At 48.0% G+C, this 71,783-nt stretch overlaps 1 protein-coding gene and 1 long non-coding RNA gene across 3 annotated transcripts; one reads left to right on the top strand and one right to left on the bottom strand.

The window, feature by feature from the left end:
- Positions 1-9,680: 9,680 nt before the first annotated feature.
- On the bottom strand, positions 9,681-11,549 carry LOC144179576 (uncharacterized). Of its 2 annotated transcripts, XM_077707984.1 has the most exons (5): positions 11,205-11,549; positions 11,076-11,126; positions 10,922-10,981; positions 10,567-10,638; positions 9,683-10,502 (listed from the first exon to the last, which is right to left on the bottom strand). In XM_077707984.1, exons 1-5 carry the CDS (start codon positions 11,275-11,277, stop codon positions 9,811-9,813), a joined length of 948 nt encoding a protein of 315 aa, XP_077564110.1. In that variant the 5' UTR covers positions 11,278-11,549; the 3' UTR covers positions 9,683-9,810. The 2 variants fall into 2 exon arrangements, with proteins under 2 accessions (XP_077564109.1, XP_077564110.1); XM_077707983.1 differs by having other exon boundaries at positions 9,681-10,502; positions 11,076-11,549.
- Positions 11,550-14,039: 2,490 nt separating this feature from the next.
- Positions 14,040-17,415, top strand: LOC144180713 (uncharacterized). The gene is made up of 4 exons (XR_013324523.1): positions 14,040-14,159; positions 14,355-14,501; positions 14,588-14,710; positions 15,753-17,415. It is a non-coding gene; the product is annotated as an uncharacterized LOC144180713 (long non-coding RNA).
- The last annotated feature ends 54,368 nt before the right edge of the window (positions 17,416-71,783 follow it).

Consider the following 71,783-nt stretch of genomic DNA (forward strand, 5'->3'; position numbering starts at 1 on the left):
GTGTTATATCGCACTTATGATTTGTCGAAAGATGAACCACAACCCCCGTTTTCTTTAGCTGAGCGGCAGATTAATGTTCACAAAGTTACAGAATACGGCTGGTATTGGTTTTCTGCTGGCTTCATCCCTCATACACTCTCCCTCAGAAACAGTCCCGTCTAGTCGCGCATGCGTAGTGCGTAGACAACCTTCTTGCTTATTTCCACCACCGCGCTAAACCTGGCGGCCTGTCGACTTCAAGATGACTTTGCTCAAAAAACGGATGTAAAGTGTTCATCTACATAGATAAAGCGTTTCCAGTGGTTGTAACTGCTTGCTCATAAGCAAAAATGTAGAGCGCCATCGCGGGTATGGCGGACACCTCATCGCTCCTTGGCCTGACCAAAGTGCACGCAGCATTTAACTTTGGAACAAAGGAGAGAAAAACAGGCTCTTCGTGGCACTTATACAGCATATGGTGACTACCGTATTCGGGCTCTTGTAAGGAGCATTGCTTGTGCGCATCAGTGGGGCTCCAACGCAGCCTAGGTCCCGATTTGTATGGCTGCAGTGATGCGCAAAAGTGGCGCTGAAAACTCGCTAACCGCCACGCAGCTTGCTACCCGAGAAATATACCGCAAAATAGTCTGAATATCTGCCACCGTTTTAACCGGTTGCGTTGACTTGTCTTATGTCCCCAACTTATTCCAGACTTATGTCCCTGTACGGCGAAAACCCGATGTTTGCTGCGGTTGTTGTCCGGCGCAGAAAATAACGGCAACTGGTATGAACTTTTAGTTCTGGTGGGATTTCAACATGGGTGTCCAGTGTGGGAGCCGAGTGAGTTACCGCCGTGACATTTCCGCGTGTCGCCAGCGGGAAAACAAACACGGGAGTGGGACAGGGGCACTGGTTCTGGGGAGGCTGGCGAGCATTATCTGTCTGCTTTTGTGGAACTGATCTGTTCCCAAAAGACAAACACTCCGAACTGAAGAAGGTAACGCCAACACGCTGTAGCAGTATAGGGGGAGGACCCCGTAGAAGTAATTCGCTCCAAAAGGCGGTGAAGTGAAAGAGTAGAAAGAGACGCAAGGGCAATGCAGCAGTAAAGAAGGATTGTTAGCCTTTGTACCACGTAAACAGAGTTAAGTGACCGGAGGATTTTTTTTTTTTTTTGACAAACATCGCCGTTTTCATCTGGGGCGCACTATATATGACTCAAAATGCTGCTGATTGCTCGCGTACCTTTCTTGGTCACAGTTCGACTAAGAACAACGGATGGGGATGAAGGCGCGGATAGGGTTGGGTCACTGCTGTGAGACTATAACTTAGTTAGAATCTAGTTACACTACGAATAATCAGATCTAGATCCTCCTCCATAAAAATTAAAATAAACGCGCTCTCCACAAGAAGGTGCGCAAAAGCTTGCTCCCCAGCACAGCACGTAGGAATTGTCTGCGACCGCGCCACGATATCAACGCGGCTGGCTACAAGCGCGCAAAGGCGGCAACCACGCGGGGGAAGGTCCCGGGCCGCGAGGGACCATCTATCATGTTGTTGCTAATGGGCGCTTGGCGCCATGGTCGCAAGGTTCGATTGGCCCGTCTGCGCGGCGCGGCTCCACGCTCCGGGTCTCCTTAAGCCGCAGCCAGCGAACCTTGCAGCCTCGCGCATAGTGCCGGAGACACCGACCCCGGGACGACTTCACTACCGAGCGGCTGGCGGCTATCCGAGCTTTTTCCCTTCTCCCCCTCTCAAAACGCGCCCTTCGGTGAACGTTGAACTGGGCGCGCACTTTGGACACAGCTCTCCAGCTGACTCAAACCGCGCGAACAAGTCGACACGATTGTCCTTCGACACGTATATCCTGGGTGGGGAGTACGGTCGTGTGAAGCAGTGTACACTGTGTTGCTCTTTATGGATAGCTTCTTCTCGTAATGGCTCCGTTTCAGAAGTAGGCTACTTCCGTAGTGTTTTTGTTCCTCGCTTGTACGGATGTGTGTGTCACTATAGGTGGCTAGGCAGCACAATAAGCGGTACGTGCTTGCTTTAAATCTTGAGCCTTTCGGGTGCGACCTTTGCGATGCATCAAGAAACACACAGTGAGGTTATACGCATGACTAAGCTGTGATATACATTATTTGCGTAGATAATCAGAATCAGAACCAGAAAAAGGAGTTTCATTTGATTTATTTGATTTGTTGATTCCTCAAAGGTCCCATTGGGGCATTACATGAGGGGTGGGCATGACACGGCACTTAAAAGAAGGGGAACAACATGGTAACGGCAACAGACGATGTACAGTAATTATGCAGGCACTTTTATATAAGGGGTGGATATGGTACAGTACTAGAAAGGAGGGTTACAACAACGTAGCGACAGCAACAGAATGGGTACACTAGTTATGGGGGCACTTCTGGAATGGCGTGCTTGAAACGAGATTGGTCAATGATGGTAGCAACTGCAGCAGGTAGGTCATTCCAGTCTCGGGATGCGCGTATGAAAAATGATTGTTGGAATGTACTAGTATGGGCACGTTCCGGATTGACTGCATTGGTGTGACTAGCACGGGAAATACTGTGGGCTAGTCGGATGTACTGATTTCTAAGTTGTTGCGAGTGGAAGAATTTGTGGTAAAGACACAGTCTAGATATTTTGCGGCGAGATTGAAGTGTAGGAAAGTTAAGTTCTGCTTTTAAGGCTGATAATTGATAATTGTTCATTGATAATTCGTACATCAGTGACTGTTGTCACTCATCTATGAAGGAGCTCCCAGAGCCAAGGGCTGGTAGGGGACCTCCTGTAAGTAATCGCATAGGCAAGGGTGCGTGAAGTAGTGGCAGTAGGTAAAACAAATAAACAAAATTAATACATAGTCAAGGGTAACAGAAGAGAGCCAGTTTGCAGAGTGCCAATAACGAGTGCGAATGTGGTTATGACTGTAGAAAAATTCAAGAAGTCCTTTTTTAAATACATGCAACGACGGCGAGAGTTTAACGTTAGTTGGCAGGGAATTCCAAAACGGGAGAGCGGCAAAGTGGGCAGTTTGTTTTCCATAATTAGAATGTGCGATGGGTAAGAGTAAATTAGGATTAGAGGCAAAGATAGTGGAATTTAAGTTAACAAGGCTTGTTCGAGTGAAAACATTCAATGGTACCATGCTATGTAATAATTTAAACAGCGAAATTGCCAGGTTATATTTGAATAATTCACTGATAGGTAATATTCTCAACTGCCGAAGCAGTTAAGCAGCATGGGTGCGGAATGGACTAAAAGTAATATGCGAACGGCCTGATTTTGGACATGTTGTAATGGCGCCAAACGAGTGGGGTACGTGTTACTCCATTAAGATAAGCAGTATGTAAAATGGCTATAAATAAAAGCATAGTGAAAGGTAAGTAAGGCGGATGCACTGAAAAAATGGCGTGTTTTGAGTATACCCTGATGCTATCAGCAGTTTTTGTCCTTAAATATGAAATGTGCTGAGTATATTTGAAATGTCATTAAGGACAATTCCGAGAAACATGCATTACTTGACTGCTTGAATAGTATGATTGTTAATACTTGCTATTGATTCATGTGTAAGGTGCCGCTAACTGGAATGGAATATCATGAACATTATTTTAGATGCGCTGATGTGTAAGTTTCGACGACACCACAACAAATTGTTGCTAAAGGGACCCTGAAACACTTTCGATAAGCGTTTTCACTCATTCCTTCACGTCTGGAACCACTGCGAACGCTATAGTTATCGCCAGCACCGAGCGGCACTGCGTGATGTGCTCGTCGCACCAGGTACGCCTTCCATTTTTGCTTTGTTTTTGTGGCTTTTATTTTTAAGTTGCTATCGAAAAGCGTTCATTGCTGCAACTGAAGGAAAACCAGCCAACAGCCGCTACATGACCTTGGTGACGTAATTCGGGCCGTCGAAGAACGTCAAGACCGGTAAAGATAGAAAAAGCTTTTCAGCGCGTTTTCTAGTTATCTGATGGGCATATAGCAGTAATTTTTCGCTGAGGTACTGGGTGTGTTTAGTGACTACGTTCTCTAAGCATTTAAAATTTCAAAAAAAGTTGAAAAAAGTGTTGCAGGGTCTCTTTAATGTCAGAAGTAAGTTTTGCAGTCAGGGGATTAAGACATGTTTCAGTAGCTAATACTGCGTACAAGAAAGGTTCGGAACTAGAAACACAGTTAGGCAGGTCATTGGTGTATATCAAGAAGAGGAGATGACCAGGCATTGAGCCCTGCGGCACGCCTTTGTTAGTGGTTTTAGGTGCGGAGCGTCTTATGCTCGGGGGTATGTCCCGCGGCGTCGGCGGTGGTCCGGCGTCCGCACACCACCGTTTCTTCGCCAATCCCCCACGTGGGTACGTGAATTAGAAGAGTAACAGCAACAACAACAACAACAACAACAACAATAACAACTCCGGTTGTGCTTGCGCTTGACTTCGCGATTCTTCAGATGAAGTAGGATGGAAGCAACAGCCCCGTCAGTGAGTGTGCTGACGCAATTAAGTGAGATCATCAGCGCAAACACTGACAGCAATTACACCCAACTACAATCCACGGAACGTGTATCGATCTCGTCTTTACCAACTGCAACGGCGACGACTACATACAACCGCTGCTACGAGATCCACTGACTTTGCACTTCAGCGACCATAAGGCCGTCATACTCAAAGTAAGAAGACGTGCAAACCTAAATAAAGACCTTTAGATACCACTTCAATCTCGTCTCACTCGCATATATACGCATACAATAAGGAAAATTACAACATAACGGAAACGCAAACGGAACCCCCATGACGCTCCGCATCCCATTGGTTCCCTTCGGGGAGATGGGTGTAATTTTTAAGTTTTGAAATAATCTGGGAGACACAGACTGCTTGTCTTGTATCAGATAAGTAGCTTTGAATTAGTGAAAGAGCAGGACCTGCAACGCCTGTTGCAGTTAGTTTATTAAAGAGAATATTGTGATTCATTGAATCGAAAGTTTTCGTCATATCAATGAAAAGGGCCCCAGCATAATTTCCTGCATCAATTGTATATTTAATTTTGTCAGTGAAAGAAAGTAAAGGTGAGAGGCGCGGAAACCTATCTTGTAGTTTGATGGAATAAATATTGGGATAAATAATTGATGGGATAAATAAATGCGATAAATTTTAGAAATACTCGTTTAAACACCACTCAATGCATTTTTCTATTATTTCACAAAAAAACGGAAGAATGGAAATTGGTCGATAATTAGAGATCAAAGTTCGGTCCCCTTTTTTAAATACCGGTGTGACCTTGGTTCTTTTTAGTTGGGCTGGAAATACACCTGTTTTATAAACTAGATTAATAATGTGACCTAGCGGTTCAGCGATCTGGTGTTCGATCCATGTTATGTTGGAAAGGTAAATTTGGTCGAAGCGTGCACTTGTAATTTTAGTCTCAGTTATGGTGTTGATGACTTCATCCGGGCTAGTTGGAAACAGAAAACATGACTGTAAGGATCGCTGGTGGTGCTGCTTGAGAATCACTGGCGAGCATGGTATATTAGAACAAAAAGATATTTAGCGCGTCGGCGATATCTAAGGGGTCATTGTGTACACAGATCCTGATGACTGAAGCTCAGAAATAGATGCTTCATGCTTATGATTCACAAATGAGTTAAATACTTTCCATTAACTACTAGATTCCATTTCATTAACTACAATATTTATTAACTACACTCTTAATCTGGTTCCATATAAGTTCCAGTTAAAAAGGGTGATCCATATATTTTATGTGGATCCGAACGAAAGAATAACTGGAACGAGGCATATAGGTGGATCTTATCTGGAACCGTCAGCTTGTTTTCTTTATGTTCGTGGTTTTTATCTGGAACCGAAGAAATGGGGTCATGCGAAGTCGGCGGTTCCGGTTACTGCTCCACTTATGTCCCAGTAAACGGTTGGGGAGAGTGCGTTTGTATATTTTTTGCTCGTGTCTTGTTCCACATAACTCGTGCACGGCAGTGAAGTATGCACTCTTTCATGCATCAACTGGAACAATGAACCGCATATATATTAGGTGCTTCTTGACACAAGATGCACGTGCGCGTTTAATATACACGCGCACACCGCACATAAAATTTAATGAACTACGCCGACATCTATGAAACTGCCTTGCAGCAGTTAACTTCCATAATACGGCTAAGCTGTAGTTTTAGTGATGTCCTCTGACAGAAAACGAAATCCCAGTTTTTTGTCAACGCCGTACAAAGCATTAAAAATGTCGAGAGGAGGATATCTTAGGCAAAAGAAGAAATTGCAGGAACCCATTTCCAGGTGTTCTGCGGCACCCAAACCGCTTTCGTGAACATCGTATTTTTCTAATTTGAGGCGTCAAGTACAAAATCGCCAGTGACTTCAATTTGAGAAGGACTAAACGTCTTCCCCTTCCCCATATGCCGTTCGGGCAAAGCCATAGCTGCTATAGCGCTGAAAAATTCGTGGTGCTTTTGTGAACATCTTCATCACGAAATACTTGTTGAGGCCATTACATTTTATGCATTTGGTTTACAAAGCTTCGCAGAAACGGCAGTTTTTGTTCAACACTCAGTCATCATCTCGCTGTGGTGTAATACGCGCTCAATGGTACTTATACCGCTTTCCATTGGGCGAACAGGAGCACTTCTAACTGCACTCAAAGTGCTCTCGCGAGTTCTGGCGCCTTCCAGTGGTCGGACAGGAGCAGGGGCGTTGTGTTTCATTGGTAGAGGAGGAGCACTTTTTTGGCGCCGAGAGCAGCCGAGAGCAGTTCTCGGTGCTCCGTCGCCAGCGGCGGAGTAACAGGGAACGCCGAGGAAGTCACATGACCTCTTTTACGTCACTTCTGGTTTTATCCCCGGGGTGGCGGAGAAAAAATGGCGGAATCCAGCAGCCGCGATTCTCCTTCAATGCGTTCGGAAGCAGCTAAGCGCCGCCGTCTGGACGAGGAATTGCTGCTACTTCTAGATGGTGACAGCTCCACAAGTTCAACCGCAAGCTCATCCTCGGACAGCAGCAGCAGCGACGACGACGACGACGATTTAACGTTGTATGAGCTCATGTTCGAGCGCCTGTTCTCTCCGCCGGAGCAGCGACCGAAGGTTGAGGCGTACGTGGAAAAGACGGTTGCCGCATATTCTGACGAAGAGGTGAGCCGCTGCATCCTACTTAAAACACGTATTTAATAACCGGCCTGCTTTTTTTTCTCTTTACCTCGCCAGTTTCGCAGAAACTTCCGACTGTCACGGTCGGTTGCAAATGCTCTTGCTGCCGAATTCGCGAAGTCGCCGCACTACCCTTCAAGAAGAGACCACGGAGGCCTACCCCCCAAGTCCCCTGAAGAGCATGTCCTGTCCTTTCTGTGGTGAAGTATTACAATTATTTAGCAGTAAAGAGAGAAGCTTAGATGTAAGATGAGTGCCCTACTCGTGAAGCTCTGCAACAAACTCAGGCGTGTGAAATTGTCGTACTCGCTCGCCAACGCGCCCCGACAGCGTACGCATCGACCGGGTGCTGGCGGAGTTGTGCTGGAAGAAAAGCAAGAGATCAGGGCGCAGGAGGTGCAGTTGAACAGATGAAAATTTACAAAGGGGAGGGGGGAGAAAATAATATGCAAGGGCAGGAAACGCGGTGAGAGAGTTTGGGCCTGCATTTGTTGCCGAGCTTCACGAGTACGGCACGCATATCACGACGCCTTATAGAGTTCACGTAGACTTCACATACGTAGAAATTGGAGGTGAAATGCGCGCATATGACCTCGCAAGAATTAACATGGTCTCGAGTAAGGGGGGGGGGGGAGGAGGAGGGGGTAATTTCACTTTTACGAGGCGCCTGTCGAAATTTTAAGGGCATGAAATTCACGGCACATGTACCCGGGAGCAAAGCCTGAACTTGAATGCACTAATGCGCTACGTGAAGGTTTACAACTTTTTCACTAAATGCTTATGCTGCCTGGAATTTGCTTTTACGTGCCACTGATCTTCCATTAGTCCCAGGCTCAAGTACATTTCAGTTGCCGAATCGCACTCGATTCTATTTGCTCATTTTCTTCATTCAATTCTTGCATGTGCTGCTTTAAGGCATTCTAGGGGTAAAATACTGCACGTCTGCACCAAATGTGCTCTGAAGCTTGTTCAGACAACTGGGCAGATGTGGATTATTCCGATACTTCGCTCAATGCTTGTTGGCAAGGTAAAATGCTTGTTTACCATTTAAGATTATTATAGAGTTATCACATTTCTTGCAGGTATGCCGCCAACAAATCCTGCATACGGGATGTTGCAGGACGTTTTGAAGTTGGGGAAAGCACGCACCACAGGATGATGTATCGAGTCATGGATTTCCTTCTCGACATTGCCCCCCGCATCGTGACCTTCCCAGATGACATGGAGAAACTTGCCACCGAGTTTAAGCAGGTAAGAAAAACCCCACTTTCAATTTCAACTGCAAAAATGGTTTTGATTTAATCAAAGCTGCATGTCAGTCACTTACCATCGGAATGATTCTTCAAAGCTGTGTTTTTATTCATGAAGGCGATGTAACTTCTGGTAAACATAGTATATACAGGGCACCCTTGAATTTGGTGTATAACAGTAAGGTTGGAACAAGCAGTGAGTTATCATTTATGCTGCATGGGGCTGTTGAAGAGCTCGCAAAGCCATTGTTTTCAGTTACATTGTAAGTTCTTCACACCTGCACGTAGTAGAGTTTGCGAAAACATGTCAAGCTGAAGCTCTCGGCTACTATGCGTAATGACCCTTTGCTGGAACTGTAGATGCATTTCACGCTATATTACGCACATAACCATGCCAATGAATTTACGTTGTACTGTACAAAACGAACAGATACAAGTACAAAACCAACATCCAAGGAAATCATATGAAAATGAGCTGTTCTTGAAGAATTATGGCACGACTTCACTTGCTACTTTGTTAGCTCATTTTGCTCTTTGTGTGAAACGTTCTAACATTTTTTTTTCCAACTTTTAGGTTTCAGGGTTTCCGGACACTATTGGCTGCATTGACGGAAGCTATATTCCGGTTAGGTGCCCTGTTGGTAAGGTGCGGTCAGTGTATGTGAACCGGCACCACTACCCATCCTTGACACTGCAGGGAATATGCGATAACCGGAAGAGGTTCCTAGATGCCAGCACTGGTGCACCCAGTAAAATTCACGACTCCAGGATCTTCCGGCTTTCAACCATTTCGAAGAAACTGCCTCAACTCTGCGCTGGGAAATACCACATTCTTGGGGACGCAGCGTACCCATCTCGCGAGTTTCTGATGACTCCCATTCGAGACTATGGAAGCCTCGATGCCTCTGACAAGGCATTTAATGCCAAACTTTCATCTACCCGAGTGCTAATTGAAAATGCGTTTGGGGAGTTAAAGGGTAGGTTTCGGCAGCTACAGCGTGTGGACCTCACGACAGTAGACAACATGACGAAATTTATTCTCGCATGTTGTGTCCTCCACAACATCTGCATTGACAACGGTGACTCACCTGATGGTCTAGTTCCAGACATGCATGTGAACTCTCAGGGTGCTAATGATCCGAACCCTAGTGCAGCCAGAGTCTACAGCGGAACACCCAGAGAAGAGAGCCTCTTACGGGCACTTGCTGATGTTAAGAGAGAAAAACTGAAATCCAAGATGGGGCTAAAGAGGAGGCAGCCACAAAATCTGTCTTAATGGAAGCATACTGCTCAAACATTAAATGCAACGCTTAAGCAGCGTCTGATTTTGCCAATGTTCAGGGACATTATTGTTGAGTATGAAATAAACAGTCATGAAAACATGTTCCTCCAAAGTGCACCTCTTTATTGCTTGAACCCCAGGGCCTCGCGGATGAGCTGAAGTTTGTCTTCGTGCATCTTGCGGCGCTCCTGGCGTTCTTGAATGCGCTCAGCTCGCCGCTCGGCGCGCCTCTTCTCCTTTTCTTTTTCCAGCTCTTCCCTGCGAGCCGCTCGCTCTGCACTAATAGCTCGCATTTGGTCAAAAAAATATTGCATCTGCTGCATACGACTGGTACTAGCACGAAGTTCCCTTTTCTTGGCATCTGCTGGCCCTTTTGTGCTTTGCCCACTGTCTGAACCGCTCGCCGGAGTACTGGAGATTTCAGGTGAAGTTGAGGGTACATCAGATGAGCTGTCGGAACTTGATGAAGTTGCCTTGTACGTCGCTCCATAAGAGTCCCTTTGGACTTCGGGCTCGAGGCTGTCATCAATGCTTTCAATTTTTCGCATTTCATCGTCGAATGGGACGGGGCAAGGTTGAGCACCGGACTTGTTGTTATTATCGCACGCTTTTCTCTTTTGCCTCCTTACCGTTTTTACGCGATTTTCACATTGCTGTGGCGTTTTGCTGCATCCAAGCACATCAGCCAGATCCTGGGAAACCTGTTTAAAAAGCATCTTCTTGTTCTTAAACTTTTTGAAAGGGCCAACTTGAGGGAAGTATTTATAGTAATAGTCTAATAGGAGTTTAGTTTCCCCTGGTGTCCACTCAGGAGCTGAAATAGAAATAAGGCTAGCTTTAAAGCACATGTGTCGGGCACTGCAGCGGTAGAAGCTCACCTCCGCCACCTCTTTTCCCTTGTGGCGCTGGGCCCGTTCCCATCTCGCCGGCGTTTGATGAAGTGGTGGTTTCTGCACGTGAAAAATAAGTGCGAGTGTAAAAAATCTGCCGAGGTTCCTATTCTGTGCGACGTCAAATGATTATGGTGTTCTGTTCGCGAAGTAAACGTCTCCTGGTGCGATGAATGTAGCATGTCATCAGCCCTAGCTGAACGCAAACATAAAGATGTTTGTTTTGTAAACTCAAACAGGCATACAAATAATTTCAAAGCGTCAACCAGTAGAAGTGACGATAAACGTCAGAAGAAAGTTCGACAGTACAGCACAAAAGTGCGGCCCCGTGACGTATACATACGCAAATTACGTGCTCCGTCCTCGTCCGTCGTTTTCTCACACACCGCGACGCTCCCGCTACCTGAAATGGGCCATTCAGCACGAGAAATTAAAAAAAAAAACTGGCAAAAAGTATTGCGAAATATGGCCTCTGCTTGTTAGTTATTGGCGCTTACCGTGGGGATTCTCGTCAATGCTCTCCCGCGCGGCCAAGGCATCGATAACGACTGTAGTGAGCACAAACAAAGCCGTTAGATTGACGCTGTTATCGCTCGCAGCTAATTTTTGCGAGACACAATGCTTACCTGGTGTAGCGCGTAGTGGTGACCCCTTTATCATGGAGATGAACATCCGCTCGGCTTCATCATTCATCGCCATGAGGAAGGCAAACACAAAACCAAAGGCACGTGTCTGGCGAAACTGGCGCGGAATAACTGCGTGCGGACGAGAGCGCGCGAAATGCTCCGTGGAGCAAGCGCGGGAAAAGTTTGGTCACATGACCCTTGACATCACGCCCTCTCTCTCTTTTCTCTGCTCCCGGAGCAGCGCGAATGTTTCATTCGCGGAACGAAAGCACACGTCCCCGTTACTCCTGTGTGCTGCTCTGGCTGCTCGCTGCACTTGCTCCTGTTCGCCCAATGGAATTCGCCATTAGTCCACGTTCCTTATGTTGTGATGGGGTACATACATAATTGTAACCGACTGCGTCACATTTTACACCACACACATCATGCTACGCATGCAGTTATATGCTTAGAAGTTAGTTTTTGTATTTTGTCTCGTCCCGGCTAGTAATTTTCACAAGCAAAAACGAAAGCCTCTTTGCAGGACGAGAATGACACAAAACCCGGAGAACTAAATCTACCCCGCGGCATCTGCCTTACATTCTATATATTTATACTGAAATGGCATTCTTATTTCAAATTACGCATTGCTGTATCGCGAAAATTCGCAGTGTTACCCTAATGTTGTTACTTGCCGTAGTAATTCAAGTTCACCGAATGACCTGCCTTCTCCTGCTGGTCCCCCCGTTGCTCTTTTCCTGCACTATTGGTGTTCATGAAGAAAAACTGCTGGAAAACGGGCAGATGTATTATTACTCGCAAATTAGCGAGTAATCACACTGGATTCACTACGCGGAAGTGGTTTTCTATAACGTGGGTATCAAAGAGCGTCGCAGTATATATTATTGGTATTGGAAAGACTTGTCAAGAGAACGCAGTCAATAAAGAAGCATCGTTTCGTTTTCACTGCAAAGAACGAAATAAAGCTGTCATCAAAGTTTATGCACACATTCCGCACGCGCTCACGGACCGCGGAGAGAAACAACTTTAGCCCAACTAATGTGTTAAGGCTAATATCTGAGCTCTTTGTTCCAGCCTCAGAGCCGCGTAGACGTCCGCTTAGAGGCCTACTCCCATTTTCCGAAGCAAATATAAGCGATCAAGGGTGCCGAGCTTGTGTCACTGTCCACGGCGTGCATCGCCGAAGGCACGGAGGAAGAAAAAGTTGGCCGAAACGATTACGAAACGACCGCCACTTCAGTGCGGCATGCCGTGCGCATGCGTTGACAGCATGGAGGAAAGAATACACGCAGCGCCGCTTGCCTTGAGGCGTGGTATAGTGGGACGGCAACGGGTTCAACGACGATGGGGCAAAAACGGGACTGCGTGAACACTTTTAACGACAGCAGCGCCCCTACGTCTCAACGTTTACGGAAGCTAGTTTTTGTTCGTCCGCATGCAGCGCCACCAGTGGCCTTCTATAGCGGTTTTCTCGATTGCTCGCGTTATGCGCTTGATGTACTAAATGAACTGTCGGTCAGACTGGCGGGAACGGTTACCAGTTTGGTTGTGGCGTAAAACTGTGGATTTCTTCATGTCCTCGGGCTGTATTTACTGTTCGACGAGGTGAAGTTTTGCCGGGAGGCGCAAAAAAGGTCAGTGCTGCTTATTTATGTTCTGGTAACGGTTGTTGTTCTTTGACTTGTTCATCACTGCGTCCGATAAACGTGCCGCTCCGCTGCCTGTTCGATGCGAGGAACGTTTCCGGCCGTTATTCACTTAAGCTTGTGTGTTTGTGGGTTGGAGTCGGCTTGACATTTCTGACTCCGTACGTTAGCTAGTGCTATTTAGAAAGTGGCTGGTGCGCGCATTTCTCGAGTCTGCATGTCCCCTTATGGTGTGGTGTTGCTTAGTTGTATATTGACGGTTGCTGTACCTGTCAGCGGTACTGAATCTTGTCGGGTTAGTCGCACGCTATTGTCTCACGCGCACACACTGCACATGTTTGTCGGAGCGTCTGTCTTTAGACTTATCGGTATTTTCAAACTTCCGTGTTAATTGCGTTGTGTTCGTCTTCTGAGAGCCATAAATTTACTGTGCTAATCACGCTACTCCGCCTAATGTTGATGTGCGTTCAAGGCGTTGGCAGCAGCACTGCTTACGTTTATCTGTGCTGTGTGTGTAGTTACTCCTTGTTTCTTCCAATGCCTTCGATGAATTCAGATGGTCTATTTACACTAGTCAACGTTAATTGGCTCCCTGACGTGTAGTGAAATGCAAGGGAAAGTGGTTGTCTGAGCAGTAGCGTAGTAACAAAACGTTCCTTTTGTGGATGGGAAGGCAGGTGGAAACACGCAGAAAGTGTGGTGCCGTTTCTATGCTGTCAATGTCAGTGGTAACCTGAGACCTCTGAATAATTACCCATAAAACTCACGTGTGCTGTATTACAAGTTTTAACGTCACAAAGTAAGTTTAAAAATAATCCATTCCTGCCATTTTATGCTATCAATGTCAGTGGCAGCTCGAGAGTTGGAATAATTTTCAAAACGCTCTGGTGCAAAGTTGTTGCATCATGATGTGCACCAAACATTAATCCATTTCTGTTCGCCTTTGAACGTAGAAATTACACTGCAAAAGCAGATTGGTACATTCTGTATTCATACTGTATGACCTGTTCAGAAAGAGTATATGGCTGACTATGGAGACATTTGGCCCTCTACTGATAGGTTGTGACAAATGTTTTTGTTCGTCTGCAAAAAAAAAAAAAGAAAACAAATTATTTCCTTTCTTTACATGCTCCTGCGAAGTCATGGCTGTGACATTCACTGGCTGAAGACATCATTGGCATGCTGAAGGGTCGTCGGGGAGAGTGTGGCGGATTATGAATGCCCTGTGGAGCTTATAAGCCACAAAAGAGTACTTTTTGAGTGGTGCATATTGTGCAGATATTCACCAGTTCGCATAGACCAAGGACAGGTGAGCCTAAAGTATGTTGAAATATTTTCATATCTCGAATTCTTTAGCGAGAAAAGATTACCAGGGCTTCCGCTGTAAAAAAGACATTATACTTTCGTGGAACGAATCAGACATTGTTCAATATTTTCTCGTGCTCCCTGGGTAAAGCAAGGCATAAATTTGTTCTCTGATATTTTTGTACTGTTTATTTTCTAGGCAATAGGGCGAAGATAGACCTAAAACAGTGGTACAAGGAATGCATATGGCCATTTTAATTGTATTTGGACCCCTTCCTTGGAAGTGTATCATCAGAGGGCAACACATTAAAGCTCTTGCACGGGATGAAATCATTGCATTCTACAAGTAAGTACGCACTGCCATTTTTGGGTCTTTCATGGCGCGTTTTTAGGTAGTTTCTTTATAACTAATGGTTTCAAACTTCTTTTCAGTGACAGCTTGGCCTGTGGCTCAAGGTGACAGTAGGAGCTTTTCGGAACACGTTAGCGAAACTTTTCTGGAAGTGCACTTTGAGACGGCCCTGGCAGAAACACCCGGGTCTTAATTTTGGTTGGGTAAGCTGGCATTTTGTTTTTGCGAGACTCATTTTCTGGGTCTGTTCGTCCTAATAAAATCTCAGTGTTAAGAAGTTATCGTGAACGCCAATATTGGCCATTGTGTTCACATTCCGCCTATTACGGATACTCCAACAGTGGCCAAAAAAAAACACTATTTTGTATTTTAGTTTTGTAAATATTTAGCTTTTACACCTTGAGAGTTGTGATTTGCCAGCACCACGGACACGCCCAACGTGGTTGCTGCTACAATAATACGGTGGCAACTGACGATTTAAATTTCCCGCTTTTAATACGCCCGTAGCACCAATAATACTCCCAAATACAGGCGTAGCATGAGTAATGCTTGCATTCAATTTTGACAGGTGGTTAAATAAGGGGTAATTTTTTTAAGGGAATTGTTTAGAGCACAGAAAGTGACGTCTGCAAGAAAATGTGCTATAGTTGCGATTTATAAGAAAATTGTGCAACAGCCTAGTTCAGCATTAGTCAGCTGAACTTCTGCCTCATACCACTACGAAGCATGGAGGTAATACATATCGAGAGGGAAATATTTTAGGTGGAACTACAAAAAAGTTTTGCCACAGTGCAATATTTATGATTTCCTATGACTGGCCATTTATTTCTTTGTGGTAGAAACATCGTTTAGCTGTAAGTTATAATAAGCCAGTTTCACTACAGCATTCTAGGGAGCACATTATACAGTACAGAGAACATTTTATGCGGAGAGAAGGTGTGTAAAATATAATGCCGAAAGGTGATTATAGTAATTATTATTTGAATAATAAACGAAACCTCTCAAGGATAAAAAAAAACTTATATTCAGGATACCGAGGCAGCAAAGTTGGATACTTTCCAGAATCAGGGCAATTTCATTGATTGTCTGTGGTGATATTGTTTAGCGCACTTTCACCTTTAGCAGCACTCCTAGAAAAAACCCAAGAAATCACTGATTTTAAATCAATTACTGAGTTATGAAAGGGACTAAGCAACTCACTCATTTAAAGCAACCATGTAACAAAATTTTCTTGTTTCCTTGAAGGTACATGAGGTGAGCAGTAAGTCTTCTCGAGGCCCGGTTATTCTGAGAGAAGGGACTGGCGGCATCAATATTGCCCGCAAGAAACACATCACGGATTCGCCGCCTGCATTGTCACTTCAGGATGTGGTCATCCTCTTCGCCGCATATGTCATCTTTTTCATCGTGTCATCATGTTCATATGGTTGTGTGCCTTTGGAGAGTTCTTGGGACTTTTGCAGGGAGTTCTTGGAAAGCATGAGAAGTTTGACAGTGGCCTGGTGTCATTTAATTTGGAGTCTCTACTTGGGATTTTCAATTATTGGTAGAGGTTAAAGTATCTCTTGAAAGGCATGAAGGAGGTCAGATGAAAGGCATGAAGGGGGTGAAATCAGATGAAGAGGTTTGAGTTACTGGCACATGCAAGTTTCATGTCAACTGAACACTGAAGTCGTGTTTCATCATGTTTCATCATTGGCACAATGCGCAGGCTGCCTTTGAATCTATAGTGGGTGTTAATGTAGTTCATGGCACCGCATTGTAACGTCCTTATTATTCAAGTGTAGCTCATGAGATTTTTTTTCATGGCAGTGCTGTTGCTGATGCAAAAGTGACAGTGATTATTTACGCAGATGGCTTCCGCCTTCATTGATAAATTTTAGTACCAGATGTGAGCTGACACGCATGACCTAAAAGAATTGAAAATATGCGTATTTGGCTTGAACAAGTTTTCGTCTTTGAACAAAGCTGCATTTCTTGCTTGGCAGAAGCAGGGCTTTGGTCACAATTACCCTGATAGCAAGACGGGAGGGTTTTTATAGCACGCAACTGTGAATGTCACCTAAGGTAAAATGTTGAGGCTGGAAAAAATGCTTTCAAGTCTGCTTTGTAAAACTGGTCACCTGCATGATTCAACGCTGGCTTGTTTGCTTCTTAAGGATGTCTGACTTGTTCCCGCTTGAATTGATGACGTATATAATTAGTCTGCTTGTTAAATTTTATTATGTGTAACATGCTTCCAGCTACCTGGTTTGCAAAATTATATAAGATTCACGCTGGCTTTTGTGAGATTTCTTGGGATGAATTATTTTAAACCACTACAAATTTTTTGGGCAAGTAACGTGCCTTAAGTCAGGCCTTTTCAGGACGCTCATAAAGTCTATTTTGCCTACAAATAGCTTGATGTTACACTTACGTCTGGTGTCAGGAAACTACTATCTTAAATAATCATGTTTTAATGGTGGCATACTGCCACATGTGACCTCTCGTGTCATAATGTTTTATCGTTAATCTTAGCTCGAGCGTTGTTTTCCTAAACTTGCACTGCACTGTTGTAGGTTTGTGATAATACAACCGTGTATGGCTTGTTTTTAGGCCTTTCCCTACAATTTAATAGCAAACTGCATTTTCCCAAACAGTTATGCGTAAACATAGTATGGCAAGCGAATGGGTAATCCGCCTTTGAATTACCTTGGTTTATCTAATTAAGACAGCATATTTGATGCTCACTGTTGTTTAATGTCTGTGTCAGTGCCGCGGTAGACGCGCACGTCTATTTATTTGTGAAGCAGTTGCCCCTAATACTGTCTTTATTAACCATGTTTTTGAGTAAAGGTGAATATGTGAAAATGCCACTTGGAGCCTAGTGTTATCGTTATGGTATTTATTCCTTGTACGTTGGTCATTTTCTGTGCAATTTAAAGTAGACAGCTATTCAAATCTGAAATGTATCATACTAACACCCAATAAAGTTGTATAGTATGTTGAAAAGCAGTGTATGAGTCATAATAGTTGGTTTCGTGCGTATTTTAATGCAAGTATATTGTTTCTTTTACATGCAGCTGAAACCCAGAACAGGATTCTGCGGGTGAAGCCAAAGACTGTGTGCCGCTCTAGGTGCCTCAGACCAACTATATATATAGAACTGTGCTCCGATAGGCAACTGTTGGGAACTGTCAGGGACCACACTGCTGCGGTGGTTTCTGCTTTCCAATTGTTGGTATCACTGCGGGTCATATATCAAGGCTGTGTTAAAATGGTGCTTGCGGTTTCGTGCTGATACCAATGCATCCGCCAGCCTGGCATATGACCTCGGTGTATACCGACAGGAAAGCAGAAATATTGGAAAAGTGGAGTCCCATAGACAGCTTCCCAATGTCTATAGGAACACTGTTTTATATAAACAGCTGGTCTGAAGGTACCTGGAACGGCGCACCGGATAAATTCTATAATCATTTTACATGGATCACTGTTCCAGTAACTTAAACTACCCTTTTATTTGGAACAGTGATCCGCATACTTTTATTTGGAACACCGATCCACATAATTTAGTTGCAAAAATATGTGGGGCACTGTTCCACTTAATTTTCAGGATATGTGGAACACGGTTCCAAATATATAACTGGAACTTTTTTGCAAAAAAGTTCCAGTTACTAAGTGGATCTTACGTGGAACCAGATTAAGAGTGTACAATCAAATACAAGATGTGCAACATACAGCTGAGAAAAAATACGACTGCATTTCAAGCGACTGCCCGTAGCCACCACTTCGATTAGGTATGCATGGCTGTACTATGCTTACGCAAGCACATGCGTTTGTATCACTTGACGTTACCTGGCGAAACTTCGAGGAAAAAACAAGAGTATATGTGACACGTCATGCGCACAGCGAGGAGACGTGGAGAAAGGAACACGGTTTTCTGGTTGCACTCCGTTTCGGGCACGTTCACATGTAGTCGGGCCAAACGAATGTTCAGACAAAAAGAAAAAAAGGAGGGGGTGGGTAGGTGTTTTAATACCCCTGTCGCACGGGCACTTTCAATTCGGATTGAGAAGTTGCACTGGTTGCACTCACGTAGGCCAGATAGCGCCACAAGTGTATTTCGCGGCCGCTGCCTGGTCGTAGGTATGCGTAAGTATATAAATGTTATCGCCCGTTATTTAAGGGAAGTTATTACAATTTGTGCTGGTTAGTTGAAGTTGTAACCTTCTGTGCCACTGCTCGGCGGGAGGGAGAGTGTCACTGCTTTCGTCCGATCGCGCTTGGGGAGCCAGGGTTGAGCTCGATCGCAATTGAAACTGGCGCGAAGCAGCGCGTGACCCGGATCAACTCAATCGCAATTGAAAGTGCCCGAGTGACAGGGGTATAAGAAAGCTTACGCATGCAGCACGGTGCGTGGTGCATGCGTTTTTACGCCCCGACACACGTGGTACTGCAAAATTCGCAGCGTGCACGACAGGGTAATATTCTCGATTTTGCGAGGCACCATTTCTCAAGGCAGAACCACCTACGCCGCGAGGCTAAATTTTTGTACTCCTTGCCTGCCAGCATACGCCGTCTGTTCGAGTGCACACGTCGTAAATTAGAGCCAAGTTCTTCTTCTGTGCTCTTTTGGAGACGACGAAGCATAGCCATACGCGAACACCTCCGACTCGATAGCCCCGGTACAATCCTTAGACTGGCTGCCGTATTAGAAAGTGCGAAGCGTTCAACGACCGGGACACTTTGTGAAGCGAGATGCCTCTCGGCAAGGGTACTACTATTAAGACAAGAAAATATCCGTGTCTGCCTCCGCCATGTTAGCGGTTCGTTTGCCCATCCTTTAGCTGATAGCCCCGCAAGTCATGTGCAGGAATTCCTGCCGCTTTACTATCAACGTCGTATTAGACCCGAGCTACCACCTTGGCAGTTTTCTTCCTTCATCAATAAGAACAACAGTGACGCCGCTCCTCTTCATTTCAAAAATTTGTTTTACTAGGACAAATAATGTACGTTCACACTATAATAATGGTGTTATGGTAACCAATTGGGAATTTTTGTGCGGATGCAGGGCGCTACACGGTTGGTGCTATAGGGTACTCTGCTATGAATGCATAGACATTCAAAAAATGGAGGTGGGAACGCCTGCGACCACGTTTGGGTGTCTCGTCTGCGCGCGTTGCCCTGAAGACACTGCTCGGCACGCATAGGCCGGGTGACAGGGCCGTGGCGACACCGCAAAAGTGGCTCGGGCACGCCGGAGTGTGTGACAGACGCGCGGGCTCTTCAAGCAGCACGGCGCGCTGGGCTCAGTACACTGTCCCAAGTCAGACAGCTCCGATTCATCCGGGTGTCATGAATGAGCTGCCTTTCACTTTGCGATCGTCGTGGGAGAGCGGAGGAGGGCTGGCATCTCGCAGCATGGTCATCGTCATCGTTATATCATCCTTGCCCAGTTTCAGTTGCTTAAAAAACAAGCCTCTCTTGAGCTACTTAAACACGAAGATTTCTGTCTGTCTGTCTGTCTGTATTTCCGTCCGCCGTCCCTCGATTGAGACGTACGGCCAAAAGCTAAAAAAAAAAAAATACTGAATGAGACAACTGTACAGGCGAAACATTTTCAAACGACTTATTCTAGTTGCATACTTTCTACTCGTCAACATTGTTCAGCAAAACGAAAGCATTGCGCACATTTGATGTAAAACATCACTAGATAACTGGTGCTAAGCAATGTTCTATTAATTGAATATATATGTGCGCTTGATGTTTGCAATAGAAAATATAAAAATATGCGTTGAAAACAAGTATTTTAACAAAAAAATGCAAGAAGGGCTTGCTCTCGAACCATGACGTCGTGGCTCGAGCCCCCGCCAAGAACTACATTAACAAAAGCTCTCGCCAGGTGTCGCCCCAGGAGTGCCAAGGCGGGAAGGTTGAAGTGAAATCAGCAAATCTTCACTGCGTTCAGCATGCGTGGACCGAGACAGGGGGGAACCGCATGGGAGACAAGTGAGGCGCAGCAGACGACATTTGTACCGGAGCGAGCAGATACGTGATTAATTTTAAAGCAAACCTTTCGCACTCTCAACACGGCTTGGGAAAGGGGTGTCAACTTGTACCTATAGGACCTTATGCCAAAGGGCATACTATCGCGATTAAAAAAAAAGCACAGTGTAGATGCATAGCACGGCGATAGGGCGCTTTTACCCAGAGTTTCCCGTGTTCACCCGGCGAGCGCTTCGGCGGGACCCTTCCGTCGGCTTTGTCGTCTGCTTTAGCGACGGTGTTGGGCCTGTTTTGGCGCAGCTTCGCGTCCATTGCGCTCTTACGTCGCGCGGCTTGATTAACTTCTTCGACAGCACCTCCAGGGTAACCCGCACCAGACGGAATTAAGCGGTCGTATGGCAAAGATACGTTAAGGATTGGTTTGCAAGGCGGGAAGACAAAATGTAGAGACCACTTACACACACCTGGCCGCTAGAGAAACGCCACCTTTTGCGCACTGCTTGTCACGAATAGGACTGCGTTTTCTAAATTGCTGAATCCCAATTCGTAGTGGTTTAACACGTATTACAAAAGACGAATGGAGCAACTGATTCTGATAAATAGCGATTATAAACATCCTCTCAGCTTTCTCGCAATTCTCAAACTTACTAAACTAACTAGTTTAAATCTGCATAAATGGGATACACTAAGCTCACAGGCCGGATTGTTTCGGTGCCTGCGCGCTTGTGTCATGCGGTGGTGTAGCCTCGAACTAGCACATCAGGATGGCTAGGTTCCGCTGTCTCACCCTTCGATACACGCTCCTCTCCGTTCCCTTTCTTCCGACGCACGGCCGGGCTACGTCCGCCACTCGGTCTCGGCCGTGGCAGACGCTGCTGCATTCGGGACGCCGTCCCCGCGAATCCCAGGTGACGGCTTGCAGAATCTCTGGTTGCACTCTTTCTAGAGCCACGTGTGTGAATTCAAGTGACGTGGCATGGGGAATTGTTCACTGCTTTGCTTTCCAACCGCCTTTAAAGCATGAATTGGAACCATTTTTTTTGTATAGGCCTTTATTTATTAATTTTTTTTTGTTACGCGACAGACCATCACTGCGTCTACACTTGCCTTGTGGCTGGCTTTTGTAAACGCACGAGGCCCGAACCGGCAGCGCTTGCTCGACAACTTCTCGTACACGTCGTGTCCAAAATGACGCGAACATCGCCCAACTCCCACGTGTTAGCCAGCGCTCTTCCAAGTAACCTAAGCAACGGGCAGCGACAACCGCTTCTGGCGTTCGTGCGTGAGCCAGCACAGGAACACCGCACGCGTCTGCGACGGGGAGTTTCGATTAGACTGCGGTTTTCTGAAACGCTGCACATCTGCGGCATTTCTATCTTTCTTGTTCCCTTAGCTGGATCGCGAGCACCGGAGGTGGACGAGGGGAGTGGCAGGAAGGAATCCCCACCAGTGCCGCTGTTATAGCGGCGGCGATGACTGGCCTCGGGCCGAAGCCACGGTCGTGCAAATGCTTCCTCGCTGCTGGCGCGCACTTCACTGGAAGGTGGGCTGCACCGGCGTGCGCCTGTGCGAACACAGGAAACAAACTCGTTGGGGCTAAAGGGTCTCTGATAGGGAACGCTTGAAACGTACGCGTTCTCCTCAAGCTCGGTTCCGTGCAGCGGAGGGAAACGGGAATATTTGCCCTACAGATTGCCCTCAACGTTCGGGTACTATTTTAGCCGATGTTAACTTTAATCTTTTAGCCTTGTATGCCTGATTGGGGATATTCGAAAGTGATCGAATGACACGCATGATTTCGATTCTCAAACAGCATGAGGTAAGCGCGATCCGACGTGGGCGAGGCGAACAGACGCCAGCAGAACGATATATACATTCAGGAGGTACAGCTCTGTGCTTTCTCATGCTTCAGCACTCACGTGACGGAGCAAGTGCAGCCGCCCGCTTCCTTGACCACAGTGCACCGAATTATTGCGAGAGAGTGCGTCATATAGGTGTGGGGACCCCTTCCTCCCCTGCTTCCGGCGCAGCGGTCATACGCACAAGCGGCGGGGTGGCATTGAACTCCTGCAGTTCCGGGAGGCTTTAATTCGGAAGCCGCGCAGTCTTTGTGTTGCTTCCGCAATTAAAGGCGGACACGAAAGCTCCATTAGGGAAGAAGCCAGTTGTCGGCGCGGTCCCGCAGCCCGGTTTTTGCATACGTCGGGCGAGCGCACGAGCTGTCTGCTATTTTTGCACGGGAGCCGACAGAGGGGTTCGGACCTTATTGAGACGCTACCCGCGGCTGACAAACCGCTAGCTCGCCACCGCAGCCAAGCTCGGCAGCGGCTGTTGCAAGGTGCCGCGCCGTAGCAACGAAGACAGCGATGGCGGCGTCACTTTTCCTCCGCCGTCTCACTTACCAGGAAGCGATAGGAACGAGGAGGCAAGAGGCGCTGCTCCCTGGACGAGATTCGCAGACGACCGCTCTGCAGCCGTTGTCGACCGCCGCAGCCCAAATAAGATATAGCGAGGCATGCTGCGAGTGAGCGCACGTTACTGCCAATTAATCGGTCGATGGATGTCTCCTTCATGCGTCACGATTTTGGTACGTTCGGTGATGGCACGACATAGGCGACCAACACAGGAAGCTTCAAGACCAAGGATGTGCTAGTTACAACATGTGGTATGCTTGGGTCTGCCTTGTGTTTGCGCGTTGTGCGTGCTTGTTTCTTGTTGTTGATGTTGGGACTCGACTCAGCACATACACAGATTCCTCCCGTACCACACACACGGTTCTCCAATAGTTCCGTCCCGTTCTGAGAAAAGATAGCTCGTGGGAAATGCTTAAACCGCTCTGAGCGGCTGAGTTTTATTTTCATTTTCTACCTTTATTCTGTCGCGTTCGTCGGCGAGAGTTCACGCGGCAGCGGGCGTGGGGAAGCCTCCGCAACGCACGACAGTCTGAATCAGCAGCCCATCTCAGGTGATGTCGGTGGTCAGGTTCGCAGATTGAAGCTATCAGCGCGCAACTGCGCACCTACAGCGCACACCCAAACATTGTTTCTATTCTCAGGCTCGTTTTTCCAGCGGCCCACGTCTGCGCACTCGGGCTTTCCTACGGCGGTGTGCGAACCTTCCCACCGCGCGACACACGCGGCGGCTTGGATGGCGGCGGCTCGGCATCCGTATCGCCGGCCGCTCTCGCACGGCAGGAAGGACGGCGGCCGCTCGCATCGGTGTCTTTCTCCCCGTCGTAGAGGTGCTGCCCTCGATACGGCCGGCCCGGTGGTGTGACACAAAGCGCCCGCAACAGCGGCGGGGGCAAGGAGACCTCGCTGGCTGTCGCGCGTTGACCGAGATGAAAGCCAGATGCGCCGCTGGCGAGGGCAGACGCCGCCGGGGGAGTCGCATTACCGCCGCCGCGCTGCCTCCGCTGCTGCTGCGCCCCCCCTCCCCCCAGGTCACATCCTGTTTGCCCGCCCGAGAACGGTGCGAGATGCGTGAGATTGGCCCGGACCCCGGTGTTCCTGGCAGGACTCTGAAAGGGTTCATGAAGGAGCACGACCGAGGTTCAAGACACCCAGAGCTTGGATGACTCAGTTTCGTCTCCGAGGCGCGTTCAGCGCTCAATTTTGTGTTGGACGAAGCGAACTTTGGCTTAGCCGCAGCAATTGCGGTGTGGACGCCTACACCATTTTTGCAATGGTTTGGAGATGTTTACGATTAATTTGGCGTCGATAAGGTGCCTCATTTAGGTTCAATTATAATCGACACACCTGGGCAAGAACCATTATGTGCCGATATCAATATGCTTATTGCTTGTATGGCTTGTATTCACTGGAGAGGCAAGCAGGCAGGCAACCGTGTGAGTGCGTCGTTACTGGTTACGTCGGGCTCCGCGAGATGACGGTACTTGTCCGCGCTAAGCACATGACTGTGTTGCACGTTACAAACTCTACCTCACCGAACGCAAAGTATTGCCTCGAATCCACTGTGAGTGCGATTAATAACATCTCTGTTGACGCCACCGTTGAGAATCGGGTTGAAACGGAGCAGACGACGCTCGCCAGTGTTTTTTTTTTTTTTTCGGCGTGCGGGCGCAGTGGCCCCAAGCCGCGCCATGTCCGTGGCGCTTCGGCCATGTCTGTGGTCGTTTCCAGAGTTGCCAAGCGAATAAATTGACCGCTAAACCTTCCAGTCTATGGAGCTACAACGGTTCCTTATAATCGAGAATAGTGTCACTTGAGCGCCCAATTTAGAACCTTCAACACATGAGGGACGACAGAACATCGTCGTCCCTGAAGTTAGGAATTTTTCGATCATCTTCATTTCGGCGGCTGTTACACAACGTCGGAGTGTACAGGGGAGGAGGGGGGGGGGGTATGTTTGCTGATAATGTATGTACAAGATAAACCAAGACGTATTTGGAGGTTGTGCTTTTGGGGGGTTCGCGGATGTGCCTTCAATGCCGTTGGTGCATAGGTGCGCTCCAAAACAATGCAGTGCGCTTGAATCTTGATCGGTGATGCTGCACTTCATGACCAATTGTATACATTGAATGGTGCAAATGTGATCACTAAAGAAACCAGCGATAATACCTGGGAAAAACATTTGATATGCATATTACAGCTTACAGAGTAAACGACGACGACGAAAGACACGTGAAATAACACACATACAGACATCATCATCATCATCGCATAATAATAATAATAATACTAATAATAATAATAATAATAATAACCACAAACACCGTCATCCTTATCTTTGGTAAAGTTCTCTTTCTGGCACTGCCACTGCTTCCCATCGTTAACCATTCTGCTACTACAGTATTCCAGTTGTTGCATGTCATTTGCATAACATGTTTTGGCTGATTACGCCTGAATACTAAATTAAAATATGGCTTACTCTTTTTCGTTCTCGGTTCCATCGTTTATGTTACACATCGGACATTTGTATCCCCCTTTCTTTCGGCTTACAGGATTTTCAGGAGCTTCTTAACTATCCAAATATTTTCGTCACAGCTTACCGCCATAAATATGCTTTGACTGAGTACTTTTTTGTCGCCGCGATAGATATCCTACGCCGCGCTCCCCAATTCATACCATCGCATTGGGTTTTAACTGTAAGCCAGCTGCAGGTTAATTGTGAAAAATAACCATGCGTGTTTCTGTCGCGTATGCACGCCAGAACAGAGAGGCGGTGCCTGCAATTTCACAGAAGCACCAAACTACAAAAGAAATGTTTGAAGGTATACGAGTGGACAAGGCTTTCTGAGGCTGCAGCACTTAGTGAACGGGAGCTGGGCAGAATACAAAAATTGCGGCGGAATGAAAAACGTTTGGAAGGACAATAAGGAGGGCATGCGGACAAACCGTCCGCACCAGGCGCAAATGGAAATGACAGTGGAAGCAGAAACGGGGAAACGCGACTGGAGGAGCTCGCAGCGCTTCTGTTTCATCGGCTTACGCGAACGGCCGCCACGTCGTCCATTTTCGCCCGCTCGAGAGGGCGAACTGCCTACGCCTTTCGTCGCATGCGTCTGGCAAGAACGGTGTCCACGGGTTCCCGACAAAGGGCCGGGAAATTTTCTGCGCGCTCCGGGGAATTAGCGACAGCGCTGCTGAGCCACTCGTGTATCACTCACACCATCCCTGGCCGTGAATGCGAACTTGGAAGAGGAATGAATGGCGAGAAGAAAGGAGAGGTTTCGAGGCGAAGAACGGAACAATTGTTGAAGGGGCGAAGATTTAGCCCCGGCGAAAAGAAGACGACGAATTGGCGATGTCCTGGAACATTTCTTAACTGGACGCGGAGAGAGAAACGGCGTTAGCAGTTAAGACCTGAATGCAAATTGGTTTCTGTTTGTTTCTCTTTTTCTTGCTTTGTTTTCATCCGAAACTTAAAAACAATAGACGTTGCAGAAACCGCTACGACGGTCTCTATGATGTATGCCAAGCATTCTGTATCGGTACTTACTACGTCTCCGACAGGAACAGGCCGGCTCTGGTCACGATGCCAGATGACCACGTCGCAGCTCACGTTCAATGCTTGAAGCAGTGCAACACCTGTGCCACACAGTCGTTTCAAAGACCTTCTGACGCCATTCGAACCAATTGTGAATCGAGTTTCGCATTGACCATCTGTTAGACGCACTTGTGTGTATGCATGTTCAACAGTCAGTCGAAACAGGCCGTGTAGCACAGGCGTTTGGCACACACTTCACGAGAATCGGAACTCATCATGCACGCATCCTTCAAAGTCTCATCTCGCGGTCCTCGACAGTTTCGCGGCCCCGCAGCTGTCAATCAAAAGAAGGAGTTTTGATAACTTGATAGGAGAAGTTGTGGATGCAAGTGAACGTAGACTATTCCAGCCATTTGAGGTGTGCGGGTGACGTGACTGTTCAATGTATTGGGAGCATACTCTTAAAGGATGCTTCCAGAACTGTAATCGGAAAGTTCAGTGGTGGGTTAAATGTAAATACAAAGAAATCGAAAGTAATGTTGAACAGAACAGCCATACGTAATTACATACTATAAGAGATGGACGGACATAGCTATGTTCAAAAAATAAAGTCCTTGGGTGTTACGCGCCGAAAATGCACCTGGGCTATTAGTCGCGCTGTAGTGAAGGGCTACGGATTATTCTATATGTTAAGCTTGCTGAGAAGTCTGGACACAAAGGCTTGTGGTTTTCCGTAATAAAATGAACTACCCGTCTGTCGAAACGGGAACGATGGGGGAACGCGAAGCTTTCCGAAACCAGGTCCAACACCAAGCGAACCAACCCAGACGCTATTGGTCGAGAGTATGACGTAAGACTGTGCGCTCTTTATGCGAACACCTGTTTCTATCGGGGCGGTTTACTGCACTGCGATTGTGCTCTTTCGTGCTTCGCTGACACAGGCATTCCGTGGCTCTACCTAGCGTTCAACCATCGTGATCGTAAGGCGGAGGGGGGCATTTTCTGCCTAATTTTGAACGTCCATGCCGCCCTCTCCAAATCCAAACTGCTTCGACCGCGCGGAATGGCTTAACCGGGTAGACATCGGCTTCAAAATGCGAAGGACCGACGTTCCATTCCGACTACGGGAAGCGCTTCAACTTTTCTTCACTTCGCCATTGTCATCATCATCGTCAAAGAAAGGTGGCTTTCCTGCAGTTCGTTTCGTGTGGACTGCAGACGACATCAGTGAGAGGCGGCACGCTTCATTTAAAAACGGCCGCCAGGGCCGGAATCGAATCTGGGACCTTGTGTTCGCGAGCACAACGGCATAACAATAGTCACATGCACGGTGGGTGCAGGTAGATGTAGGCAAGTTGTCACTTCTCATATAAACCATGAGAAATAATTTAGGCGTGGGATTGATGTGGGCTGGTGTGCATTCAGCAATGAATCTCAAGTAATAATCAGTAATTAAGCTAGCCTCCGTTCCACTGCCTACAAAGAATGGTATACGACAGCGAGTACTTCCGGTTATGACATCGTGGCTTAAATAAGAAAAAACAAAACGTAGTTCGGCCGGACTTTTAGTGTCGTTCGTTCGTCCTCGTGTCGTCGTGCGCATACGCTCTGTACCATAGAAGAGCAGTGACGTGAATGTTGGAGCTGCTGTAGGGGGATCATTGACTCCACATGGCCCGGCCGCGGATAGTTCGCCCGGCCGAGGAAGAGCTCGCGTTTCGAGAGGCTCGGCGTGCCAAGCATCCGCTAGAGGCGATAATTCGCGCTTGCAGACTGGCGCACGAAACTAAAACTCTGTGTCCGTCAGTGATCACCCACAACAGCTGCGTAATTCAAGTCTTGCGCGTGAGTGAAAGCTTCCTTGAATTTTTTAAGGAGCGTTTATTTTGCCACATGGCATAGATGAGGGGATATATAGTGCAGCGTGCTGTTGGGCTAGTCGGTACTGCATTTCAAGAAAAGAAAAAAACTGCGCGTTAAAGACAAGACAACAAGGAAGCGGACAGGACTGCGCCCGTCCTGTCACTTTCTTGTTGTCTTGTCTTTAAAGGAGCCATGAAGACAAAATACAAGTTGGGTTTATTAGAAAGACTACTTAGTCCCGATAACAATGATACCAATATCATCGCAATCTTCGAACAAATAACGGAGATATTAAAGAAAACGTTTGAAGCAGTCGCGACCCCCTAGCCTATTTCCCGCAACTTTTCTATGACGTCACGGAACCTTGTTTGTGCGATTGGCGGCCGCCTAAGAGACCTGTCGCGACGACACATGACTGGACGTCTGTAATGGGGCCTCTAGTTCCATTTTACCGCATCACTTAAATGCTAACGTGCAGTTAACGCACTGAAAATTATGTTTTATTGTTGGCCCGTATGACGTCATTCTTGCTCATAACACGTCACTGTGGCGCAAAATTTGAAAGTTTTTAAATACTTCTTGCTTTTTTTTCGTTAAAAAAAACATCTTTTGTGGCTCTAATGGAGCTGAGTGAGATACTGAATCCAAGTTCTTTCAAATTAAACAAAGTTGTATTTTCTCTTCATGGCTCCTTTAACGCGCAGTTTTTATTTTCTTGAAAAAGGGGGTATAAGATGATGATGACGAAGGGTTGATTAGATGAACATGGAAGTGTCCGCTTCGCGGATGAAGTCTAGGAAGGAGCGATAACGGGGCCCATGTATCCATGTCTCCAGCTGTACCCGGATGCGTCGTCTACGGGGAGGCCCGTCGCCGCAAGGTGTACAACCTCGTCGGACGCAAGGGGGAAGAGGGGGGGGGGGGGTATTATTCGCTGTGCTTGAGAATAGCTTGTTTACTTGTGATCTGCTGGAGAGGGAAAACTGATGCTGTCGTTCAGTAGTTCAGCTAAACACCAGTGAGTGGAGGGCACTTGCTCTTTAAAGACATGCGTAATTATGCACTGGTGAGGAGTCCCCCTTCAGGACTGGCGCCAAACCATCGCGGAAAGTATTTACAACCCGTATTGCGGGCGAGTTTAGGAGGAAAAAATTGGCAAATAGTTGCACGCTTGAGATGCGTGGGTGTAATTGTCTTGTTTAATTTGTGCGCGGAGAATACGCAAAATAGTTTAGTAATGTTCAATGGTTAATCAGTCAGACTGCAGTCTGACTGAACACACTGCGACTGATTGACAGACTGCGGCGTCTGACTGCAGTCTGACTGATTTTAAGGCAGGCCTTAAAATCTCTCCAGAATGGGTAATTACATAATGGAAGAAGCAGATTTGTATAGTAATCTTGGGCAAGTCTGAGTGCTGCTCCTAGCTTCAACTTGAAACTTTAGGCAAATAATTGGCATCTTGATGGGCTGCACTCCAGAAGCGCTCTTGGGTAATGAGCGGTATGTTTCCTCGGTTACCAAAAAGGAATCGTGTAGAATCGATGCGTAAATTCCAGTGGTAACTTAGAGCAGAAACTTTGGATCTTAATAAGTCAGTTTTAAGGGGTCTGTGTGAAGCGCAACGCAACGAAATCTTCTAGGCGTAACGCTTAGGCATTTGGAACTGCTACCCAAACCACAAGCATATTTACACCGATGCATCGGTGACGGCCACATCATCTACGGTGGGAATCTGGGTTCCATCGACACGGATTGCAATTATGGCCAGGTTAAGCCACAAAACAATATCGACGACATCAGAACTTGCTGTTTTGCGCTCTGCTTTGCAGTACATTCTAGAAGCTTGTGAATGGGGGATTTTCACAGATTTACGGGCGACGCTTCAACAACTAGCCTCATTTCCGCGGGAACAGCTGACCCAGGAAATGCACTCTCTGCATACACAGGCTTGCTCCACGACGTAGTGCTACAGGCTACCTGGCCATTGTGGGTTGATTGAAAATGTAGCGGCTGACCAAACAGTTTTCGCGGCCCACGGCCAGTCTAAAGTGTCATCATCCCGATTCCATTTACTCGACGTAATGCCGCGACGCTTGCGTACTCTGTGGCGCGACATTTACAACAACCAATATGGACGAACAGATCAATAAATTACCAGCCAGTGTATAGGATTGATCTCGCCTATATGCATTTTCCGAATGCCGGGTGGCCTGGGAAAACGTGACGAATGAATTGTTTGCCGCATTCGCCTCAACGTCGCTTTCACCAACCACTACTTGAACAAGGCGCGCGTACTTGCCTCCTCTCACTGTCACGCTTGCACTGTTCGTGAGGACATTGAACATGTACTGTGTGTGTGTCCCCGTTTTGGCACACCATGGTTAATCATGAAGACAACTTTGGGACTGCGTGCTGATGCACCCCTGCAACTTGAAGATGTGAGTCCACGGCACTCAACTGCCGTGGTGACACGGACTACAAGAGCCTTGATGCCATTTCCCCGTGACTCCGCCCTGAGCAAAACTCTGTGACCGTTTGCCTTAATTTTGCTCTTGTGCGCGCGCTGTGTGCGCGTTCGTGTGTCTGTAAGTTTCTGTGTGCTTATCCGCGTTTGTTAGAGTTTGTGTGCGTTTTTGTGTTTTCGCTTCTTTCGCTCTTTTCGATTGATTGATTGATTGATTGATTGATTGATTGATTGATTGATTGATTGATTGATTGATTGATTGATTGATTGATTGATTGATTGATTGATTGATTGATTGATTGATTGATTGATTGATTGATTGATTGATTGTGGGGGTTTACCGCGCCGGCGCTACACGAGCGATGAGGCGCGCCGTAGTGGAGTGCTCCGGATTAATCTTTATTAAGTTCTTTAACGTGCGCCGAAATATAGAAAACACGGGTGTTTTTCCTTTTCGCCTCCGTCAGAAAAGCGGCCGCCGCGGCTGGGAATCGAACCCGCGTCCTTAATTGGGATCAGCAGCACAACGCCTTATCCGCTGAGCCACCGCGGCTGGTCTTTCGCCCATTTTCGCCCCTCTCACGTTCGTATGCTGTAGCAAGCTAAGCTCGCCTCCGGGCTGACTTCTCCTTATCATTTTTCCGAGTCAAGCGTTTTTCCGAGTCAATGCGACAGCGCCGCACACAGGTGGGAGGGGAAGGTGTTCGATGATCCTGGACGATTATCAATGGGTCATGTTCTCCCGTTATATGAAATTTACCGGTTTATTGGGGAGAAGCGGCGGAGACGGATGAGGTCACTGACTGTCAACCGTCATCAAATAATGGCTTCATTCTTCTTTGAAATGAAACGAAGAGAGTACAGAGCAGGATGGCAGGGTATGGTTTTATTTATACCTCGTGTACATTATAAACCAGCCCGTACACACCGCGTTCAAGACTTTAAAACTCGTATAGTCTAGGAGCGGGTATTTTTCTAATCTTGCCCCCGCCCCTCTACAATTCGCAGCTCTCCTGCCGTACTAAGCGAAGATATCCACGCCACCTCTCCACTGGATCGCGCTCCTTCTCATAGCCTGAGAAGACAAAAAAACAAGCATAAGGGGTTCCAGAGGGATCGGGAGATTTTCCCCTGGAAAGGCTAACATCATAAGAGAATATTTTTATGTCCTTCACTTCGACTATTGCGATGACGTGGGTGCCGTCACCTACGTACATTATTGTCCGTACGAAATTTTCGCTCGGAGTTTGCGCGCATCATATTTAATAATAAAATGTGGAGAGGACGGTGTTCACACTGATAACCCTTTTCACAGATTGTTTACCTCACTTCGGCGTCAGTTACAGTCCAACCTCTCCCAACCTGAAACTCGTCGGCTGAGACCGAGGTCGAAAACCCGACCTCGCTCACTCAGCACGTTGCATGCTTTGACCTCACCTCAAGTCAGCTTCGTATCCTTCAAACCTCGAGAAAGGTTAAAACAGGTAGTACAGCCCAATGTAGAAGGAATGAAATGTAGGACAGTTGCAAGTTGGGCGAGTTGGTACGTGTTCATACTTAATCACAGCGCGAAGGACGGGACAGACAGAAGACTAACAACTGGGCAGGCGCTGTCCAGTGGTTGCTGAGATGGGGTGAGCTTGCCCAACCCTGCTGCCAAGCAACAAAAACCCTTATTCGAGATACCACGTTTCTTTATTTTTGTTTGTATACCTGTTGAAACTCAGAAGCAGAATGTTTGAGCCGAAACTCCTCAATCCCTGCTCCCTACGCAGCGCCCCCTTGCTTGAACCTGACAGTGGAAATGGATGTCCACGGGTTCGTGCAGGAAAGGCCCGCTTTGTACAGGGTCATTACCTTTAATGATCAGCTGACTCGTCGCGCCCAGGCTGCACACAGGAGCGCGAAAGACGGGTGAGAAGACGAAACCATTGGTGGTAATGGGAAATTCGTGCATTATCTTTGATTTTACATGCCATTCATGATAAGGGATAAATACGGAAGCCATAACTTTGGACACAGCTTTGAAATGCTAACAATCTTACGAGAGATAGCTCTGCTCTGGTGATAAGAGCTACCAATTCGAGGAAAAAACGTGTGCGTTCGACAAAATAAGCCTTCAGAGATGTGACACACGCGAAATTCAACAACGGATATCGCAGCTTTACCCAGCCGAACTCTTAGAGCTCGTGCGCCTTCAACGCCACTCAAAAGGCCGCGTTGTTTTCAACCCAGCCTGCCCTCGTTTACGTGTCGAAATCCCCTGGTAATGCCTTGTCCCGAGGCACCGAGGATGTGCGTCGTTCCCGACAAATTCTCGACACCGCCCAAATTGGAGATCGATCTCCACTCACCGCAAGACGAATGGTGGCTGAGAGCAGCAAGCTTTTTCGTGCGTGTAGGCTTAACGCGCGGAACCATCCCGGAGCAATTCTGGCACGCCCTTGATGACAGCACCAAGCTGTCTGTAGCTATACGATACCCTCGTGAGCGAGATGTCTCGCAAGGACAATGGGGTTTCCCTTTGCTTTAAATTTGTATTTTTTTTTAAACTTCAAGTTCTGGGCGTCAATCCCGGTTGTTTCTGTACGATGACACTGACACGATCTGTTGAGGTTTAAAAAAGGCCAACTTATCTCATGTCCATGGAAGTTTTCTTGCAGGGTTGTAGGCAGTGATCAGAGGGCGCAAAGTTTTCGGTAGGTCTTGTGGATCCTGTTGGACGCCGACCGCTTTAAGGTGGCAAGCAGAATGAAATGAGTAAGCTTTATTTTCCGTTTCTATAATCTTTATTTTTATACATATGGGCTCGACGGCTTGTAAGCATCGTGAATTTGGTATGTTCGAGAGCTTGCACCGGGCACGGAATGAACCGGACGTCACTTTCGCTGTAATTCTCAACGTATGTGCCGCCTTATTTATTTACAGAAATAATTGTTAGGAAACAGTGTCAAAACAAACCGGAACGGTAAGAAATAGGACAAGTCAAGTCAAGTCAAGTCAAGTTTATTCTACATCGAAATACAAATATTACTAGGGACCATAATACAGATACAACAAACAGTCATAGCGTTCATTCCATTAGGTTGCAAGAAATTGATGAGATAATTAGCCAGGCGTGCCTTGTTTATACTTCAACCACGTCTGAAGTCAACTATCGCTGGTACCACATTAAAAAAAAAACTTTTACGAGGAGCTTGTGGACTGCGGCTGAATAAGCTTGTTGTGTTACACTTTAGACAGTATCCCGAGGATTTATTGAATTACGGACTCGCCATTTCGCCCTGCTTCGCCGCGGTTTTTAAAAAGTGAGAGTGAAAGTGGCGGACGAAAGTTCTGGTGCCGGAGAAACATGCTTCAGATAGGCGTGCTGGGTATTAAATTTGATAATTAAAAAAACGATATAGAAGCACTTCATACCACAACAGATGTGTGTTCTCCGTGCAATGCGTTTGCCAGCGTAGTGCGACCATTTTGCGCAACGCCACATTCGTGATGCGGCTTGGGTTACTGCAGGCTTCCGGTGGAACTCTGCCAGCAGCAGTAGCCACAGTGCTGGTTACGTGGACAGAGGACCACCGCCGATTTCCGTCGCTTTGAAATCATTTACGGAATTTTCCTCCACCAGGTCTTCGTTTATTTGTAGCCCTCATATTTTGGGGGAAGTAAATCAATTTGAGCATTTTACCCCTAGTGTCTTTAAGGGATTTATAAACGTTTCTTTACATCTTTGTTCTTTTACAAATATCGAAAAATTGCGCATTAGTGAGCCTGTGCAACACACAAGGAATGCACCCTCCAATTTTCAGGTTTTTAGGTCAGTCCTTTGGGCTGGGCGACGATGAGTCAGCAGACTGTCAAGCAGTCAGTCCGTCGGTCGGGCAGGTTGTCTTTGTTGGTGTAGACATCCCCTGTCTTTACCGGTGCGAACGCGTTGTTCAATTGTCAGCCGTGCACACTGTCCCCGCCTATATGCCTGAGTTGAGGCTTTGCCACGAAGCAATCGTGAGTGTGCGAGGGCGTAGCAAGATCGGCAATCCAGCAAACGCACAGCGATATATACAATTACAGGCAGAAAAGAGCAGGAGAATATCAGGGCCCCAGATCAGTTGACATTCGCAAATACGTTTACTGTCCACTTTGTCATGCGTGGCGATTTAGTTTGAGGTTCTAGCGCCACAATTAATTGTTGACAACAAGGCGTCTGCGAGTGGCCTGCCATGGTAGGAACCTCAAGTCCGCCTGTTTGCCGTACAGAACTCCGTGGAAATGTTTTCTAGAGCTGTTTAGGCCCACACAAATCCGTACGTCGCACCAAAGAACTTCGAAACCTCAAGAAAGAAAGTGTGGTTAGGGAGGTCCGGGAATCGAACCTGGGACTTTTTTACGCCGTAAAACCGGGAGCCTAATCCCTGCGGCACCCCAAAGGCCCGTGAGCAGCGGCGGCGAACACTAACATGTGCATCCAACTGGTTCGATTCCGACCAACGCTTCCGGTGGCCAGAATCGAACCTGGTCTCTCGCGTTCTGAAACCTGCGCCTATCCGATTTAGCCGTCATCTAATTCCGGGCGCACAGCATTTCCTTTGGGTTCGTAGCGCGGGCGTTGTCCTTGGACTTGGCCGCGGGTTCTAGCGCGGTCCACTTTGGGAGAGATCTGGAAGCCTGCGGACGAAATGATGCGGGCCGGCGAATCATGGAATACTTTCAGCGGCCAGTTTGGAAATAAATGTCAGGTACAACAGTCGGGTCGCCGACGAAGGGAGAAGGGTCGCTAGCTCTGCTTTTTCGCCAGTGTTGCACCACTTGCGCAAGCTGCGCCAATTACTTTTTTATGTTTGCAGTAGCGTATAGCTACAACGCGCGAGTATATTTGCCCGAAAGAACACGATCAAATTTTGCTTTCTGGTCTAGGCCAATGGCTGATTTCATACAGCCCGGGCTTCTTCTGCCGCCCTTTGAATGCTCTCGGCACTTTTTCTTAGAAGTACAAGGATAAGGGACAGGAAAAAAAAAAAAGAATCGGGGCACTTCTTTTTTTACGGTTTCCACACCACCCTGTTGACAGCGGGATGCCACATGTTCATGTTGTGACGTCCAGAATCGAATGACCCGAATCGACGCCAAGGTCTCCACCGCCTTCCTTTTTCCGTATACGACCCCGTACGAGGCTGGCACGCGGCTGGAACGGGGCGATCCCTGAAGTTTCTTTCGCGTTTCGGTCGCATTTGAAAGTGCGAAACGCTGTAACAATGTTCAGCGAAGGGTTATTGCCTTTCTCTTTCCATGCACAGCAGTGATACAAGAAGAAGAGAAACGCGCGATGCACGCGGAAAGAACTTGAACGAAAGCGGTGGATGCTGTGTGTATACCCTTCGTTTCTTTTTCTGTCTTGGCGCTTTGGTTGGGTTTAAGCACTGTGCGTTGTCATAGTGTCCTGCGGGAAATATCTGCGGTCATGCTTGCGTGCGATTGCGAAATCACAAGAACTGTGGCGGAGACTGAGTGCGGGGTGGACGGAGGCTATAAACGCACTCCCCGAGGCTCGTTGCATGTCGTCACGGCGCAGGTTAGCCACCAGCGGAATACCTCGGAGGCATCGTACAACGGGCGGTCGGAAACCCACACAAAGAAAAGAAAAGCCCTCTTTATACGTGTCGTAACTTCCCCTTGCCTTAATGAATTGGTCTTCCCCTTCCTAATTGTGGTACCCCACACCACAGGACCTCATCATCGACAATAGCACAACCAAGTTTACGTCGTTGCTTGCCTTACCGAAATGTACCCTGTGGTTACGTATGCAATACCCGTTCGAAATGCACCTACCGGAGTTAAAACAAACTATTGAATTTCAACTTTCTAGTTTTTTAGTACATGCATGGCATCGAAATTGTGCCCTTCTGCTTGGTCCCTTGTAGCCTGTAGGTGCGCTCTGCTGGGAAGCGGCAAACAAAACACCATTGCAACGCTTAACGGTATCGCTGAGGTGCTGTGACTATAGGTGGGAAGTAACCATTTGTACTGAATGTATGCACCTCCAGTACACTGCAGTCCCTGCTCTTCTGCGCGCAAAAAAAAAAAATAAGTGCAGTGTGCCCGGCCATTTGCGGTTCCTTGTCTGAAACCGGTTCGATTTCGGCGTAGAATGCCGTTACCGGTATCCAATTACTATTCAAATTTTTGTACGTGTGGCGCGTTTAGGCACATTTTCAGTGCAATGAGCTGGCAGTAGAAGGCTTCGAACTCCGGCCCGAACCCGGGCTGCCCCTGCCACCTACCGCCTCGTCCTCTTTCCCCCTCCTCCTCTTAAGCACTTCTCCTCTCTCCCGCCTCTCACTCGCTTCCTCCTTGTTTCTGTCCCCTCCTGCATTTACAACCCCTGAATCAATCCCACCTTCCTCTTCCTCCTCTTACTCATGCCCTTCGACCCCGCCCTCTCTTAACACGACCCCGCTATTCTTACTTGCCCTTTACTCATTTTTGTCCCTCGTAGCATTCCTCTTCTCTCTGGCGTTCTTCACTCCGTCCTTTCCCCCTCCTCAATCTCCCCGTTCGCTACGATCACCAATCTCTTCCACCTTTCCTCTCTCTAGTGTCTTTTTCCACCTCTTGCTTTCCCCGTCGAGCTCGTCTCACTATCCCGGTTCCGCCTATCCCCATCCTGGTCTTCTATTCACACTCGGCATTCCTCTTCCCTACTTGCCCTTTCACCTCTCCATCCGCATCCATCTCTCCCCTCTCGTATTATGTCCCCCATCAACGACAAACGAACGTTTATTGGGAGGTATGTCTCAAGGCCGCATGGGGAAAGGTGGGTGGTGTTGTGTATGCGTACCTTTCCGTATTCCGCCATCTGCTGGAAGTCCCGTCGTTTATCCAGAGGGTTCCCATGAGTGCCGTCTATGTTGGTCCACCACAACTTTCTTCAGTAAAGAAACAGTGGTTCCACTCCTTTTCTCGACTGAACTATAAACAACCAACGAACACTTTTTGGGAGGGTTGGGTCAAGGAAGCATGGGGGAAAGGGGTGGGAGGGAAGACGAAGGCATCAATAATGTCCTAACGTGGAGGTGTCATGGGCGATCCGCCACAATGCGGATGAAGTCTCTTAGACGCGGCCCTTCGGATGGATCCAGTCTTCGTAAGCAAGGACCCAGGCAGGCCGATGTGTCGAGCGTGGCCCCATTTGACCTATGCAGACCCAAGGTGGTGTATGGTGGGCTTCAGCGCCTGCCCACATGCACAGCAGGCGTATAAAGGGTCGGATGTTGATGCCGGAGCAAGTGAAAGATCGTTGGAAGCTGCTCTAGTGAGATCGCCACCCCGTCGTGTTATGATCGATGTGTGCCTCCACCTGGCCTCGACGTCATCAGTTAACGCGTATCCAGAACGCGCACGATCAAGGAAGACCTGCGCGGCTCCGGGAATCCCAGGAGCCACTGGGTCCGCGTTAATGGGCACTGTCGATAGGAGATCGTGACGGCGGCGCTCCTTGCAGCGCAGGCGTTCGCTATCGGTATCAAAACAGAAATGTTTGGTGAGGGAGCCGTCAAGCCGCAGGTGGAAATTCCGTCAAGCCTCGCTCGCCATCTCTAGGGCCCACTTGCTACCGATGGGCCGTGTGTGCCCGGACGTTAAGCGAACTGTGACAGTTATGCCAGTGCGTAGTCGCAGCGTTGCACAGGAACGCTCGATGTGATGAACCACAGAGTGCCGTCTGGGTGGTCCGATAAGGTCTCGCAAAGCTTCTGTGCTGGCCGTAAATATGTTGACGCTCCGGAACGTGCCTGAATCAGCTGATAGCAGGCGGACAGCCAACTTGACCCCTTCTTTGATGGCGCAAAGCGCCAGCTCTGTGGCGGTAGGTGGTGTGGTCATATAAAATGCCCGGGTTGTGTGTTCGCCGTGTACGCCTGTAACTGCCGCTAGTGACGCGGTTTGCAAATCACGCCGCCAAGAAGCGTCCACGAAGACGCGAGTTCTTGAGTTGGTTGTGTCCGAGGGAGTTGCAGTGGCCGGAGGAAGATGCCTTCCGCGACGAGTGGATCCTTTGGGAACGTCGAGTGGGTGCTGGCCGTTGCTCAGTAATGAGCTCATCCTCCCAGGGTGGAATGTGCTTATGTAAGGCAGACGTGTCGAAATCCTCACTGGTATGGCACAGTAAGCGGCGCCCCTGGTGAGTGAGATTGCGACGGTCCTTCGTGCCCTCTGCCCCCGATTGAATTATGCCTTCGTGAGTGGGAAGACCCGCGTGCCGACAGATCTCCTCGATCCGCTTCTTTCGTGGAAGGCCAGTTATAGCTCGGAGTGCTTCCGGGTAAATAACTTCCAGCCGGCTGGTCTGGTATGTGGTGAGTGAGTATAGCCCATGGCGCCATATGTGGCTTTGGACACAAGTACACCTTGCACTAAACGCCGGACTATATCCTGCGATGACCCGCCAAGTGCGTTGGAGATGCGGCGAATAATGTGCAGGAGGCTACTCCACTGTGGACGAAGCCGTTTGATCCATTCTGTAGCGCCACGGTTCTGGTGAATGGGCACTGTGAGGACACGCATCCAATCCTGTGGAGCAGGCTTGAGCGGGACGCCTTCAATGGTTAAATGAGTCAGGGAGCGCTCTGCAGGTGTGCCTCGTATGGACAGGAAGTGTTGTTTTTGCCAGCGATATTTTCATTCCCGGTGGAGCTAGGAGGGCGCTAAACGTCTCAGGGCCTTCTGCAATTGACGCATCGCGGCGTCGGTTGTGGCGTGGTCACCTGCCTCGGTCCAGATTGTGGTATCATCGACGCAGGCCGTGACATGAACGCCCTCCACCGCAGACACGCCATGAAGCAACCTTCTCGTAGCCAAATTAAAAAGAATGGGGAGACGATAGCCCCCTGGGGCACCCCGCGGCAATTCGTGAAGGAAATGGTGTCGTGCCAGCCAGATCAAATCTCGTAGGTGTGGTTAGCCAAGAAGCTTTGTACAAAATTGCGCATCCGATTGCCCGGACAAGTCTCCACTAGGGCGTCGAGAACCGCTGCATTTTTTGCGTTTTCGAAAGCCTTCTGTAAGTCAATAACAACCAGAATATGTGGCCGCTTATACCGGCTTGCTCGCAGCAACTTTCGTAGAAGGTAAAGACTGTCGTGGGTGCTCAAATTTGGTCGGAAGCCGGTCTGAACCGGGCGCAAGTAATTGTTTTCTTCTTCCAACTGATGACTCAGTCGTGCCGTGGCCGTCCGCTCAATCAACTTACACATGGTAGACGTGAGCGAGATTGGGCGTAAATCCGCCATGACTGCGGGATCCTTGCCTGCCTTGGGAATGGGTACCACGGCAGTGTGCTTGAGGGCTGAAGGGACGACGCTGCTGATCCATATGTCGTTATGTGCCTGGAGAAGCTCCTGTTTCTGTGCCACCGGGCATATTGCAAAGCATAGACCAAGACCATCTGTCTTTTCCTGGTGTGCTAGACACATTGATTTGCTCAAGGGCAACCGTGAACTCGGCGGAAGTTAAAGGCATCTCATCATCTTCGCTGTCGTTCACCGGCTCGAGAGGGTAGATAGAAGGTGGCAGTTGGGACGGTGTCTCCGGTCAGAATTTCCTTAAACACCGCTCATTTCCCTTCCTCTCCCTCCTCTAGCCTAGACCGACCGACCGACCGACCGACAGACAGACAGACAGACAGACAGACAGACAGACAGACAGACAGACAGACCAACATTGTCGCATTTATAATAAACCCAAGAAAGGCTGTCATTTTTCAATGGAAAAGACTGAGGCAGAGAAACGCACGTGAGAGAACCGGTGCTGGTCTTGGCTAGTGTGCTTCTTCTTTTTTTTTTTTTTACTTTCCTACCAACCGGCCCGTGCAAAGATTGTTACTGCGTATACGGTTGCATTGAAGCCTCAGGGCGCGCTATAGTTGTCGCTCTGACCGCACCTTTTCCTTTAAAGTTAAGCCTCTCCACATTTGGCATTGGCGTTAATGAGAAGTTACGTGGTCAGTGCACATCGTCTGACGTGGATGACGTAAAAAAAACAAAACCAGAGGAGAACAATGGTGCCTCGTCGGCAAGAAGCTGCTACAAAAAGCGACTGCCGCTTCCCCATCAACGCAAGCAAAGAAACGGGAATGCAGGACGCAGGGGCAGAACGCCAGACGAATTTCCGGAACCACTTAGCGCGGCACACTGCTCATAAATTCTGCTCTTTTCAAAGTCGAGTAAGCAGCACGGCTCTCACACGCGGGAAAGCAGAGACAAAAAGAGTCTGTCTCGCGAAGGGTTGCGTGCCTGTCTGTGGAAAGACCGTGGGCGTCACCTCACCGGTTAATGACGCGCCGTTTAAGTCGCACCGGTTTGTCACGCCTGACTGCTCATTATACACTGCGCTGCTTGCTTCGCCGTAGACGCTTTACTCCCCGTTCATTATTTGTTTTGTTTGCTCTATAACGATTCTACTGAGCTACAGAACTTGGCCACAGTGTTTCAGGGAAACTTATGCCCTGTTCCCACAGAGTGGTGTTGTTCCAAATACACTTCGCAGTGATGCACTTCGTACATCACTGTGATTTTAACAAAAATACTTCCGTCCGCAGACATCTCTGCTTAATAGCAGTAGTACCTTACGAAACACGAAATGGCGCAAAAACCGATGGCAGAGTCGGGTACAAGATATCAACTGGGTATATGAACGGCCTTGGTTATCCCCATTTGCGGGAGCTATATTTAGATTTTGGGCCAGCGATTTGAAAACGTCTCTCAGATAATTCGGGCAGAGGGTCACACCCCAGCTTACAAACGTTGAAAAGATAAGTGGCTTATGCACCAGAGGATCATGCTCCCAATGGTTTGTCTATGGATTTCGGTGGCGTGTTTCGCGTTAGATAAAGTAGCAGTCAAAATACGTATGCTGGTGTAGGTAGGAACTGTCCTCGTGCCTTACTGTCAGCGATATCTAAAACAGCAGTTGTTTCGCCTCTCGTCATACGTTCTAATCGGTACATATCATGCATAGTGGCACGGCGCAGCTCACGAGTTCTCCTCTATAAGCCGCTCTACGAGTGCAGTTTCGGATTATTACCTGCTGCGCGCCGCCAACGCCAAAGCACACTTCACAGCTGCTGTTACATTAATACCCTAAAAGTACACAATGCTACAAGCTGTGGCAACTGTCCGAAAGCAGCGTACACTGGCTTAAACTGACTTAAACTAGGCAGTTTTTTTTTTTTTTTCATCACAAGTGGCCGATAAAAGGGCGTGTCTCCGTTCAAGCCCAGCGTCGTCCAGGACAACTTCGCTGTCGGTCACCCACCGGGGTGTGTAAGCCCATAAAGGCTTCCCCTCTCTCCCATCTCATCAAGCGTACCGTCATAGGGAAAATTTTTTTTTGTCTGCATGGTACCGCTACGCATAGGCGTGCGTAAGCTCCTGAATGAGATGGGGCAAGTCGCATCAGAGCGCCCTCCCCGCCCCCCCCCCCCCCCCTCACTTCGACCTCATATAAAATTAAGTCTGAATTGCGCAGATATGCAATGCTAATGATGACGACCCTTGGAATTGTTGAATTCAAGAAGTCATACCTATAGCTGTGCGGTTGCGTTTTCCTTTATAAGTGAGGTGTATGAAAGATGCTTAATTATTTACACAACGTAGAAAACTGTGACACTGCGGATGTGTTTCCACATCCGCAGTGTCACAAGTAAGGTTCAAAAACCCTTGACTATTCTATTAAAGTAAAAGCTCTTATAGGGCCCCTGATCACGAGAAATATCCGCGCATTGATCGACGGGCTCACTCCGAGGTTTTAAGGAACGAGGAGGAGTAAGTTTTGGAACAATAAGAACCATTTATTACGCGAAAATAGTTCCGAAAATCATCGCGACAATAAAAACAGCAGCTTGCACCTGGAAAAGATATGTAAGTGGAAACGCAGGAAAAACAATGTCCGGTGCATGCGCATGCAGGTGTCACACGTTTTCCGTTGAGAAGCGATCGGATTTAAGCAACATACAAGAAAGCATAACTGGGTCTATGAAAGAGAGAGAAGGAAATACAAACACAAATACAAACACAAACTGCTATACAAAATAACTGTTAAAGCGGAGATGTAGAAAACTACTATGCATGTGACACGCGAAGATGGGTTTACGCAGCGTCGTGGGGCAATGCAGCCTCTCTTCTGCCGTCCGTCCAACGAGAAAAATTGGGCCCATCTCCCCGCGAGGGGGACTCGAGTAAATGCGTCGCATAGGGGGTGGGTGTATTGCGTTAACGTTTAGTGTTTGGGGAGTTGGTGGTAGTGAATGCGTTGTATCAGCAGCTTCTTGGCGTAGTTTGAATGAGTCAAGGATATAAGGCGCGTTCGTAGCCTCCCGTTCTGTGTCGGCTTTGTGGCGCAGTGGGTAGGGCACCATGTACATTGCGTTCCGCCCGCAGGGTCGAGGGATCGAAACCAGGCGCCGGATAGTATTTTTTTTTAATATAGTGTAGGGGGAGGGGTGCGGACTACGACTACGGACGTCAACGCGGGTGACATCGTGAGTTACTGAAATGCTCTGAATTTAAAAAAAAAATCGCACATTTTGGGGTATCAAGGTGCTGCCAACATTTCTCAAGAGTATCCCACACTTGCCCATTTCGGTGAAATCTCATTTGCTGCAGTTACAAGCAGCAGGAACACCTTCATAGCAGCAGTTTGTACACTTTCAAAGTAGAATACTTCAGAATATATTCACAGTTGATTAATGCTGCAATTTCTTGCTCGACAAAAGGCTGCGTTAGCCAACAAAGCCGTTAGCTGTGTTAGCCAACAAACTCGGTCTTTACGTGTGTTTGTTTTGGAAATGTCCGTCCACAAGAGCAACTAGTCACAGGAATTGTGGAAAAAAGCCGAATATCGCGAGAAAAATCATTGAACACAGAATTGCCCAAGCAATTTTTTTTCACGGTGATTCAGGCCAATTTTAGGAGGTCATGCTGTTTGCCTTTTCGCCACTGGTTCCAGACCAACCAGCCGCATTTCAGCTCGTAAGTTGTCTGCATCTGTCTCAAAAAAGCTATAAATAATAGCTATCCGATCATCTCCTGCAGAGGCTCAGGATGTCCTGCATGGACAACAGGATCGAGGTCGAAATTGTCCCGCCTGTGTTTTTCCCCAATTCTCAGAATAAAGGAGTCCAGAATCGGAAAGAACTTCGATCTGAGACCTTTCCTCTTTCGTCGGGAACAATAATTCATCCGCTCAATTTCCGCCGGTTCACTCCGATACTTTTCGTCTTCGAATGTCGGGAATATCGATTTCATTCATTCTGCCGACGGAACAAGCATACGAAAGTGTCTTTACAAAGACTGCTCTGTGACGCCTCATTCCTCGCAGGGCTTTTTTAAGGTGCCTGACTTCTTTAAATGCAGTAGTGAGGTTAGCCTTGTGGTTTGAAGAGCTGTACGTGCTAACCTTTAAAATAAGTTGTTGAACAGGGTAGGCCGTTTCCATGCAGCATACGAAGTCGCAGCTCGCCAACTGTTAAAGCAGTCCCTTGGCTTCTTCTCTCGTCTAGGTGAGATGTGTAGACGCCACAGTTTCCGTTACAGAACCTGAAAGTTAAGTGTGGCTTTCACGAACGGCCTTTACAGCTTCGGTACGACCTGGCCACCGGGTCGTAGACAACGACTTTAAAGCGTTCAGCTTCGTACCTACAGTTTGTCAAATTACTTCGAATTTAACACGGCACACAGCACTGCTTTCGATGCAGTTGTACGCAAGGTACAGAATGACCCCCCCCCTACCCCCCCCTCCCCCCCCCCCCTTTCAAAAAAAAAAAAAAAGAAACAACACTGTTTTTCGCGCTGGACAAACGTCCATCCACGAGCGACTGGTTCAAGCCATGCGCACAGCAGTGAGCATGCACGATCTAGTCCTGTTCTTTGCACTTGGCTTGAACACGGGATATGTGTACCGACATATTGGAAGCCCTGCCAAAGCAGACGGAGCAGACGGCCACGATACATTGAGGCGAGTAAGCACGGCTTGTATCGTGGAAAATACGGAGTCGCTTTCTGTTTTTATAAGCCTTTTGAGAGCAAGTCTTATAAATGACTCTGGCCTGTTCTTAACCTTCTGGAAGTAACTCAAAACAACCGAAAGTTACTCGTGATAACCACAGTCAGTTGTTTCTTCACATATGAGCGAGATCTTTTTTTTCTTGTGTGCGCTCGATATATAATTGAAGACATCATGGCTGCATGTACTGGCTCCGTTATGTATGTACTATGTAGCTCTGTGTCCTGTTACTGGTGTAGGTAGCCTTCTTAAGGCATGCCTCTAGGTGACCCTGCAGCACGCGGTCACATCTGTTTAAGAGATTAATTATCAAAAAACGCAGGCCTTGCTCTGCACTTTCGTCGCTCTCACTATGCCCTCTGAATGGTCTGCCCCCAAGAAAAACTAGGTCATAATTAGGTGCTTGAGCCCCTCACGATTTTCTTCCCATTTTTCTTTCACTTGAGAAGCTCGTCGTTCGAAGCCTTCATCTAGGATTCAAGCAACTGATATGCTTGCCTTCGAGCAATTTCAGTATAAGATACTGCTCACATGACCCCCAGATTTTTCATGCTTATTGAACTTCTCTGTCGCTTTCCTCCAGTTTCGAATCCCGGTGGATACAAATGATGGGTCCGGATTCCTCCTTTATATACCACTCCGCTGTGTCAGTGCACGACAAGAAAACCAAAAGGCAGCATTTTTCGCTGGACTGTACTCAAGCCTGCAAAACTTTTCAAACCAGGGTACACAAATGCTGCGCTTTCGATTTCAGTTGAACCTCGATTTAACGAAGTCACCGGGACCCGCGAAATATTTCGTTAAATCGGGAACTTCGTAAAATCGAGAGAATGACAAATTTCGTTAGAGGGAAGGACGAATTTATTCCCAAGTGATTTTCGTCTGCGCGCGCTTCGTGAATAGGATGGGTCCACACGTCTGGTTGCTGGCCAGTGAAGTCAACGCGCTAAGTCAGCACCTTCGTGTGCCCCAAAACACCACCTCGGAAGGTTGACGGCGTCCATCACCTGTCTTTGTGTGGGCGCAGAAGCTTAAACAGTATCCGGATAGTTCGCATCTTCAGGCTCTTTTTGTGCGCAGGAAAGAAGCTGCACTATCTCCTCTTCGCCGAGAACTTCTGTTGTGTCATTGTCCGCGACTGCGTCGGCGTTACCGAAGTCGTCCAGGTTCAAATCTGCGGCCACCTCGACACGCTGACGAAGCTCTTCCCTACAACTTCCTGCTCGTGTTGCGGGCTTGTGGAGTCTGACGCAGCCTCAAAAGTAGAAATGCGGAAGCTGCTTTGGCAGTATAGAGGCAGTGTACTACCGCTCCTACGCTGGCAGCACACTTCCAGGCATTCTAGACGCCATAAATTTGGAAAACCTCTTTTGATATGCGTCTTTTTTTTCGGAATGCTTCGTTAAATCGGGTTTGGCGCTGAAATTTGTTTCGTTATTTCCAGTTCGTGAAAGCACTAAGCCTATGGAAAACTGCGGGGGAAAACCAAATTTGTTCGTTAAATCGGGAAATTCCTAAAATCGGGTTTCGTAAAATCGAGTTTCAACTGTGTTTGATTTTGTTTGCGCATAGACGCTCCGGTGAGGCTGGAAAGGTCCTCGTGCTCGCCTGTCTCTCTTGCCCACCTCGCTAATCGGCATTTCTAGCGCATGCGGGGTCACCATTTGGGCTGGCGTGGTTCTGTTGACATTGCAAAACTAAAGCTAATAAAGCAAAGCTTTCTACCTCTACCAGCCAACGATTCCTTCGTGGCGTGCGGGACAAGAAACTCCGAATGCGGATGGGGAAGCGGAGGCCGGTTTTCACTCCAGGAGCACAGTGTATATCGCGGTGGTAGGGCGCTATTACCCAGCGTTCCCCGCGCACAGCTGCCTGCTCGCACCGGTGGGCGCGTTGGAGGGGCGGCTTTGTCGTCTGCTTTAGCGACGGTTGTTTTGGGCCTGTTCTTGCGTGCTTCGCGTCCATTGCGCTCTTCCTTTACACGGCTTGATTAACTTGTTCGACAGCACTTCCAGGGTAACCCGAACCCAACGGAATTAAGTGGTCGTACGGCAAACATACGTTAAGGATTAGTGAAAGTAACAACTTTCACCAACTTTCAACTTTCACCAAAAAGGCGAAAGTAGCAACTGGTTCCGATAAATAGGAATTATAAAACTTCCCTCAGCTTTCTCGCTATTCTCAAACTTACTAAACTAACCAGTTTAAATCTGTATAAATGAGAATTACTAGGTTCACATGCCGGATTGTTTCGGTGACTGCGCTTGTGTCGCGCGGTGGTGTAGACCCAAGATAGCACATCAGGATGGCTAGGTTCCGCTGTCTCATCCTTCCAAAGACGCTCCTCTCCGTTTTCTGTCTCGCGACTCATGGGCGGTTAGCCCGGCCGTGGCCGACGCTGCTGGTGCGTTCGGGACGCCGCCCCCGCAAATTCCAGGTAACGGCTGCCAGAATCTCTGGTTTCGCTCTTTGTAGAGCCACGCGTGTGAATTCAAGTGACGTCGCATGGGTAATTGTTCTGGGTGTCGTTTAAAGATTTGATTTCCAACCACCTTTAGAGCGTGGATTGCAGCCAATTTTACCACGAAAGTGTTTTATGCAGGGGGACCACCAAGGTCTGACTGACGTCATATCCGTCACGAAAATGACATCGCCAGAAAAACTTGATTGACGCGGCTGCGACGGGATTTGAACCACGAACGTTTTCGCCGCAACAGAAGGTACGAAACGTGCCCCCAACTGCGCTATGAAAAGACGCCTAAACAGGACGACAAACGCACCTTATATCCTTCTCTTCCGACGGCGCTGCCGTCTAGGAGAGGTGAAGCGAAGTAGTGCATCATGACGCTAATGAGCGCCGACAGTTGGCACCTACGTGTACGGGGGACGCGCAGCGTAACCTGCGGAGAAACCTACAAGGCAACGACCACGGAGTGAGATCGACGCCGACTTGCGAATGACGCGCTCGTGGCAAGGTCCGTGTCTAACGTTGATGCGTATAACGGTGTCATACCGACGAAATATAAATAGCGATGTGCAAGTACATACGATGCACAAGAAACATTGAATGCTCCTGTCAATGAACATTTCACTTCCGTGTTTTACCGGTTCCTATGGAAGAGGGATCAACCACATTTTTTATATTGTTTAAATGTCATCAGAAATTTTGCGACCTTCCGTAGTAGTAAGGGTGGATGGGGCGGCAAGCTCCCCTCCGCCCCCCCCCCCCCCCCCCCGCCCCTTCAACCCCACCTGTGGTTAAGATGTACAGTTACACGATAGTTTCAACGCCTCCCGCTACGTGGCTCCACCATGCTGCTGCGTCGTTCTCCATTTGTGACATGCTCGTTTTACGCCACAAAAAATAGGAGTGAAAAGGGGTACGGAAGTGGCACCTGTAGTGATTTATTTCTGATCAAAAAAAAAAAAAAAGGAGAGATAAATCTTGTTTTGACAAAGGACAGAAAATGTTTCAAATTGAGCACTTTTGCACCTGGTTATCAGTGGCGGAACCGAGGACTATGCGCATAGTGTTTCGTGAAAGTTTGCCTTTGGTTGAGATTTCGCAGTCTCACGTCTCGCTACATCTACTGGGTGATTGAATTCAGTCTTTCTCTCGCGCTGAAGGGCACATCGCAAGTGGTCTTCTTACAAGCACCGTGATGCGATTTCTGTAGTAGTAGTAGTAGTATTGGATAATATAAGTATTAGTATTTGTCTGTAGTAGTATTAGATGGGCGACTTGAGGCGCATGCAGACTGCACTTTTACACCGAGACTCAGCGGCTACTGGCGACCAGACAGCGTCGTTTCGTCTTGCGCAGACCCGTTCGGTCGGCGCATTTGAAGGAGCAGGCAAGCCAGTAGGCGCGGCCGTACGTGGAACGCTTCTCCGCATCAAAAAAAGAAAAAAAAAAGGTGAGAGGAGGGTGGGAGACAGCAGAGGGGCAGCCGGCAGAGCGGCGCCTGGGCTCCGGAGATTATAAAATTGAAGCCGTCATTTAATTTATAGCGGAGACCGGCGGCAGCGTGCGCGTTTGGCGCTCGTTCCACGGGTTTGTCGTCGGCCGACGTTGGCCGGTCTTCTCGCTCGATGAAACGCGCCACGCCGTTGGCGGGGGAGGGGGGTGAAAGCGCCGCTGAGCCGGGCACCCATTGCTTTGTGCACCGGTGGTGGGCGCCCATAGGAGCTTGTTTATTTCGCTGACCTGCGTGTGGCGCGTTCAGGAGCTCGTTTGAGCTGTCAAGTTTTGGAAGCCAACCTTCGTGACCATCGTAAAAAGGGAAATGTTTTGACTGGTTGTATTCTTCAAAGTAAATCGGCCCCTGGTTAGCAGATCCATTTCCTGCAAATATACGTTTCTCGCAAACAGCTTCCGCTCCTATCTCATAAACTTTCGCTTTTGGTGGTCCGTTGGACCGTCTCCGCCCGTTTCTCACTTCTCTTCGCTTATGCTTCAAGCGAAATTTCGTTTTCAAACTGCTGCATGACAGCTCGAACAGGCTGTGGGCAGATTAACAGGCCGAGTGCGGATAATTACCCTGATCGCATACAATCTTCTTGTTATGATGGTAAATTCTCGCCAACTTCTGTCGCCGAATGACGTCACTGAGTTCCGTGTCGCTAAGTTTTGTGCTGCTGAGTTAAATGTTGCACGAGCGTATTAAAGGTACCCTGCAACACTCTTTGTGCAGTGCAAGTAAACCTGCGCTAGGAATACCTGATTTAAATATTACACGTGCACGCGAAGCGGATAGCGTTAAAATCGCTGTGAACGACGCGGAAAAACCAACCGCGCTCTCTTCAGTTCTCTTCGTTATACACCCTTGGCATGGCCTAAATGACGTCATTGAGGCCATGGCTGCACGATCAGCTGTCACTGGTCAACTTCGTGGCTAATTCGCATTTCCTGTGATGATACGCCGTCGTCAGCGCTGTGTGCAAACCTCGTCTATACCTGAACCTGTAGGCACAGTTTTGCCGTTTCTTTTGTGCTTTGAGTGCGCGCGGAGTTTAAGTGATGAGCTCAATACTTCCCTTTCAACCAGACCCCTCGACAACAAACGTTTATTGATTGCTTCAAAAACGCCCTACCAGCCGGAGCGCGCGCTTGCGAGCAGGCACCCATGCCGGCTTTTCTCTGGTACCAGAATACACCCCTCCACGTTGAATGATGTCACGAATTTGAATGATGTAACGGAATGCCGCTTACTGGTAAACAGCGAAAGGTATGACAGGCGTCCGATGTCGCTGCTCAAGCGATTAAACGTGACTGTCTGGACGGTAAGAACGCAAAGCATGCTTGGCATGCTGTGGGAGGTGCCCGCAAGAAACACCGAGCCTGCAGTTCCCGAGCGAAAGGAATGAGGGGCTCCCGCATACATAGAAATAAACCAATGGATCATCTGATGATTTTTTACACCAAATCTTATTCATTGAATATGGGGTTAACGCGCCGGAACTAAACAAATTATGAGGCACGCTGTAGTGGAGGGGGATCCGGATGGCAACGAATCGGTATATGGCTGGGATCCCGCAGATCGTCTCCGTCTGTGAGAAGGATTGCACGCGTGCGTAGCGTCACGTTGCGGCGCCCACTCAAATACCCGTGCTCGTATAGCTTTGAGCCATACCTACAGCGTATGGGAAAACTCATAAAGAGCAAAAAAATAAGTCCTTGTGTTTGGTATTTTAATATGAGGCGGTTTAAATTTACCTGGAAAAATGTCCCCTTCTTCTCAATGCATTTCTTTTTAGAAGTTAAGCCGACTTTAAAGTACTCACATGAAATTTCAAAGCTGGGATAGCAACGTAAAAGGCTTTTTTGTAATATCTCACCGCAAGTTTCAACAGTAAACGTTCAATATGACATATTTTAAATTCATTTTAATCTTTCTGGCCAACGCGCTGGCTGTGGTAGGTGCGCACTGTACCGCCGTGTGTAGATGTCACTGTTCTGGGACTGACGTCATACTGCCCGGCGCGTAGAGATGTTGGAGACCACGGTCGGTCTGGGCGCGCGTCCACGCTGGCAGTGGTGCGACGAGAACGGTGACGTCACGAGCGCCCTCCGGTCATGGGGGGCGCCTCGGTGTTTGTTTAGTCGAGACCGAAACTGACACGAATAAATGAGGCTGTAAATAATTATTTACGCTGCTATCAACTATCTAACGTGCCATTCTATGATTCGTGGGCTGGGAGACACCCATAGCAGTGAAAAAAAATTAGCAGTGGCTTAGCTCGGCTATGCCAGGATATACGTAGCATGAGCTAAGGTTCAGCTGGTTGTTCTTAGCTTTCCTGGTTGTCTAGGATTAGCTTTATTATCATGCTTACTGCTGCTTCAATGACATACACACACGGTATGCGCATTATGTGACTCCGCATCAAGCGGCTCCGGCGCAGCGTCACCAATCGCCCCAGAGCTAAGCTGGTTCCACAGGCGCACGCAGGCGTTGCTGCGACGCACGAGCCATCGGTTCCACACCTGGCCACCCCTCGCACGATCATCAAGTGGACCGGGCCGCGACGTGCGGAACGGAGGTCGGCGAAGGCGCTGGGTGCGTGGGGTGTGTGAGACACGCGGGGCAGCGAGCAACGTTCTGTGCGCCGTGTGGCGTCACTGCTCCTCGCGCATGCGCAGCACGGCTCTCCAGGAGCCACGCGAAACTGCTCAAGCTCGGCCAGTGTAGCTCACGCTACAATATTGTCGCCTACGTTGAGGCTCGGCAACACAGCTTTGCTGGACCACCTTTGTCGCAGTGTTGAAGGGCGCAGAATTTTTGTCGACAGGCTCTGATCAGGCTGGTTGCGTGGGCAGATCTTGCGGGCTGCGTTTTTCGCCCGCTCAGCCGCGAAACGCGTGATGCTCACGCATTAAAACTACAAGAGGCAACCAAGAACCCTTGGCAAATGTCTTATTTAGACAGAAGAGACTGGGCTACTTCCAATGAAAACGAATTTAAATCGATACCTGTTACTCCTTGTATTCTTATTATTTATATGACGATTGTTTGCGTAGAACCAGGTCATCGCCCATTTGGATGACTTCCTTATTAACCGTTCCTTCTTTTGCATCATCTACTGATCGGAAGTACAGGCGTCAAAGCTACTTCCTTCCTTTTCTCAGGATCTTCTCGCCTTGAAGTATAGAAGCAACTTAAAGCATGTTTTTGGTATGCCACGTTGTTCGTTTCATTTCTCACGAAAGTTTGTAAGGCATTCACTTCATCCAGAATACACTGCTTTCGACCGAAAGGCTTGGCCATTGAAGGCGTCCCCCTATACCGAGGGGCCACATTCTAGTTTGTCCCATCTCACTCGGAAGAAAATTGGAAGAACGCAAAAAGTGCATTAGGCATTGCGTTTGTGTACCGTATCTAAAGAAAGGAGACAGTTGCAGTGCCAGAAAGTCATATGGAAGGCTATGCAAGTGAAGGAACTTACTTAATTTGCAGGAGTAGGTTGCGTTACGTGTGATAGAAAGTATGTTACGCGCTGTTCCGAACAGCGTTAGTGGCTCCTAAACCGGCTGGCTATAGATGGAACACAACGTCATATTTGCGAAGAACTCTTACGTGTGTCTTTGGGGATATCTCTTCAAAGCAAAGACAGTTTCCCGAGCGGAGTGCCCATCTGCTTGATGTATCGATCTTCGGACCCCGGCAGAGTTGACCGTCACGGCTTCCAGTGTTTCAGTTCATAAGATCAGCGCACTCTCTTTGCGTGCGGCAGCGTTATCCTCTTTTCTCGCACGCGGGCTTTGTGTCACTGCATCTGTGCGCGCGGTACGAGCCTGGCTGTGCATGCGTGTATCTTTGGGGTTTCATAGGTTTCAGATTGTCGCCAGTTTTGTTTTGTGTGTTTGACTTAACAACTGAGCATCCCGGTGTCTATAGCCGACGGAGGGGAAAGTCACAGAGGTGTGGATGGGGAGAAAAGCGGGTTTAGTTCCCGCGATCCCAGGGTCGGTATGGTTTGCCGCGAGGGGTCGGCAGAAGGTCGGTGCGCGTAGCGAAGTGCGGCCGTTAAATGTTGATTAACGCGCACCGCTGCCTTTAGGCGGATTAATCGGATTAGGGCATGTTCACGGGTGGCGGAGCAGAGACTCCACGCTGCTGTTGCAGTTACACTCCCTTCCGAAATTCCCGGTGCGTGCACGGCTGGATTGATGCCGCAGTTAGAGGATCTTGTATGGGCTTTGGCGCTGATAATGCGTTGACTGCAGCTTCCAAATTACGGGAAGATGACGACACACGTAGCGTGTAAAATCGTACAACTCGTAGACGCGCTGTAAAGGGCATATCGAGTTGCGCAATTGTTGATATATATATGAAGCTCGGGTAAGATGAACTCATGCTTGAACCTAACAAATACCTTTACCCTTCCGTAACATGCACAATGCAAGAGACATCTGATTGAGACGACTTGATGATAATACGCACATGGTGTCCGGTTGCAGTGGAGTTTGCCTACTTGAAAGCCTCCTGCAGTGTCTCCAAATCGCTCTGAGTTGTTGTTGTGGAACAAACAAGGTCTTTCATGATGGTGGACACTTTCATCTCTTTACCACACACGTTTCCGGCATCTTATGGTGGCAGTCTATAATTGAGTTATAAAGGTAGCACCTATGTACAGAGAGTTAGGTTCACGAGGCCCGTCGCGCTGGAGATCAAGAACGGAAACGAGTACAGAGAGCCAACACGGACCACGTGGCCACGGAGAATGCTACCAAGGGACGTCGGTGGGCTCAAAGCAATGAATCAGCTCAAAGCAAACGGGCCAAGGTGCGTGGGCGGTCCCGGAAACGTCGAGCCGATACTGTTCGTCAGAGCGAAGAAGAAGCAAATCCGCTGCAATTGTGGAATTAAACCGTCCTTATGGTCGTGAAGGTTTCGTACAGCTTCGCTACGTCCAAATCTTACGCGTTACTGTGAGCTTCCTTCGTTTCATTTTTTTTTTTTTTTTTGAAGAAATACACTCGACCTTTGGGAGGCATCCCCTAAAGCTATTCCACTAGGCGTGGGAGTAAAACCGGAGGTTTTGAAAAAAAAAAAATGGATGCAGTTCCACTCAGCGTGAAAGATGTCGGAAGTGCGGAGCAGTGATTCTCCGGTGTATCCCTTGCGTTATTGTTGTCAGTACCCTCTGGTTATATTCTGTTTGTCTGTGTTTTGCTTTTGGTTTTCCGTGGTTTTCCTTTCTTTCTCTGTTTTGCTTCTCTTTTCGTGTGTGTGTTGCCTTTCTTTTTCCTGTGTTTAGGTTTCCTTGCTCTGTGTTTCGCTTTTTTCTTTATCTGTTTTAATCAACTCGGCCGCCATAACCCCTCCAATTGCCCGATTCCTGGCCAGTTTCCCACATGGCTATGCACCGCGAAGCGAGGAGCAATATCAATCATCGGAGAAGGCTGCTGGAGACTCGCCTGTGGCGCCCAGGACTGCCATTATCTCTTCGAGGGCTTTTGTCTTTCGAGGAAACAAAGTTGCTCGGTCACTGCCATAGGGGTGTGTGTCACACCGTCCACTCATTTGTTGCAGAGACGGCTTGTCTGCCGGGCTAGAACTATTCGGATCAAGTTGACATTTTATTTCCTTTCCTACTCCTCTTTCCTTTTTGTTTCTTCTGAACTTGCCTGACTAAATCATTTCTTCTGCTCCCCGATTTTGTATTGCCTAATTTGTTTTCACGACTAAAAGAAACTCTTCTTGGCTCATCCCCATAACCAAATATGCGTCATTTGACTTGCGTGACTCCCAACGACATTGGGCGGGCGACATCCCGGGCCCCAGGAATGACTTCGATGAAGTTTACGTCAACAACCAGCAAACTAAAAAGGCTTTAAAGCCCCAGTACAACGGAAAAATGAGCGTTGGGGTAAAATTACCAGAGGGAGCGCATTTGAACTCTAGTAACTCGGCTTCAAGGTTGCTGCACGTCATACCAGTTCGTCAAGCTGCTTTACTCCCACACACAAACCCGAAGAGTTGTAGCGTGCGAGAGGTGTGGCCTTCTTGGGAGCTCATCTCTGCTTCTTCACGTTGGATGTTACTTCGGCTCGCTCGAAGAAGTTATGGCCAGAGAGAGATACGAGAAAGTTAAAGCCATCTTGGCAGTTCCGAGTAACTCCATCCTCAGAAGGGTCGAGCACGTACGGAACCACGCAGGAGCGGCGGGACATAAACACTTTTAGAGGCCGCGAAAAGGAGACGCGGATGAAAGCGAGTGGGCCCCAACGCCTTCGACGAAACGTGGCCTTCGCGCAGCATCAACATCGCATCCATTATTATAGGTTTGTTCCAGCCCGCAAAGGGATCCAAATCAAATGGCGTTATTGATTAAGGAACGCGGTACCGAATGAGCGGACAAAAAATAGAACAGAAGAGGACCGAGGAAGGAACCCTGCGGGTCTTGCTATCTCGGTGGTGTTGATGTCACCGTAGCTGCGACTGTATCCGCGTTCCCTCGGCCCTGAATTCTATATCGCGTCACATTTGGCGTCACGGGAAACGGCGCGCCTTGGGCACTGTTTCATACGCTTCTGGAAGTCACGGCGCCACCCTCGAGGTTTGGGCGATATACGCCTTATCGCTTCAAGAGTCGCTCGCTAAAAACGGGCTGTTGATGGTCGCCCCGTCATCGTCAAAGGGACCCTGCAACACTTTTCTTAAAGTTTCTCTAAATCTTTAAGGCTTTCAGACGGTAGTCAACAAACACCTCCGGTACTTAGAATAGGCGGTGCACCTCTGCCAGAAATTACTGATCTATGCTCACCTGACACCTCAGAAACTTACTCAAATTCTCTCTTTCCCGGCATTGGCGTTCTTCGAGCGCTCGAGTGATGGCATTACAGCGGTGTAGCGGCTATTGGCCAGCTTTCTTTCGGTTGCATCAATACTCGTGATTCTATATCCACTTGAAGAAAATCGCCACGAAAGCAAAGCACAGTCAAAAGGCGAATCTGCTGCGACGAGCGAATCACGCAGTGCCGCTCCGTGCTGGCGATAACTAAAGCTTCCACAGTGCTTCCAGACGCGAACGGAAGAGTGAAAGCGTTTATCCGAAGTGTTACAGAGTCCCCTTAACTCTTCGATCCGTGTTGTGCTAGGCCTTGTCTCACGTTTCAAGTTCAAGAGCCCCGAATTTTTACAGGTGATGGCAGCGGCACCAAACCCACACAGTTACTCGTTTAAGTGGCACCCTTCAATACGCGTTGTTTCCGTGCTCTATAGTAGAACACTGCAGGGACGCGCAAGCCATTTTCTCAAAGACGTTGTTGTTCCTGTCGGGGCCACTGACCGAGCTGCCGTTTTCTGACAGGGCTCCGTGGCCTCCGTCATGTGTAACATCACTAAATAAAGGCTTTTAGAGTATCGGCGCTCTTTCCTCTTATTGTTATGTTCCGCCAGGATTTTCATTGGTCAGCCGGCACCACGTGATACTTGTTTACATATGGTCGCAGACATTTTGTTTCTGGGCGCCTATCCTCTCTCTCTCTCTCTCTCTCTCTCTCTCTCTCTCTCTCTCTCTCTCTCTCTCTCTCTCTCTCTCTCTCTCTCTCTCTCTCTCTCTCTCTCTCTGCTGCGCGGACGCTAGGGCGGCCGGTCACATTCTGCCCGTCACAACCGGCGGCGGTTTCGTTGGGAGAGATGGCAACACTGCAAGCCAGAAACAAAATGGCTTCCAGACGCTTCTAGGTGCACGACGTGGCGGTACTCTTAAGCGTAGCTTATTTAGGGACGCTAGTCATGTGTGGTAGCGTGTCGGTGAGCGGCCACCAAAAGTTGCTGCCCTGGTGATGACGACAAGAAGCCGAAGGCAGACTCCACTGGTTTACGGCATGGCGAGCGATGAGCCGAAGCAATACAGGAACAATACCCTTCCGGGCGAGCTTACCGCGGGTCTCGAGCAGAGCGACAGCATAGATTCGCTGCTGCAAAACGAATGCGACTTCCCACCGAGAGGGCGGGTTTTATACACAGTAGCCGTAACGTATGCGCGATTTTTCACAGTGCTTCTGAGAACGCGGCCTGAAAATAGCTGACACACACAAAACTCGTTCCGGGTTTGTGAGGCGGGCAGTAGCGGTGCTCGTTGAGTCTGAAAGAGGGGGAAGAGGAAATCTCAGTTGCGGCGTCTGCATCGCCGGGTCAAGTCCCTACGTAAAGATACGTCGGCTTCGTGTTTTGTAACTGCAACGGCTTAATTCACCGTCAACGGGTCCCGCGCGACAGGTGCACATGCGGAGGGCAGGCTCTGCCACAGAGCACAAGAGCACTGCACGAAGCTTGCAGTACGCGCGAACAGAATAGAGGAGCACTGAGTCGTAACACAGCCGAGCATTTGATCGGCGGAAAAACTTAGCGACCACGTGGTATCACATTACGACGTGCCCGAAACGGGAGACATGTTTGTGACGCGTTATAGCTATATTTTTAAGAGATGGCTTCAGCCGATAACATGGGCACAAAAGAATGAGACACGAACAAACGGCCGTTAAAAGTCTAGCTGTATGATGCAAATGAGTTTTGCTACATAACTATAAGTATTCGAACTATGTAATGAGAAAAATGTAAGTATTGGTACTATGTATGTAGAACGTCCCTAATTAGCACAAAAATATCGCCGTTGCTTTTTAACCGCCGGGTTGCTGGAAGTTTGCCCCGGGCCGCAAGCAAATTAGGAAGTTTTAGCATGCCGTTACCGTGTTTACGTTACCGTGTACCGTGATTGCGGGAGTCGACTGTGCATGCGTGAGGAGTTGCCGTGAACCGTAACTTACCGTCACAAATTTTACCGTCCCCACTGATCTCCCTGCTCCGGCAAAGTGTACCCTCGAGTCTTGATTACAGCAAGTGCACTGCGCTCTGTGCTTGATTCCTGGTACAGCCGATAAAAACAAACCTAGTTGATATTGTTTATTAAATTATTCTACTTAAATGATGCTCAGGAGTGCGCCAAACGACGATTGTTCAGATGGGCGAGCAAAAGTGCCGCCCCTACCTGTGCTAAGCCTCGCCCGTCCCAAATACGTCGGACAAGTTACTGAGTTCGCAAAGCATTCTTACGCCTCCAACGTCGTTCTGGGGACGATAACAAATGTTATTGCGTGATTATTACAACACGTTCTACTTATTTCATTCCGGAATATTTAGCGTAGGAGTGGCCTACAGTTTTGTCTGATTCCAACGGCCCCCAGTAGGGGGCGCCACCGACATCATCTTTTCTTTAAGCTTTACAGTAGATGCTACATTATTCTAAAAACAAATAATTTATTGTGAACGCTTGATCCGAAAAGTCAGAGATTCATGCTATTTTGAATGAATATCTCTGAGCAACTCAGTTTTGCGTCATTTCTTTCGAGTCTAATTCGTTAGATGTCGCTGTCTGCAGCACTGCGGCCGGTAAGCCATAATACGCAAAAACCGTAATCGACGTGCTAAAACGTGTCCAAACGGTTTGAGCTGTAGTCAAAACTCCGGCTTCAAATAAAGCCCGCTCTACATGGTGCCAATTTACCACTCGTGCATCAAAACGACATATTTCCGCAGCTTCGGCAGCAACGAAAATAAGATCCTTTTGTCGCACGAGCGGCGCCGCAGCTGATTTCGCTCCATGTGGAACGGGCATAACACGGCAAACGGAAGCGTAAACACGGTAACGACGGTAAACACGTGTTTACCGACGGTAGCGTAGCGGCTAACGCACGCTACGCTACCAACGGCGGTTAATGGGGCTAGACTGGACATGTGCGCATGCCCGCGTCGGCGTACGCGCGCATTCGGTCCGGTGAGGGGTACCTGGCTCGCCTCGCAGTGCCTGCGAGCAGTCGGGCGCAGTCGGGTCCAGGTACCCACCGCCGATAGCGTAGCGTGCGCTAAGGACTCTTCGGTGCCGATCGCAGGTTTCCGTTAGAAGAGCACGACAGAGATCATTTACACGGACAGCACTATTTCGAGCACTCCAATAATCTTTCTAACAATCTCCGAAAATTTATTTGCGATAATTGTCCCCTTCACTATACGAAGTTCCTTTGCACGTAGAGCACCAAATTTAAATTATTTTTTTTAACTGGAGGGGAGGGGGTAGAGGAAGGGACAGAAACCGTGGCTAAGACCGCTGTTCGGGGGATATTTGCGCTGTGTACGTCTCCACAAAAATAAATAACGAACGGATAGCCGCAATGCATAGGTGTATACACGGCGTTCTTTCTTTAGTTTGCAGGAGTGCATTTAACGTCCCCGTGTCATGCAGGCGACAGGTTTCACGACCTGCTGTTCTTTACCGGCGTGCCATACTTTGTCCATATTTCCTCTTCTTTTCCCTCTGCCTTGACCCTGGCCGGAGCTCTTGCCAAGCGGGGCCCTAGCAAAATAACGCCGGCGGTCCCGTCCCCCATTACGCTGCTCCTCCTTGGCGTGCAGTTGCCCACGTGTACGAAATAAAAACTGGGAAGGCAGGCGGACAGAGGGCGCAGACAGCTCGTATACGGTCAGCGGGAGTCGCAAGGAACGGAGAACGGAGGCCGTATGTTATCAACGCTTCATTGGGCGATTCCGACTGCGGGGGGACGGACGCGTTGACGGGCTAACAGTGCGCACGATTACGGTGGCCCCGCCACACGTGGCAGGCAACGACGTCATCCACGACTGCACACCTTCCTTGGATTTTTTTTTTCCTTTTTTCTCTTTTTTTTTTTTTTGCTTTTTTTCTCTGGTTTAGGAGGCCAACTTTTACCGCCCAGCAGCGCACGGACAGGTGGAAATGGAGGGGGGGTGGGGGGGGCGAGGAGGGAGGGAAATTGATTGACCTCTAGGATTGGCCCAGACAGCACTTGGGATTCGGAAACTGGGAAGAGGCGCATGACTGACTGCACCTTGATTGCAGGGGAAGAGAAAATAGCAGCGCGCGGACTCTTACAGCGTGGCGGTGGCGGGAACAATTGCCTACGTGGTGATGCACTTCTTGCAGTGCCCTATCCATGGCAGCGGCACAAAGATTCGGGGAATAGTGGGACAGAGTAAAACAGGCAGTAAAGAAGGATCAGACGGAACGCAGGCGTAGTTGAGGTGTGCGAGATGCCAGTCGCAGGCGGTGCCTGTAATGCGGGGCCATCGCAGCCACGTGAGTGCTGGCTGGATTCGTCTGGTCTCCCAGCATCGCTCACATCCGCGATGATATGTTGCCATGAACGTAAACGCAGACCTTGCGTGGAAGGGGGAGGGCAGTGCGTAAGTTCTGCGTTGAACTTTAACCGCGTGATTCATGCGTCTTCTTTGTTTAGTTTTTCGTTAAGCCGAAGAGTTCTGAGGTACAGGTGATTTACTTGGGGAGCTTTTTCTTCAGTGAAATTAATTTTATGCGCCGTCTATGTTGCCCTTTATGCAGCGCCATTTTTTTCTTTGTGCCCTTCAAATGGAACACTTACCACAAGTGAGTCAGCGCTCTTATCTGCCATCTCAGGATTTTTTTTTTAATTCGATGGTGACCTTACGACTTCGACGATATGGACTCTTGGGGAGGGGAGGGGGTTGAAATTTGCAATCTAGGTGGAAGTGCAAACTCATTACAACGAATAAAAATAATTAGTGGCATTGATGGACGAAGGAAACACAGGTGCGTCACCAGGATGAAAATTTGTGCCCCAACTAGGACAGTGTGGTCAATTAAGCCAAAAAACGTGCGAGACATTTTGCGCTATTTAAAAAAAGCATGCGCCTGTCGTTAGTATGCTGCGTACCCAGCTGGGCGATAGCGCTTGCCTACAACTTAATTTTAGATGCGATTGCATCTCATTCACTCGCCTTGCCCATGCAGCGTCGTCGCCGTTGTTGGCGTCCGCCCCTCCCCCATTGTCCTCGCGGCGCGAGCTGTGCTCTCTGCCGCTCACCTCCTCTCCTCTACGATGCCCCTCTCTCGCGAGGGGCATTGGATTGGATTCGAATGGATTAGCTTGGCTTGGATTGAATTGGATCGGATTGGATTGGATTGGATTAAAGGGGATTGTGTTGGATTGTGTTGCGTCATAGCCGCGGCAGACACACTGGCGCCGGCGCATGTGCAGTACTCTCTCTTCCGCGGTCTCGTCTACTTCGGGCGCGCTGCGCATATAACCGGTGTGCCGCTCTCCGGCGGCCTTTCGGTCGACGGTTTCTCTCCGCTTGCGCTTGTACCCCCCTCAGCGTCGCATCACACCAGCGTTCCCGCGAGGGTAGGTGGGCGTAATTTTTTTGTTCGGGAAACCTTGTCGTATTCTTTATATTTCTCTTGGTTCTTGAAGTCGTGCTCTCGCGTTATTTTTCAGGCGAAGGCCTTAGATCTTATGTTTCATGGAAACCGTTGTAAGGTACAGAAAATCGCGAGGTACAAATAATAGGAGCGCGCGCCGGGAAAGGGAAACAGCAGTGCGGGAGGAGGGTAGGCCACTGCCGCCCGTGCAGTACGAGCCGCGTTGAAAGGTGCAAGTGCCCACCGGGGCGAGCACAAGAAGGCGATTGAGCGGAACGAGCTTCGCAAGGTGGTTTTCAGGGGGATGCTAAAGATGGCACGGGCGCGGCAGCAGAGAAGTATAACCTGAAAACGTGAGGGCTCCGGCTAATTGGTAAACCACAATGCTCACAGCGCAACAGACAGACAACGGACACAGAAAAAAAATCACGCCATATCCACGGAATGAATGATGACAAGTGGGGCGAAGCTCGAGAGGGGGAGATCATCGGTAACCGTAACTCTCCCGTGAAAGTTCGCCCATTACATCATTAAGAAAGACGTAAGACTGTGTGCGTACATTGTACAAATCAACTTTTATTTTGTTCTTGTTCGTTTGTTGTTTCGTTTCTTCGTTTATTCTTTTCATTTCGTCGTTGTCATGGCTGGATTGCGAGGTCCCTTCATTACGACGGCTTTATGATCTGTGAAATGAAGCGAGAGAGGTTCTTGTACTGGCTGCAATGGGAAGTTTGCAAACACTAAGTCTATTTAGGGCGAACTTGTGCCCGAACAAGACGAGAGGAAACGAACAAAGGTCCTTGCGTCTCGTTCGATCTCCGAGAACGACTGCCTGCGTTCGTGGCGTGCTCTCTTGTGTGATCTCCCCCTCGCAGTGCACGTGCGCTCGCGCCTCCGTTGGCGAACACAGACAAGCTCGCGCTCCCGGTGCCGAGTTTGCGCTGCCGGTTGCAGCCGGTTCTTGCGCGTGCAACGCGGCCCACTTTGCGACATCTCCGAAAGCATGCGGTGGTCACGTACCACGCGACACAAGGGATGGACAGACCCATGGCTTTAGGAGCTTCGCCCCTAAAAACAACATAAAGACAACAAGACTTACTTTGAGGAAAACGACACGTACTTAATAGACGTTCAAACAAAGCGTCAAATGAGGTTAGGTAGCTCCATGTCGCGATCACGTGGGAAAATGTTGAACAGAATAAAACGGGTATCAAATCAACAGAAGCTGCCAGGCTTTAGCTTTCACATTTGTAGAAAATTCTTAGCTCCCCCCGCAATTTCCTATGTATCCATTATTCCTACCACGTGATATCTATCAATAAACGTCTTACAATAAACCTGATGCTGTATTTTCTCTAATTTGCGTCTAATTATACAGCAACGATCATACGTTATGCCATTCGAGACCTTCAACTGGAAGGCATCCCCATCCGCATCGTCAGGTCCCTGGGACACACGCCTGGGGCACACGGCAACCACATGGCTCACACGCCGCCCGGGAGAGATTTGACACACCTCCAGTGGTTGGTTTCCAGTGCCCCAGTGCAATGCCCACCATGACCAGACTGGTAACTTTACCCGAGGAAATTCAAGTCATGCCTTGAATTTCCTCAGATAAAGTTGCCAGTCTGCCAGTCTGCCAGTTACCAGTTGCCAGTATTGCAGACTTCTGCGACTCTCTGCAGAGAGTCGCAGGAGGCCGCAATATACCACCCCTGTGGGTGTACTAGGCCCACTCAAGACGCTCACATGCTCGGGGGAGGTTATAGCTAATAAGATTTATGCCAACGCGGCATTAACCCCTCATGTAGTATACAATTGACTCAAGGAGCCAGCTCGCGCATCCAACACTGCGACGATACATGCATCACTATTCTATATTATTTGGTATGACACTGTGCAGACTTCACGACTGGTCGCGAGCCACTATTGGAGCTCGGTTCTCCTCCTGCAGACGAAGAAGCGGATTTGCAACGCGTTCTAGCAGACCCCTCATAGCGAGGGGAAATAAGTGAATATTCACTAACCAGTGGTCTCTTCAAGCTTGTGTGATAACCTGGACCGACTCCTGTCAGAAACGTTCTCGAGTACCTGTATCTGCACGAAATCTGCGAACTGTATCTTCAGTGAACCATAAACTTGACCTACTTAAGTAATTGAACCTCGAACCGTGATATCTATTCGATCATTCCCTCCTTCCGCGTCCCTCTCCTTCCCCACCCGGGCATTCGCGGCCGCTCTGACAATAAAGCTATTCCACCTCCATTTTTGGCCTCCTCTTGTTATTCTTTATCTACCCGCTGTATTTTGCTACACATCTTTAGACAGGCTTGTCCACGTTCAGGTTAATGTCAACATCTGTTGATCACAGAACGCTCCTCTTTGTGCAACGTAAACACTTTTTCTGCTCAACCAGAGCTAAAACAGTGTGATGTGAATGCTGGTTTTATTTACTGTTTCGTGATTTAAAAAGATGGCATGAGTATGTGCGCTACGTATGCGTTCATTATTAATCGCCGCCGTACGCGGTTGTGGGCGAGGGGGGCCGCAGCTCCCAGAATTTTAGAGCCAAGGACAGGGGGAGGAGGAGTAGCGAGGGGTGGAGGGAAGAGGCCACTAAGGCCGCGTTCAGACTCTTGCCGCAACTGTACTAATAAGTAACTTTAAAAAATGACGTCATTTCACGTCTCAGCCAACCGAACTGCGTGACACGCTGTTTTTTTACGTCCATAGATCGCGCTATGGCTTTTGCGTCAGTAGTCTGAACATAGCCTAACTACGCCTATCATTAAATAACGAGTACTAAGCATCATTATTCTGGCGTAACCTGCATACCAAGGTTATCCACAAGTTTAAAAGTGAAGCTGTTTCCGACTTCGACTGGCATGCTACAACGGCCTTAATTATGACTCGTCCAACCACACGATATCGTGTTTGGATTTGTTCTCGGCGGCCAAACGATTGTCGCCACCACGATTGTCGCCACCAAGTAATAAAGCATCGCACACACCCCTCCGTATGTGTATGTGATTTGCAATAGCTCCACTAAACGCGTTTCCGGGGTCGGAATGGCGCATAATTTTTAACACGAAAGTGTTTTATTCTGGTATTCACGAAGGTTTCACTTACGTCATATCCGTCACGGAAGTGACGCCAGTACGAAGCAAGCGGCCTGTAAAGGGTGCACCCCTGCACACAGGGTCTTCTTGCGGGGAAGCAACCTTTGTACTAAAGTGACAAACTAGGAGACAAAGGGGAAGCAAGAGACACATGCACACTCAACGCTGGGAGGCAGCCAGGCCTAGAGCTAAACGGAGAACCTACGGACGTAACTGAGAGCGTTGACAGAAGCCATTTAAGTGGAAACAATGGAGCAAACAATTCTGTAAAAGACAAAAACAGACCCCGTAAGCGGAAAGGGAAAAAACAAATGCAATAAGTATTTAATCAGCTACATAAATATGCAGGGAGGCAGAAAGCCAGATAAGTGGGTGGAAATTCAAAAGCAACTTGAACGGGAAGGAATAGACGTGTACGCTTTAGCCGAGACTCACCTCCGGGACCTAGAAGCCCCATCTATCATAGACAATTATGTCTGGGAAGGTTGCAACAGGACCACAGGAATGAAGAAAGGGGGAGGTGTTGGTATGCTCATTAAACAAGGGACCGACTGGCAGAGAGTGCATGAAAGTTGTAAAGAGCATCTATGCGTTAGAGGCACCATAGAGGGGAAAAATACATGGTTAGGAGTGGTGTATCTGTGGACCGGAAGTAGTGCTAGGGAGGAAAATGAGTAAATGGTAAACTGTTTGAGAAGAGATATTAACGAGTTCAAAGATTCGGGCGAAATAATCATAGTTGGAGATATGAATGCCCATATAGAAGGTTTGGATGGATACACAGACCACAACGGTTCTCTAGGGATAGATCTATGCCAGGAAAACCGGCTTGTAATAGTAAACACGGAAAGCAAGTGTGACGGACAAATAACGTGGGAAAGCGGTAACAGACAGTCCAGCATAGACTACAGTTTAGTATCCGAGACAGTATACGGAAGGCTGCGGGAAATGAGGATAGATGAAAATGGAACAGACAGCTTAGGAAGCGACCACAAGCGGTTTAGCTTGCACTTTGGAGGCGCAACCCGGACAAATGCGGCAATAGGTACAATAGGAGTAAATAATTTGAATAATGAGCAGTTAAAGATCATCGCTGATAGATTGGAAGATGAAATCAATAAAAACCCAGGCAAAAATTGGGATTACGACGAAATGATTGCGTTCATAAAGGGTAAGATAAATGAAGCAAAGGAACGAAACCGATGGAAAGGGAAGAGAAAGCCGAGAAGCTGGTGGAATAAGGAAATAAAAGAGGCTATTGACCAGCGAAGAAAGGCGTCGAGAGAACATAGAGAAGCAAAAAGAACTGGTATGGAACCGGATGTAGTGAAGGAAAAGTGGGATGTCTACCGTGGGAAAAAATTAGAAGTGCAGAAAATGGTGCAAGCAAAGATAAAGCAGAAAATCGAACAATGGATGGCAGAAATACGGAAGAAGGACAAAAGCACATCCAAGAAGTTTTGGAACCATGTAAAATCACTGAGCTCAAAAAACGATAACCATCAAAAATTACTGATTGATGAGGAGGGGGAACATTTAGAAGGAGAGCACGCGTTGGCGCTTATTCATCGAGTGATTAGTGAGAAGTTTAGGACAGTAGTGGTAGGGAAACCTGCACCGATAACATCAGCGCCACAAAAGACTGCGGAAAGGGAAATAAGTTTGAGCAACCTTGATTGGAAAAAAGCAGAGCAAAAGGTTTCCGCCCAGACAGCAGTGGGCCCGGACGGAATACCAATGCAACTGATAAACCTACTTGGATCTAAAAGTAAGGAATTGTTTATGAGGGCAATAGATAAGGTGATAGAAACCAAAGAAATACCAGAGGACTGGTTAGAAAGTAGGATGAATTTAATATATAAAGGCACAGGAGACAAAGCCAGTATTGATTCATACAGACCACTCACAGTAACGTCAGTGGTGTATAGATTCGTAATGCAGGCGATAAAATCAGAAATTCAAGCATGGATGGAAGAAAATGAAATACTTGGGGAACTGCAGAATGGATTTAAAAAAGACAGGTGACTGGATGACAATCTGTTCGTGATAACGCAATGCATTGAAATTGCTAAAGCACAGAATAGACCACTATGGATTACGTTCTTGGACATTAAAGGGGCATATGACAACGTAAACAGAGAACGGCTGTGGAGAATGCTGAAACTCCAGGGATTAGATGACGAGTTAGTACAGTTCCTTATAGCAATCTATAAAGACAATAGAGTTCACCTTACTTGGGAAGGACAGAATTGCGCCCAGCAGGTCAACATCCATCGGGGACTGAAACAGGGATGCCCTCTGAGCCCAATACTGTTCATGTTTTACATGGCAGGGTTAGAAAGGAAACTGGAAGAAAGTCAAGTAGGGTTTAGCCTAACCCATATGCTGCAAGGCGAAGTGGTACAACAGCATATTCCGGGAATGTTATACGCAGACGACATTGTTCTTTTAGCTGATAACCAAACCGATATGCAGCGGCTAATAAATATTTGCGGCCAGGAAGCCACTGACCTCGGGTTAAATTTCAGTGCAGAAAAATCAGGAATAATGGTTTTCAATGACGCTACCACCGACGTAGTGTCTATCCAGCAAGGCGAATTACCTAGAGTGAAGGAATATAAATATTTGGGAGTGTGGATAAACGAAGGGGATAACTACTTAAGTACTCACGAGGAGCAACTTAAGGTTAAGGGAAAGCGAAACGCATCTATAAGGAAGCATAGAGCTCTGTGGGGGTATAACAAATATGAAGTAGTACGAGGAATGTGGAAAGGAGTAATGGTTCCGGGTCTCACGTTTACGAATGCTGTACTCTGCTTAAAATCAGACGATCTATCATGCCTTGAAGTAAACCAGAGAACGGTAGGACGTTTGGCCTTAGGCGCGCATGGAAAAACAACTAACGAAGCAGTTCAGGGAGATATGGGCTGGGCGTCGTTTGAAGTTAGAGAAGCTCAGAGTAAAATATGCTTTGAGGTGAGGTTGAGGGCAATGGATCAACGAAGGTGGGCAGCTATACTTTAGGTACCTATACTTGAAAAGCGTGGACACGCAGTGGTTAAGAAAGACTAGAAGGCTAACGATGAAATACGGAAAGAACAGTGGGGAATCCAAAACAGCCAAGGTAACCAAAAAAGAGGCAAGGCAGATTGAAACGAATAAATGGAGGGAAAAAATGGAAGCTAAAACGTCATTAGAGATGTACAAGGCTGAGAAGATGAACATCAGAAAGGAAAATTTCTACGATAATTCCCAGGGCAGTGCTTTGCTTTTTGAGGCTAGAGCAGGTTGCCTGCGAACTAATAGTTTTGTGGGGAAGTATTCACAAAATGATGGGGTATGTGTGGTCTGCGGAAAAGAAACGGAAACTATGCGGCACAAAGTGTTAGAATGTGAGGGTATCCATCCAAATCTACATGAAGGGAATATTGGGCTTCCAGAAGCCCTAGGATTTAAGGGTATCACAGAGGAAGTTAACTTCAAGGCTGTCGAGGGGACAAAAAGAAGATTAGAATGCTGGTGGACGAAAAGCAGTGAGGGGAATATTGCCTAGGACAGTTACCACCTGTAACAGGGAAAAGAAAGTATTTCGGGCCTAATAAGCGTTAGTGCCTGCCCTAAGCAGCGCTAGTATTAAACCAAGAGTGTAAAACATGGTTATATTTGTCCTTTTTGGTAAGATGACATGTCATCACCCCGCTTCAAATGGGGAAACCAATAGGAATCATCATCATCATCAGTAGGTCATACTTAGGGTAGTTCTTTTTCGGGTTTTATATTTTAATACGAAGTGTTTTATGCCGGGATACACCAAGATTTCACTGACGTCATATCCTTCACGGGAATGACGCCAGTACACCTTTGCCGAGGCGACCCGCCAGCAGGACGTCGCTCGCCAAGCACACCCACAAGACAGCCCCCGACCCGCAAGTCATACTCTGATGCAGATTTAGCTGCCCATTGAAGTTTCATGTTTTACCTATTCCTATGAGAGAAGTATCAACCACAGTTTTTTTACTTTATTTTAAAGCGAAGCTATCTATGCCTCACTGATGGCGTCCTTCATCCGAGTAAAACGCACTGCAGGAAAGCCAAGTCTTACGCAGTTTTTTTCGCATAGAGCTTAACGTCGTTTGGTACAGGGGATGACGGTGGTGATGATGATGAAGCATTGGACGACGACGACGACGACGACGATGATGATGATGATGATGATGAAGCATGGGAGAAAGCTTCACCGTTTAACCATCTTCTTAACCAGATCCCCTTTCTTAACCTTCGCTTAAGAAAGGGGATCTGATTTTTTAATTGATTCCTTCTTTAGGCTCTTTTTCGCGTTTCTTATTATTTTTATTGCCACTTTACTGCTTGTGTAGGTTTTTGTTTATTCTTGCTTCTTCGAAAGAACCTTGCGTGTCTTCCCGCTGCTTTTCTCCCCGTCAGTGGAACCTCGCGTACGCCGCTGCCACTAATGTATTCTTTCACATATTGTCTTTGTTGATTTTTCGCTTTTACCACGCGTGTCAGCCATGTTTCCGCGAGCGTAGCCGGAGTCGTTAATTAATATCTCAACCTTCTTTCTTAATTACCCACAACTTCACATTTCTTCCTGTTCACCTGTCTTCACACTCTCTTGTGTAACTGTGAAGTGATAATTTACAGCTTACTTGCCGTTTAGTTATTAGAGCACCGAAGAAGCTTTCTTTGTGTAAATTGTTTCCGGCGTGTCCTTTTAACGCAACCGCCGACGACGACGCCCTGTCATTGTTTTAACACCGCGTTCCGGCGTGTCACGAGCAAATTTTGATCCTCGATCAACGCAGACTTCCCGCCATGCCACGTGCTGTATTTGTGTTTACCTCATTCAAGCTCCCTTTATAAAGATAGTTCTAGCAGCCACTTGACACCGCCGGCACACTTGAAGGCTCACAACAGGTAATTAACCATTTATTAAGGTGCGAAATGGTGCCCTCGGCCCCGTTTGGAAATTGCATTGTAATTAACGTCACTCTAAAGAAGTGCCTCGAAAACTAAAGGGAACAAAGTTATCAAGAATTGTATGTGGTATTGGATTTTGTCTAGGTCGCACATGGCTTTTTCTGGTCTTCAAGTTTACGCCTGGCATTAGTTGAAGAACGCGGTTTTATTCATTCGTGGTTTTATCGTGGTCTGTACGCTGCATGCCGCTGTCTGTCCATACACTAGATAAGAGTCAATAAAAGATTGTTATCTCTCCTGTATTTTTTTTTTTCAAATCAATCTTTCTGGGCCGTGCCAAACAAACTCCCGTGCTGCATGGCCCGATATAGAGTGCGTCATCGGTTATTTCCCCCCAGAGAAAGCTTCGACAAAGCGCCAAAGGTTAGCGACGTGACACGCACCGCTGCCAGGCAGTGTTGTAAATCTTCCTTAAAACAAGAATGATCTCTCGTTCCTTTACAGTTTTGAAACGAGTTCACGTTACAAGTTCCTTTAATGCGAAAGGAATAACGTGTTCTAGTTTGATTTCGATTTGATTTTGATTTGATTTTTTAAATTAAAGTATAGTGTCGGATAATCCTGAAGTGAAAAAAAAGGAGCAATATAGAAATCACATAGAACTCCGCATATTATACGCATATGAACACCGCCGGCAGCAGATTATCAGGTGATAAAAGAATCCAAAGAAACGCTCCTAGACGAATTTTTTCACGGAGCACCGGACATAATTCAGAGATGTCTAACTGCAACTTTCGTGCTTGTCAATTACACGAGCAACACATATGGCACTTTCCACTTCGGTCTTCAAATGCGCAGGCAGGATAACTGGCAGAATTTTGGTGGCGCAATAACTCCCAGCAAAATTAGGAAACCAATCGTGGCAGCAAACTTGGACATCATCACGAAACCTTACCAAGGTTTGTTGACGGGATAGTTGGTGTGAACTTTCAAAAGCAACGAGAATTGCGCAAAAAGGACAAAACACAGAGAGAAGACAACAGGACGAGCGCATGCCGAACATGTCGAAAGTGCGCTCGTACTGTTGTCTTCTTTCTGTGTGTCGTCCTTTTTGCGCAATTTGTATGGCGGTTCAAACTTCCTGAAACTTTAGGTACGCTGGCTGCGTGAGAAAATTAACAGGGGCCGCGTTCGAGTGTCATGTCAGTGCCGTGAGGCTATAGAACGTCAGGGGTCAAATACGGCTTGCAGCTCTCAGGGGTGGTTGCTGTTGCGCATGAGATCTAGCTCTCGCCTAGCTTTGGGCGGCCACGGCAGGAAGAGGAGGAAGAATAGACTTTATTGAAGCCATAAAGGACCTCGGGCTATCAACCTGGCTGGTCCCTACGTCCGGGGTCCCATTGGTCCTGCAGGCCTCATCCGCTAAGGATATCAGCTGGCGCTGACCCTCCGCGTCCGAGGCCCTGGTGGCGTCTCCCAGGGCTTGGGGTGGTCTCGCAGTCGGCGTCTTGAGATGCCGGATGGTTGGGGCAGGCAAGGACCATGCGTTAGATGGTGCCGCGGGCCTGTTGGCTGTTGGGACACGTGGGTGAGCGGTAGAGATGGGGTAGAGCAGGTTCATTCTGGATGGTATTGCTCTGAAGCAGACGCCACTTGACTTGCCCCCCTTGTCAAGCAAATGACGAGGTGGTGGTAAAGTGCGCCGTTTGCTCCAGATAGTGTTTAGTGATGCTCATAAAGGTGGTGAGTGGGGTAGGTGGGTCCGGCGCCTTCACCTCGTCAGGAGTTTGAAGCTGCGGCTCGGCCCAACGCAGTGGCGCAGGGCCGAGCTCGCCCTTTGGGAAGAGAGGTTGGGGGAGGGACCGCCGCGCTGACGAGCACTCACGCAGTGGCTCGGACGCCAGGATCCCCACAAGTTACACCAACTCTTAACGGAGCGGTGGCGCTCTTCCGTTCCTCCCGAAAGGAACTACTTCCAGGCAGGGTGTCGGAAAGAAATGTTTTTCGTTTCGTTTTTTATTTCGTTCCATAGAGAAAAGTTCCGTATCGTTTTCGTTCTGGAACGAAAAATATAACGGTTCGTAACGGTTCATAACGGTTCGCGTTCGCGCAAAAAAAAAAAAGAGAAGAAAATTTCAAAAGAAAGCAAAAAGCGATGTTTATTGATTTTTGGTAAAAATTTAAGCGGACAAAGAGCACTCACAACTGCACACAAAAACTGAAGCACCTCTTCAGACACATCTTATGTCACTGAACATTTCCTCAGAAGCTTAACGTCCTCGTGTGTCACAACTGCACACCAAAATTCAAGCACTTTTTTAGACACATCTTATGGCGCTGAACATGACCTCAGCGCGTCCTCAAATGCCACTCACAAGTGCACACAAAAATTGAAGACACATCTTACGGCACTGAATATGACCTCATAAGCAGCACGCCCTCAAGTGTGCTAGGGAAAGGCGAGACCTCTGGTCAGATAAAATAAACTTTAGTGACGAGAATACCCGCTCCACGCTGATCTGGGTGGCTGAAACACCATGGGTACCTGCGCTCGAAACGGCCGTCCATTCTTTGTGACAAGCTCGATGCAGCTTTTCATTAGGTCGTCCTCTGTTATTTCAAGTGAAACGCTTCTTGACGAAGTCGGCTGAAGCATGCTTGATATGTCCACTTGCC

This window comes from Haemaphysalis longicornis, unplaced genomic scaffold (genome assembly GCF_048455015.1).
Source record: "Haemaphysalis longicornis isolate Haplotype H1 unplaced genomic scaffold, Haemaphysalis longicornis Haplotype H1 scaffold_4, whole genome shotgun sequence".
NCBI lineage: Eukaryota > Metazoa > Arthropoda > Arachnida > Ixodida > Ixodidae > Haemaphysalis > Haemaphysalis longicornis.

Bases quoted from the DNA above. Each gene is read 5' to 3' on its own strand.
- LOC144179576 (XM_077707983.1), bottom strand. From the start codon at position 11,277: ATGGCGATGAATGATGAAGCCGAGCGGATGTTCATCTCCATGATAAAG. The intron at 10,982-11,075 runs GTAAGCGCCAAT...GGCCCATTTCAG, and splicing joins CATTGACGAGAATCCCCACG to GTAGCGGGAGCGTCGCGGTG. The intron at 10,639-10,921 runs GTATGTATACGT...TTTCACGTGCAG, and splicing joins GGACGGAGCACGTAATTTGC to AAACCACCACTTCATCAAAC.